Source organism: Pongo pygmaeus, chromosome 5 (genome assembly GCF_028885625.2).
Source record: "Pongo pygmaeus isolate AG05252 chromosome 5, NHGRI_mPonPyg2-v2.0_pri, whole genome shotgun sequence".
Classification (NCBI taxonomy): domain Eukaryota; kingdom Metazoa; phylum Chordata; class Mammalia; order Primates; family Hominidae; genus Pongo; species Pongo pygmaeus.
In genome coordinates, this window is record NC_072378.2 from 21,608,104 (window position 1) to 21,680,192 (window position 72,089).

General features: G+C 43.5%; 1 protein-coding gene and 2 pseudogenes across 1 annotated transcript; all 3 read left to right on the forward strand.

Moving 5' to 3' along the window:
* Positions 1-14,100: 14,100 nt before the first annotated feature.
* SOX4 (SRY-box transcription factor 4) lies at positions 14,101-20,952 on the forward strand. The gene has a single exon (XM_054492346.2). It carries the CDS (start codon positions 16,883-16,885, stop codon positions 18,308-18,310), a length of 1,428 nt encoding a protein of 475 aa, XP_054348321.1. The 5' UTR covers positions 14,101-16,882; the 3' UTR covers positions 18,311-20,952.
* A 3,505-nt stretch (positions 20,953-24,457) lies between these two features.
* On the forward strand, positions 24,458-24,737 carry LOC129039322 (bolA-like protein 2; annotated as a pseudogene).
* Positions 24,738-70,142: 45,405 nt separating this feature from the next.
* LOC129038631 (large ribosomal subunit protein uL10-like) lies at positions 70,143-71,191 on the forward strand (annotated as a pseudogene).
* Positions 71,192-72,089: the final 898 nt, after the last annotated feature.

Here is a 72,089-nt window from a genome sequence, read left to right on the forward strand (position 1 = left end):
AAATCTTCTATATCCTTACCGATGTTTTATTGTTTTGATCTGTTAGTTACTATATCAATCCATTTGTGATGCTGAAATAAAATACCTTAGACTGGGTGATTTATAGACAACAGAAGTTCATTTCCACAGTTCTGGAAGCTAGGAAGTCCAATATCAAGGCACCAACAGATTCAATGTGTGACGAAGGCTCACCCTGCTTCATAGATAGTGCTTCTTGTTGCATCCTCACATGGCAGAAGGGGAAGAAAGGGCAAACAGACCCTCTCAAACCCTTTCACAAGGACACTAATTGCATTCATGTAGGCAGAACTTCCATGATCCAGTCAACTCCCAAAGGCTCCACTTCCCAATACCATCACCTTGCAAATTAAGTTTCAACATATGAATTTTAGGGAGAAAAATTAAGACCACGACAGATACTCAGTAGTGTTACAGTCTTCTGCTTTAATTTGTAGTTGTTTATTTCTCTTTCTATTTCTGTCATTTGTTCATTTGTTTACTATAGTTTAAAGCTATGTTATTAGGTGCACACAAATTTTTTATTATCTTCCTCTTGACCCTTTATTTAGCTGTTTCTTTACCTCTAGAAATATTTCTTATCTTAAAGTCACTTTAATTATAATATAGACACATCAGCTTCCTTTTGGTGTTTGTATAGGATACGTTTACCTATTTATTTTTATTTTTATTTTTATTTTTTTTTTGAGACAGGGTCTTGCTCTGTCACCCAGACTGGAGTGCAGTGGCACAAATCTCAGCTCACTGTAACCTCTGCCTCCCAGGCTTAAGCCATCCTCCCACCTCAGCCTCCTGAGTAGCTGGGACTACAGGCTCACGCCACCAAACCTGGCTAATTTTTGTACTTTTTGTAGAGACAGGGTTTCATCATGTTGCCCAAGCTGGTCTCAAACTCCTGAGCTCAAGTGACTGCTCACCTCGGCCTTACAAAGTGCAACCTATATATTTTTAACTAGTCTGTATTTTTATATTTAAAATGTGACTTGTAAACAGCATATAGTTGAGGCTTTCTAAAAGCCAATTTGGCAATCTTAGCCTTTTAATAGGAGTGTTTAGTCCATTCATATTTAATGTAGTTATTGATTTGGTTTGCTTATAAGTCTATAATCTTGCTATTTGCTTTTTATTTGTCCTGCCTATGCTTTGTTCATTTATTCTGTCTTCCTTGCCTACTTCTAAATTAATCAAATATTTTTAATATTCTATTTTATCTCCTTTTTCAGTTATATTTTTAAAAAAAATTTTTTTTTTTTTTGAGACGAAGGCTCACTCTGTCACCCAGGCTGGAGTGCAATGGCACAATCTCAGCGAACCGCAACCTCCACCTCCCAGGTTGAAGCGATTCTCCTGCCTCAGCCTCCCAAATAGCTGGGATTACAGGCGCCCACCACCATGCCTATCTAATTTTTGTATTTTTTATAGAGACTGGGTTTCACCATGTTGGTCAGGCTGGTCTCGAACTCCTGACCTCAGGTGATCCACCCACCTTGGCCTCTCAAAGTACTGGGATTACAGACATGAGCCTGGCCTAAATTTTTTTTAGTAAACATTTTTTTAAATTAATTTTTTTTTTCAAAAAGGCAGTGTCTTGCTATGTTGCTTAGGCTGGTCTCAAATTCCTGGGCTCAAGCAACCCTCCTGCCTTGCCCTCCCAAAGTACTGGGATTGCAGGTGTGAGCCACCACGCCCAGCCAGTTATATCTTTTTGTATTGTTCTTTTAGTGATTTAATCACTACCCTAAAAATGTGCAAATGCATACTTGACTTAGTATTGTCTATTTCCCAAACACTACAAGAAACTTACAGCAGTTTAACTCCATTCACATCCCTGCCATTCTTTGTGCTATTGTTGCCATGTATTTTCCTTCTATGCATAAATCTCATGACATAGTTACCATGGTTGATTGAAACAGTCAATATCTTTTTATATTTACCCAGGTGTTTATCCCTTCTTATGCTTTTCATTCCTTCCTGTACTTCTATGCTTCTATTTAATATTATTTTCCTTTAGCCTGAAGAATTTCCTTCAATCTTTCTTAGAGTATGTGTCTGCTAGAAACAAAATCTCTTAACTGTAATTTGCTTAATTTTTTTTTTCTTTTTAACCTTCTTTTTTTTGAAACAGACTCCTGTCCCTAGGCAGGAGTGCAATGGCGCCATCTCGGCTCACTACAACCTCCGCCTCCCAGGTTCAAGACATTCTCTTGCCTTAGCCTCCTGAGTAGCCAGGATTACAGGCACATGTCACCATACCCAGCTAATTTTTTGTATTTTTAGTAGAGACGGGGTTTCACCATGTTGGCCAGACTAGTCTCAAACTCCTGACCTCAAGTGATCCGCCCACCTCAGCCTCCCAAAGTGCTGGGATTATAGGCGTGAGCCACCGCACCCAGCCTTAACCTTCATTTTGAAGGATATTTTTAATTATTAGAATTCTAGAGTCAGCATTTCTTTTTTGTTTAGCTTTCCGATCTTTAAAAGTGTCAGTATATTGTCTTTTGATCTCCATAGTTTCTGTTAAAAAGTTAGTCTTAACTCTTATGTTTTCTTCTTTTACTATAATCTGTCATCCCCTCCTTTGACAGCTTTAAAGATTTTCTCTTTGATGTTGGTTTTCAAAGACAAGTTTTTTTGTTTGTTTGTGTTTTGTTTGTCGTTTTTAAGCTACTTGGGGCTTACTAAGATTCTTGGACCTATAGGTTGATATGTATCATCAATTGTGTAAAATTCTCAGTAAGCGTCTCATCATGTTGCTTCTGACCCATTATCTGTTTTCTCTTTATAGAACTTCAGTAACACAATGTTAAACCATATATCTACATTCCACACACCTTTTCCATTCTTTTATTTTCTCCATTTTCTCCCTGTATTTAATTTGAATATTTTTGATTGACTTGTCTTTAGATTTCCTAATCCTGTCTGCTATGGTTTGAATGTGTTCTACAAAGTTCATGTGTTAAAAATGTAATCCCCAATCCAACAGTGCTGAGAGGTAGAACTTTAAGAGGTGATTAGGTCATAAATGCTCTGCCCTCATAAATGGATTAATGTCATTATCATGGGATTGAGTTTGATTTGGCCCTCTCTCACTCTCTCTTGAGTTTTCTTGCCTTTCTGCCTTCCACTACAGGATGACAAAGCAAGAAAGGCCTCATCAGGTGCCAAGATCTTGATATTGGACTTCCCAGCCTCCAGAGCTGTGAGAAATAAATTTCTTTTCATTATAAATTACCAAGTCTCTGCCAGGCACAGTGGCTCATGCCTGTAATCCCAGCACTTTGGGAGGCCAAGGTGGGCGGATCACTTGAGGTCAGGAGTTCAAGACCAGCTGGGTCAACATGGTGAAACCCTCTCTCTCTACATAAATACAAAAATTAGCTGGGCATGGTGGCAGGTAATCCCAGCAACTCTGGAGGCTGAAGCAGGAGAATCTCTTGAACCCGGGAGGCAGAAGTTGCCATGAGCCAAGATCACGCCACTGCCCTCCAGCCTGGGCGACAGGGCAAGACTCTGTCTCAAAAAAAAATAATAAATAAATAAAAATTACCAAGTCTCAGGTATTCTGTTGTATAGTACAAAATGGACTAAGACACTGACTTTTGCTTTTTTTAGTTTTATATAAAATCCATTCAATGAGCTCTTACTTTAAGATAGTGTATGGCTGGGCAGTGGTTCATGCCTGTAATCCCAACACTGTGTAAGGCCAAGGTGGGCAGATCATTTGAGCTAAGGAGTTCAAGGCCAGCCTAGCCAACGTGGTGAAACCCTGTCTCTACTAAAAAACAAAAATTAGTTGGGCGTTGTGGTGGGTGCCTGTAATCTCAGCTACTCAGGAGGCTGAGGCAGTAGAATCACTTGAACTCAGGAGCAGAGGTTGCCGGGAGCTGAGATCGTGCCACTGCACTCCAGCCTCTGACAAAGGGAGACTGTCAAAAAAAAAAAAAAGATAGTGTACTTTTCATTTCTAGAATGTCTATTTGTTCCTTTGTTAAATAAAGACTGTGATTCTTGGCCAGGTGCAGTGGCTGATGCCTATAATCCCAGCACCTTGGGAGGCTGAGGTGGGCGGATCACCTGAGGTCGGGAGTTCGAGACCAGCCTGACCAACATGGAGAAACCCTGTCTCTACCAAAAAAAAAAAGAATTCAAAATTAGCCAGGTGTGGTGGTGTACGCCTGTAATCCCAGTTCTTCGGGAGGCTGAGGCAGGAGAATCGCTTGAGCCCGGGAGGTGGAGGCTGCAGTGAGCCGAGATCACGCCATTGCACTCCAGCCTGGGCAACAAGAGCGAAACTCTATCTCAAAAAAAAAAAAAAGACTCTTGATTCTCTGTTTAAATGTTTCATCTTTTCATTTACTTTTTCCACATTTTCTTCTATGAAAAAAACAATTATAATAAAGTCCATGTCTGCACTTTAATATCTGGATGATCTATAGGCCTGCTTCTATTGTCTACTTTTTCTCTTGATGTATATTTACCTGCTTCTTTGCATATCAAATAATGTTGTAGGATGAACCTTGTATATAAAATTACTATACACATTGCAGTTGTTACTCTTTCTCCACCCAGAGAGAATTTGTAGTTTTGTCTGTTAAGTGGATAAGGTGAAGGACTGATCATTTCAAGCCAACCAGGAATGGCATTAGTTTGGGGCTGGCTTGGACCTTTAGTTAGATGCAGCTTATATGTGGTTTCAACTATCTTAGGGCCAGAACTTCTTATGTTTGTTGCAGACTCCCCACTCCATGGAACTTTGTCTCCTAATTACCAACAGACTTCTGGGATTTTCTGCCATTCTTGCCCAGCCTCTTTTGGGGCATAGCCTACCTGTAGTCCATTGATTTGGAGACTGGTAGGTCTCTCTCTGTCTATTTCCTCCACCTTGAAAGTTCTGTCCTTCAGAGGTTTGGGGCTTAGCTCTTTATTTTCTCTTCATCCAGGTTCAAAATCTGGCAAATCTTTTGAAAGGCAGATATTTTGTTTTTCTTGTTTTGTATTTTCTTGCCTTGAGCATGACTTGGCCTCCAGTTGATTTCTCTGTGTCTTTGTGACTCAGCCTACCAGTCTGCTGTACTTCCCTAGCACTCAATGAGTAATCTGTGAGGAAAACAGCTATTCATTTGATGATCTTGTAGATTCCAATTTGTCCATGCTGACTCAAATGGCAATAAGAAAATTCTGTTTTTTCCCTTCAGTACAGTTGCTTGCTCTGTCTATGAAAACCTGTGTCCAGACTCAGAAAATGCCCCAGGCAAGACAATGGCCAGCAATCTCAGTTCATATAACAAAGACATTTCTCCCTCTAGAATTTATTTCTTCCAGTCTCATATGCATCTATGTATCTTTGATATCTTTAATGTAATGTCTTTTTTCTAGTTGTAATTGCTTTCTGTTATTACTACACTGTACTTAAAAGCAGAAGTATTCATGTCTAATGACTTTTTGGAATCTTTAAAAAAGAACAATATCTATAGTTTTCGTTTTTGGTTATGTCCTTTCCTGGTTTTGTTATTAGGGTGATACTGGATTCATAAAATGATTTAGGGAGGATTCCTTCTTTCTCTATCTTGTGGAATAGTGTCAATAGGATTGGTACCAATTCTTGTTTGAATGTCTGGTAGAATTCAGCTGTCAATCCATCTGGTTCTGGACTTTTTTTTGTTGGTAATTTTTTTTATTTCCATTTCAATCTCACTGCTTATTGGACTGGTCAGGGTATCTGATTCTTCCTGATTTAGGCTGGGAGGGTTGTATCTTTCCAGGAATTTATCCATCTCCTCTAGGTTTTCTAGTTTATGTGCGTAAAGGTGTTCATAGTAGTCGTGAATGATCTTTTGTATCTCTGTAGTGTCAGTTGTAATATCTCAATATCTCCCATTTCATTTCTTTTTCTTCTCTTTTCTTTTTTTTTTTTTTTTTTTTTTTTTTTTGAGACAGAATCTCACTCTGTTGCCCAGGCTAAAGAGCAGTGGTACAATCTCAGCTCACTCCAACCTCCGCCTCCCAGGTTCAACTGATTCTCCTGCCTCAGCCTCCTGAGTAGCTGGGATTACAGGCGCATGCCACCATGATTGGCTAATTTTTGTATTTTTGGTAGAGATGAGGTTTCACCATGTTGGCCAGGCTGGTCTCGAACTCCTGACCTCAGGTGATCTGCCTGCCTTGGCTTCCCAAAGCACTGGGATTACAGGCATGAGCCACCGCACCTGGCCCCATTTAATTTCTAATTGAGCTTATTTGGATTTTCTCTCTTCTTTTCTTGGTTAATCTTGCTAATGGTCTATCCATTTTATTTATCTTTTCAAAGAACCAGCTTTTTGTTTCATTTATCTTTTGCATTTTTTGTTTGTTTCAATTTCTTTTGGCTCTGCTCTGATTTTGGTTATTTCCTTTCTTCTGCTAGGTTTGGGTTTGGTTTGTTGTTGTTTCTCTAGTTCCTTGAGGTGTGACCTTAGATTATCCATCTGTGTTCTTTCAGACTTTTTGATGTAGGCATTTAGGACTATGAACTTTCCTCTTAGCACTGCTTTTGCTGTTATCTCAGAGGTTTTAATAGATTGTGTTATTATTGTCATTCAGTTAGAAGGATTTTTCAATTTCCATCTTGATTTCATTTTTGACCCAGTGATCATTCAGCAGCAGGTTACTTAATTTCCATGTATTTGCATGGCTTTGAGGGTTCCTTTCAGAGTTGATTTTTAGTTTTATTCCACTGTGGTCTGAGAGAGTGCTTGATATAATTTCAATTTTCTTAAATTTATTGAGGTTTGTTTTGTGGCCTATCATATGATCTATCTTAGAGAAAGTTCCATGCACTGATGAATAGAATGAATATTCTGCTGTTGTTGGGTAGAATGTTCTGTAAATATCTATTAAGTCCATTTGTTTCAGGGTATAGTTTAAATCCAGTGTTTCCTTGTTGACTTTCTGTCTTGATGACCTGTCTAGTGCTGTCAGTGGAGTACTGAAGTTCCCCAGTATTATTGTGTTACTTTCTACCTCATTTCTTAGGCCTACTAGTAATTATTTTATAATTTGGGAGTTCGTGTTAGGTGCATATATATATATATAGAATTGTGCTATTTTCTTGTTGGACAAGGTCTTTTATCATTATATAATGTCCCTCATCGTCTTTTTTAACTGCTGTTGCTTTAAAATTTGTTTTGGCTGGGCGCAGTGGCTCACGCCTGTAATCCCAGCACTTTGCGAGGCTGACACGGGTAAATCACCTGAGGTCAGGAGTTCAAGACCAGCCTGGCCAACATGGGGAAACCTGTCTCTACTAAAAATACAAAAATTAGCTAGGTGTGGTGGCAGATGTCTGTAATCCCAGCTACTGGGGAGGCTGAGGCAGGAGAATCACTTGAACTTGGGAGGTGGAGGTTGCAGTGAGCTGAGTTCACACCATTGCACTCCAGCCTGGGCGATAGGAGTGAAACTCTGTCTCGAAAAATAATAATACATAAAAAAATAAAGTTTGTTTTACCTGATATAAGGATAGATACTCCGCCGCTGGGCGCGGTGGCTTATGCCTGTAATCCCAGCACTTTGGGAGGCCAAGGCAGGTGAATCACCTGAGGTCAGAAGTTCAAGAGCCAGCCTGGCCAACATGGTGAAACTCTGTCTCTACTAAAAATACAAATATTAGTTGGGCGTGGTGGTGGGTGCCTGTAACCCCCGCTACTCGGGAGGCTAAGGCAGGAGAATCGCTTGAACCCGGGAGGCGGAGGTTGCAGTGAGCCAAGATCATGCCACTGCACTCCAGCCTGGACGACAGAGTGAGACTCCATCTGAAAAAAAAAAAAAAAAAAAAAAAGAATAGGTACTCCTGCTCGCTTTTGGTGTCTATTTGCATGGAATGTCTTTTTCCATGGGGTTATTCAATTTTAACTAACTCCCATATACACTATGGGCATTGATGAAAATACTGACTGAATTTTTAATAAAGATCTAGAGTCATTAAGAAAAAGTTACCTTCCTGCATGAACTTATATTTTGGCATCTATCAAATGGCATTGTAATTAATACAACTCTGATCTCTATTACTGCATAACAAACTACCCAAAGCATAGCGATTTAACGTAACTTATTAGTCCTCATAATTCTGTGGGGTGTCAATCTGAGTGATTCTTCTGTTGTACCCATCTGGAATCACTCCTGTGGCTGCAGTCATCTGACAACTCAACCAAATCTGGAGAGTCCAAATGGCCTCAGTCACATGCCTGGGATGCTGGCCTTGGAGGGACACCTTGGTTTTCCCTATGGGGCCCTCAATCCTCCAGTAAGATAGATTGCTGAAGGTAGTTCACAACATGATGTTTTCATGGTCTCACTGGAGTAGGTTCACAACACGACAGTTTCAATGGACAAACCCCAGTACATGGGCACTTGTGAAGTCTGTTTGTCTCATGCTTGCTAATGCCCCATTTCCCAAAGCAACTCAGTGACCAAACCCAGAATCAGAGAGGAAAAGGTCCACATAAAGGCACATGTACCAGGAGGATGATTTATTACAAGCATCTACCACATCCACTGTAAATTTAAGAACTCAGAATACAAGTAGCATCCTCATTATTTAGCATTTGCCTGCCACCCATAGTGCATAATTCACACCTAGGCAGTAGTACTCCTAGGGAGAATTTTTAAATTTTTGGACAACATTTTGGACGTTCTAGTGAAATACAGCCCTACCATGCATATTTGAAATGTATATTGTCTTATTATAAATTACCTACTGTGTATTTCTCCTTTAATATTGTAGTTTGAACATTATGGTTTCTGTTTTAATTTTGTGCATAGTAAGTTACATAATCCACAGATTTTATTTCAGAAGAGTAAAGTTATATTACAAAATATTTGTTACAATAAGGCAGTGGTTTGGGTCCGATACTTTTGAAATTAATGAGTTAAGTTTGAGTGTTTTAAGTACTAGCCTTCAGTTATTTTTGAATCGTGATAGCCAGATAAAGTGTCACTAAATCATTTTTTTTAACTTGGAATGTGGGACAGGAAGGATGGGAGTTTCATGCTTCAGGAAGCAGTGAAAAATCACAAAACCTCTGTACTGCTAGACCCAACACTTCTCCAGATCCCCAAACTATCTCTATCAACCTCCTTTCATGGCAAATTTGCATATGCATTATTGTCAGAATTTTGAACTTATTTTACAACCATATACACAGAATTCTTTTCTAACTGAACAGATGGTGCAGTTCCCCAGCCCAGCAGCTGGAGGGGACCGAGGCTGCGCTCAGCACACAGTAGGAGCACCATAAACGTTGATTGACTGAGTTCATTGAGGCGGTTGACACCAAGCCATCCACTCCCACGCGGTACTCTTATCTTTCTCCAGGCTCACACCCCTGGCCCGAAAGACGGTAGCTGGGAGCAGATGGCGAGTCCCGGGTGCCAGGTGTACTGCACTCCAGGCGCGGTCTGGGGCACTGGGTTCTACGGTCCCTGACCCACCCCACCCCACCCCTCCCACCCCTATGAGTTCCCCCAAAGCTGTCTGCGCCAAGTGTGACGTCTGACTACGGTGGGAGCATGGGAGGGGAAGGGCTGGAAGAAAGGAGATCGGTTGCCTGGAGAGGGGGCCCGTGCGTCCTACACTCGCTGCCCGCCACGCACGCGTCCCTCTCCTCCTGACCCGCGTCACTTGGCAGCCAATGCGGTCTCCGTGCCTTCCCACTTCCCCGCAATCAAACGCCTTTCTTCCTCCGCCTCCCCTCTTTCCGTTATCTGACATTTTGCTCTGCTTCCCTCTGCCCACTCCCCAGCGGGATTCCCTCCCTGGCAGACGCGCGCGCCCCAGCCCGCCCTCGCACAACCTCCAATAGCAGGTCAACTGGCTTGTAACGCTGGCTTAGGGTTGCTCTTGAAGTGTTTTTCCAAAAGCGAAATCACCCGCTTTCCCCCATGGGGCTAAAACTGTAATTGCAACAACCGGCTGTTGGGTTGGGTGTGGGAAGCCCGTGGGGCGTGCCCCACCTAGACCGCCTGCTGGGGCCACTGGGGTGGTTTTGCCGCCCCCTCAACCCCCGCCACCCCCGGTCGAGTAGGCAGCTCCACCCAGACCCTTGCGCCAGGGCCTGACTGCCGCGGCTGCCAGCGGAAAGGCAGAGACCAGCTGATCCAAGGAGGACAAAACGAGCCGAGACCTTCCGCAGAGCTTGGCTTCCTCGTAACTGCGCCCAGGGCGCAGCCTCTCCCTGTTAACTACCTGCCATATGTTCCCTTCTCTCAGACCCGAAACCGCCTCCTACAGGTGCTGGGGACTGAATCTGGAGCTCCGGGCGCGGCCCTTGACAAGGGCGCCTGGCACCCTGGGGCGCCTCCGTGGCCCTCGTAAACTCAGAGAGCCCCCACCGTCCAGTCTTTCCTGCACTAGCGAGGGATCGAGGGAAGGCGCCAATGCACGCCTGGCCCTCTGTGATCCGCGGAGAAGGAACGCTTGAAGACTGGGGTGCACTCAATTGTCGACTTCCCTCAGCTCTCAGCCCTTTTCCTCCCCCCGCGCGCCGTGCACGCGCAGCCTGCTCTGCCCTCCTGAAAGAGACGCTGCAGCTGCGCTCTCAATGGGGCCTCAGCCTGCGGGGTCCGGGGAGGGGATGAAGTGGGTGGTTGCCCAGCCGGTGTACGAAGGTCGTGTGCCTGCCGAAGAGTGGGTCCCACATGCACAGCGCGCACCGTACCATCCAAGCAAGGCTCACAGAGAGCATTTAGTCGTCCAGAGCAAAGGATGCTGGGCACCCAAGAGAGCAGGGGGCCAAGTGGCTGTCAGTTCTCGTCAGTGACGGAACTAGACAGCACCTCCAAGGGCCAGGGGATGGGGTAGGAGGACGGAGGAGCCAAGCTCCTGGGAAACGACACCCCCCAACTATCCGCGACCGGTTGCAAATTCAAAGGAGGGCTGTGAGCCCGCGAGGGTGCGGGAGGTGTCCTCGCTTGGGCTGCGTGTGCGCGCGCGTTTGTGTGTGTGTGTGCGCGCGCGTGTGTCTTCAGCTCCTTCCCCGGTCGTAAAACCTAAACGGAAGACGGGTGTTAAAATGCTGCTGACAGGATCGCCTGAAACATGTTTACAGTAGGAAGGACTTTCCTCCAGAAAGCACGGTCTGAGTCTATTCCAATTTATTTCCTCCCTGTAACTGTAAGCGAAAGGAGAGGTTCGGCCGCCGCGGCGGAGCGAGGCTGAGCACCATTAATCCTCAGCGAGCTTAAGCCAGGGAGAGCGCCGTGCCTGCGAGTCGAGTCGCTGCGCTCCGGAAGGCGTTCTGCCTGAAGGAAACCCTTTTTTTTTTTTTTTTTTTGAGTAGGGGGTGGCCTTTGCACTGGCGTCCTTAAGTAAGGCGCGCCGTTTCTCTGCAGCCGCTCTCCGAAGCCGGAGAAACTGCATTCACTTTAGCAAGAAGACAGGGAAACCGAAATTGATAATCCCCCGAGTTGGGTTACCTGATCCAGACAGGAGGCTGGTCTAGGCTTCCCCAGTCACCCGGAGCTCCTGACAAGTGAGCAGGAGGCGGCGGGTGGTTGCCCTAAACTTTGATTTATGAAAAAAAAATCAGAATTCATCGACATACCCTATTACTCGTTGAGCGTTTAAGCCTCTAACTAAAGAAGGTACAGTGGTAGGGAGTGGTAGGGGTTCGGGAGAGGAGGAAGGGGGAGAAGAAAGAAGACTGACTATCGCCACGATTTCCCACCTCGCCTCGCGGGCGCAGGGAGGCTCAGCGATGCCACCTGGCGGCTGCTTCTCCCCAGATTGGGAGCCGGCTGGCTGCAGACAAACCCAGGCTCTACCCGGGTGCCATGCCTCTCTGCCTCTAGAATAGAAGCAGAAGCCTGTGTTCATGCTTGCAAACCAAGTAGCCCTGCAAACATTCGTCTTCTGCTTGTTTTCATGAGAAAATCGAGAGGAAAGGAATAATGAGTTGGCATTGGCATGAACAGCTTAAGCCTACTGTGTGCTAGTCACTGGTTATGAGAGGAAAATGGTAAAATTGTTAGAAATGCAGGTTTCTTAACTCTTAGCTTATTCTAGTGATAAAAATAAATGCTAGGTTTCATTTACCCCAGAATCCTATGTTGATATTTTGCAAATATGAGTTATTTCCATATATTATTTTTCAATGCATGCACCCCCACCCCCATTCCGCACTGAGCCCAGTTACAATGCAATGTCATCAGCCCAAAAGGATGAAGTGCAAGTTATGTTTGTCTACTTGACTGAGAAGTAAATCAGCCTCATATGGAGGCTTCTTTTCCATAAAGTGTGGAACCGAAAAAATTGGCGCCTTTCAGTTGACAAAGGCCAATGACATCTGATTTCCCAGGGCTTCTTCCTTGTCAGGTAAAGTAACAACTATACAGTTTTTCCTCCTCTTTATTTTATTTGAACTGAATACTTGTCAGGTCTGACTAGTGCCTACAATCATAGTTTCTATGACCAAGGCAAGGCAAAATCTTGTAAATCAGTGCAAATCCAGATTTGTTAAACTAATTTCCATTCAGGTCCCTCCCTCCATGCCAAAGGAATATATTAAGCAGTGGAATAGAATCTTATTTTATCTATGCCCCATACCATTGTAAGGATGTGAGATTTTATGTTGTGTAGATGTGTGAGGGCAGAAGAAATGCATTAGCAGATATTTTACACTTACATCTCAAATGGAATTCCATCATTTAAGGGAATAAAATAAAATACCTAATTCAAAATTTGAAATGTCTAACATCATTGCTAATAAAGACAGTTTATTATTCTAAACCAGGATTTTTTTTCCTGCAAAATTATCTTGGCTTTCTCTTAATACAGCTAAAAGAGTAGCATTAAGAATTACTTCATGTACAGCAAAGCCAGCAGAGGGAACACTGCGTACTGATTTAGTAGGGGCCACCAAATATCTGGTATTTAGGGGAAAAAATGTCAGTAATGGAGAACTGATTACAGAGCATGTGAAGTTAGGGAATGAGAAGGGAGAAATCTTTTCTCATTATTTGGTATTGAGAGGTCCAATACATTCCAGTGTGCACACACTTAGTTGGTCACAAAGATGACTTTAATAAAAGGACATTTGTCGTATGTTTTCTTACATTCTAAGAGAACTAACCCATTAGAACAGATCTATTTCAGAAGTCTAGGCACTTGTGTAATATATAAATATCTATACAGTAATCATAAAGTCAATGGAAGTTACTGATACCATATTTCATCAAGTCTAAGAGGACATTTTTGTTTTCATTTCAACTCTTCCTGAAATAAGGAGGCATCCTACATCTAGGGGGATATCACAGTTTCACTGGCAGCTTTCTTCCTTGGTGGAATGTAATACAATGGTGTGTCTTAAAATTTGTTGGATTTGTTGAAATACAGAAAATACATGTAACAAAAGAATGAGGCCAGTGGCTATGTTTTAGTACACCCTTTAAAAAAATCTGTGTGTTTTAAGAAGAAATATATATGACTGCTTTAACTTCCACTCTTCCCCATCATATTCGATGACGGAAGCATAAATGACTTAGAAATATAATCAATAATATTGATACTCAACTTGACTGAATTAATCAAACTAGCTACACCCTCAAATCATTAGTTAGTACAAATCCAAAAATAAATATATTCTTTTTTATCCTAGTGAAAATATTGATATTATAGATAATAGCCCTCTTAAAATAATTTTTTTGTCAGATTGATAACATTTAAGGATGTGTTTCTATGCACACCAGAGAAAATGAAGTATATAACACAGCAACATTGTTATGCAGAAAAGGTGCCTGTGTGTTTTTGGTTTGGGTTTTTCTTTTTTTAAGGATTTGTTTCTCCTTTTTTAAAAAAATTATACAATACAAGTAGCTAATGGTCAAAAATTATTTGCTTTTACCCACAAAAACAGTTTTGCTTGTGGTTGATCCTTACAGATCCAGTCAGATGGCTACATAGGGTGTTCTTTCCAGCAAAATTCTAAGTCTGACAACCTGGGCCTATTGCCAGCCTACATACTTTAAAAGTTTGACAAGATAAATAGAAATTTACTACCCAGCACTAGTTTAATCTGAATCAAAAGCTGACTTAATTATTTTGGATTGACTTTACCTAACCACTTATGGTTAGCCTGAAGAATATTAGTTTCCTATTATAGTGTTAAGGAAAGCTGATTTTTACTACAATTCTAATTTTCAGACGTTGGAAAACAAGTAATTTCTGTAGCCAACGTTTATTTTGAATACCTTGGCATCCTTTCTTTGCCACATTCTTCTTAGTATTCTTCATGGAGTTCCTTTCTTTTAAAATCAATGGAATGGCAGGGTTGCCACTATTGTCCTTGTATGGTTCACATCAATGATCTGTGATTACTTTTTTTTTTTTTTTGAGACAGAGTCACACTCTATCACCCACACTGGAGTGCAGTGGCTCAATCTTAGCTCACTGCAACCTCCTGGGTTCAAGCAATTCTCCCGCCTCAGCTTCTCGAGTAGCTGGAATTACAGGCGCATGCATCCCTGCCCAGCTACTTTTTTAATTTTTTAATTTTTAGTAGAGACAGGGTTTCACCATGTTGACCAGGCTGGTCTCGAACTCCTGACCTCAAGTGATCCACCCACCTTAGCCTCCCAAAGTGCTGGGATTACTGGTGTGAGCCACTGCGCCCGGCCTGTTATTACTTTTTTACATAAGTGGCTATTCTGTTTTAGCCTCTTGAACAACATGCAGCTTTTACTAGGAGTGTGTCTGGCATTTGAATTAGAAAGGAAGGTATTACTATTCATTGAGGGCTTACAATACATCAGGTGCTTCATAGTCACAAATTCATTGAACCCTCACAACAACCCTCTTTAAAGTAGCTCCTAGTGCTCCCATATAATAGATGAGGAAAACTGAGACTTGGCGACATCCCCTCAGTTACAAACCAGTAAGAAGGATTAGCAGCCAGGTCTACTATGAATCCGGAGGCCCCACTCTCTTCTGCTACCAGTTATCACCTCCTTCTACAGTTTCTCTTTGCCTTGGTTTTTCAGTTCCCTTAGATTCAAGTAACAAATAACAAGAGGAAATATATAAGAAGGAAAGGAGGAAGATGGCTTTCGGAGGAGGAGAGGGAAGAGAGTGACGCAATCTTTAATTTTGAAAACAGGGAAAACAAATATTTAGAAAGCAAAACCGATTTCCATCCTTTACATGCCATTATACAACCTATACGAAACTCTGGAAATCTGCCCATTGAGGTAATTATGGAGCACTACCTAATGTGTTTCAAGGGAAAGCTCCCCTGTTTGGGCTATGCAGGATTTGCAGGGAGTTTAAATCATTAAATAACCATAGTTGACCCTTGCTTGGTTAAGAGAGTAAGCAATTATTGCAAAGTCCTCTTCCCTGCCTTCCACAAACAGCCCAAAAACGGTTCTGAAGGGATTTACACAATACATCAACATCTGTGCTGTACCTAGAGTTGTTAAAATAATTGTGATGACAGGTGTCTAGGTACCACTTTCTTAATGGTTTTCAATATCCATTGATTTATTGTTGTGGCTTTCTCTTCCCCTTTACAGCTTTGGCTTTAAGAAAGAGCTGGGGAACAGATTTTGCACGAGAGGCTGACTCTTTATTCCAATGCTGAAAAGAACTAATAAAAATAATCACTTGGCTTTTAAGCAGAAAGCTTCCATTTACAGTATTTCACCCTTACCCCGCCCCCTTCCAAGCCCCTTGTTATCTAACATAATGGTTAGAATACATTTCCGTCTCTCCCCTTAATAATTTCATGCATTAACATCCTCTTCACACACTATACACACACGCACGCGCGCACACACACGCGCGCGCACACACACAGAGCAAAAGGAAAAAAGAGGCAGCAGAAATCTCAGCTGTACTTCTAGCCCTTTTAAAAAGTTTGCTCTGTAAATTGGAATGAGGTCAGATTTGGAGCTTCTCATTGCACGCGGAGATTATTATTGCATCGGGTTCCAAGCCAATGGGAAGCCCGGGGGAGGGGTTTGGCATGAGGAAGCGTTGGTTACAGCAGCTGATTGGCTGCAGGCAACACTGTGAAAGGATAAAGAGGCGCGAGGCGGAATTGGGGTCTGCTCTAAGCTGCAGCAAGAGAAACTGTGTGTGAGGGGAAGAGGCCTGTTTCGCTGTCGGGTCTCTAGTTCTTGCACGCTCTTTTAAGAGTCTGCACTGGAGGAACTCTTGCCATTACCAGCTCCCTTCTTGCAGAAGGGAGGGGGAAACATACATTTATTCATGCCAGTCTGTTGCATGCAGGCTTTTTGGCTTCCTACCTTACAACAAAATAATTGCACAAACTCCTTAGTGCCGATTCCGCCCACAGAGAGTCCTGGAGCCAGAGTCTTTTTTGCTTTGCATTGTAGGAGAGGGACTAAGTGCTAGAGACTATGTCGCTTTCCTGAGCTACCGAGAGCGCTCGTGAACTGGAATCAACTGCTTCAGGGAAAAAGAAAAAAAAAAAAAAAAGACTTGCCTGGGAGGCCGCGAGAAACTTGCATTGGAAGCTTCAGCAACCAGCATTCGAGAAACTCCTCTCTACTTTAGCACGGTCTCCAGACTCAGCCGAGAGACAGCAAACTGCAGCGCGGTGAGAGAGCGAGAGAGAGGGAGAGAGAGACTCTCCAGCCTGGGAACTATAACTCCTCTGCGAGAGGCGGAGAACTCCTTCCCCGCATCTTTTGGGGACTTTTCTCTCTTTACCCACCTCCGCCCCTGCGAGGAGTTGAGGGGCCAGTTCGGCCGCCGCGCGCGTCTTCCCGTTCGGCGTGTGCTTGGCCCGGGGAACCGGGAGGGCCCGGCGATCGCGCCGCGGCCGCCGCGAGGGTGTGAGCGCGCGTGGGCGCCCGCCGAGCCGAGGCCATGGTGCAGCAAACCAACAATGCCGAGAACACGGAAGCGCTGCTGGCCGGCGAGAGCTCGGACTCGGGCGCCGGCCTCGAGCTGGGAATCGCTTCCTCCCCCACGCCCGGTTCCACCGCCTCCACGGGCGGCAAGGCCGACGACCCGAGCTGGTGCAAGACCCCGAGCGGGCACATCAAGCGGCCCATGAACGCCTTCATGGTGTGGTCGCAGATCGAGCGGCGCAAGATCATGGAGCAGTCGCCCGACATGCACAACGCCGAGATCTCCAAGCGGCTGGGCAAACGCTGGAAGCTGCTCAAAGACAGCGACAAGATCCCTTTCATTCGAGAGGCGGAGCGGCTGCGCCTCAAGCACATGGCTGACTACCCCGACTACAAGTACCGGCCCAGGAAGAAGGTGAAGTCCGGCAACGCCAACTCTAGCTCCTCGGCCGCCGCCTCCTCCAAGCCGGGGGAGAAGGGAGACAAGGTCGGTGGCAGCGGCGGGGGCGGCCATGGGGGCGGCGGCGGCGGCGGGAGCAGCAACGCGGGGGGAGGAGGCGGCGGTGCGAGTGCCGGCGGCGCCAACTCCAAACCGGCGCAGAAAAAGAACTGCGGCTCCAAAGTGGCGGGCGGCGCGGGCGGCGGGGTCAGTAAACCGCACGCCAAGCTCATCCTGGCAGGCGGCGGCGGCGGCGGGAAAGCAGCGGCTGCCGCCGCCGCCGCCTCCTTCGCCGCCGAACAGGCGGGGGCCGCCGCCCTGCTGCCCCTGGGCGCCGCCGCCGACCACCACTCGCTGTACAAGGCGCGGACTCCCAGCGCCTCGGCCTCCGCCTCCTCGGCAGCCTCGGCCTCCGCAGCGCTCGCGGCCCCGGGCAAGCACCTGGCGGAGAAGAAGGTGAAGCGCGTCTACCTGTTTGGCGGCCTGGGCACGTCGTCGTCGCCCGTGGGCGGCGTGGGCGCGGGAGCCGACCCCAGCGACCCCCTGGGCCTGTACGAGGAGGAGGGCGCGGGCTGCTCGCCCGACGCGCCGAGCCTGAGCGGCCGCAGCAGCGCCGCCTCGTCCCCCGCCGCCGGCCGCTCGCCCGCCGACCACCGCGGCTACGCCAGCCTGCGCGCCGCCTCGCCCGCCCCGTCCAGCGCGCCCTCGCACGCGTCCTCCTCAGCCTCGTCCCACTCCTCCTCTTCCTCCTCCTCGGGCTCCTCGTCCTCCGACGACGAGTTCGAAGACGACCTGCTCGACCTGAACCCCAGCTCAAACTTTGAGAGCATGTCCCTGGGCAGCTTCAGTTCGTCGTCGGCGCTCGACCGGGACCTGGATTTTAACTTCGAGCCCGGCTCCGGCTCGCACTTCGAGTTCCCGGACTACTGCACGCCCGAGGTGAGCGAGATGATCTCGGGAGACTGGCTCGAGTCCAGCATCTCCAACCTGGTTTTCACCTACTGAAAGGCGCGCAGGCAGGGAGAAGGGCCGGGGGGGTAGGAGAGGAGAAAAAAAAAGTGAAAAAAAGAAACGAAAAGGACAGACGAAGAGTTGAAAGAGAAAAGGGAAAAAAAAAAAAAATAGTAAGCAGGGCTGGCTTCGGCCGCGTTCCCGTCGTCGGAAAGGAGCGCGGCGGCGTTTTGGACCCGCGCTCCCATCCCCCACCTTCCCGGGCCGGGGACCCACTCTGCCCAGCCCGGAGGGACGCGGAGGAGGAAGAGGGTAGACAGGGGAGACCTGTTATTGTTGTTATTGATGTTGTTGATGGCAAAAAAAAAAAAAAGCGACTTCGAGTTTCCTCCCCTTTGCTTGAAGAGACCCCCTCCCCTTCCAACGAGCTTCCGGACTTGTCTGCACCCCCAACAAGAAAGCGAGTTAGTTTTCTAGAGACTGAAGGAATCTTCCCCCTTTCCGCATCACCACCTTGGTTTTGTTTTATTTTGCTTCTTGGTCAAGAAAGGAGGGGAGAACCCAGCGCACCCCTCCCCCCCCTTTTTTTTAACGCCTGATGAAGACAGAAGGCTCCGGGGTGAAGAATTTGGCCGATGGCAGATGTTTTGGGGTAGCGCCGGGACTGAGAGACTCCACGCAGGCGAATTGCCGTTTGGGGTTTTTTTTTCCTCTTTCTTTTCCCTCTGCCCCCTCTGCAGCCGGAGGAGGAGATGTTGAGGGGAGGAGGCCAGCCAGTATGACCGGCGCTAGGAAATGACCCGAGAACCCCGTTGGAAGCGCAGCAGCGGGAGCTAGGGGCGGGGGCGGAGAAGGACACGAACTGGAAGGGGGTTCACGGTCAAACTGAAATGGATTTGCACGTTGGGGAGCAGGCGGCGGCGGCTGCTGGGCCTCCGCCTTCTTTCTACGTGAAATCAGTGAGGTGAGACTTCCCAGACCCCGGAGGTGGAGGAGAGGAGACTGCTGTGGTACAGGGGCGGTCAGTGGAGGGCGAGTGGTTTCGGAAAAAAAAAGAAAAAAAAGAAAAAAAAAAAGGTTTTTTTCTTCTCTTAATCGGAATCGTGATGGTGTTGGATTATTTCAATGGTGGGGTTAATATAGCATGTTATCCTGTCTATCTTTTAAAGATTTCTGTATAAGACTGTTGAGCAGTTTTTAAAATAGTGTAGGATAATATAAAAAGCAGATAGATGGCGCTATGTTTGATTCCTACAACGAAATTATCACCAGCTTTTTTTCATTCTTAACTCTTTAAAGGATTCAAACGCAACTCAAATCTGTGCTGGACTTTAAAAAAACAATTCAGGACCAAATTTTTTCTCAGTGTGTGTGTTTATTCCTTATAGGTGTAAATGAGAAGACGTGTTTTTTTCCTTCACCGATGCTCCATCCTCGTATTTCTTTTTCCTTGTAAATGTAATCAGATGCCATTTTATATGTGGACGTATTTATACTGGCCAAACATATTTTTTCTTTTGTCCCTTTTTTTCTTTCCTTTCTTTTTACTTTATTTTTTCTTCCTTCCTTTTCCTTTTTTTCTTTTTTCTTCTCTTTTCTTTTTTTTTTTTTTTTTTTGGTAGTTGTTGTTACCCACGCCATTTTACGTCTCCTTCACTGAAGGGCTAGAGTTTTAACTTTTAATTTTTTATATTTAAATGTAGACTTTTGACACTTTTAAAAAACAAAAAAAGACAAGAGAGATGAAAACGTTTGATTATTTTCTCAGTGTATTTTTGTAAAAAATATATAAAGGGGGTGTTAATCGGTGTAAATCGCTGTTTGGATTTCCTGATTTTATAACAGGGCGGCTGGTTAATATCTCACACAGTTTAAAAAATCAGCCCCTAATTTCTCCATGTTTACACTTCAATCTGCAGGCTTCTTAAAGTGACAGTATCCCTTAACCTGCCACCAGTGTCCACCCTCCGGCCCCTGTCTTGTAAAAAGGGGAGGAGAATTAGCCAAACACTGTAAGCTTTTAAGAAAATCAAAGTTTTAAACGAAATACTGCTCTATCCAGAGGCTTTAAAACTGGTGCATTTACAGCAAAAAGGGATTCTGTAGCTTTAACTTGTAAACCACATCTTTTTTGCACTTTTTTTATAAGCAAAAACGTGCCGTTTAAACCACTGGATCTATCTAAATGCCGATTTGAGTTCGCGACACTATGTACTGCGTTTTTCATTCTTGTATTTGACTATTTAATCCTTTCTACTTGTCGCTAAATATAATTGTTTTAGTCTTATGGCATGATGATAGCATATGTGTTCAGGTTTATAGCTGTTGTGTTTAAAAATTGAAAAAAGTGGAAAACATCTTTGTACATTTAAGTCTGTATTATAATAAGCAAAAAGATTGTGTGTATGTATGTTTAATATAACATGACAGGCACTAGGACGTCTGCCTTTTTAAGGCAGTTCCGTTAAGGGTTTTTGTTTTTAAACTTTTTTTTGCCATCCATCCTGTGCAATATGCCGTGTAGAATATTTGTCTTAAAATTCAAGGCCACAAAAACAATGTTTGGGGGAAAAAAAAAGAAAAAATCATGCCAGCTAATCATGTCAAGTTCACTGCCTGTCAGATTGTTGATATATACCTTCTGTAAATAACTTTTTTTGAGAAGGAAATAAAATCAGCTGGAACTGAACCCTAAATCTTGACTTTTGTCGTTATTATGCCCAGTGCCTAAGATTGGAAAGGCCCTACAGTATCTAGACACTACACAATCTGCCTTAGCTTTAAAAAAATAAGTCCTCAGAGGAGTCTTGTCAAATGCTACCTTATTGAGGAATATTAAATGTCTCTTGGCCAGATTTCCCCTGACCCTGAAATGATGGCATCAGCTGAATATGTGTCAACTCAACACATGCTTTCTAGGAATTTTCTGAGTTTACCATATTTAAAAACGCCCTTTGTCTTGGAATCTGAAAGGGGGAGGGGCGACGTGGACAGAATTCTTCACAGATGAAACTGGCTAGATGATCTTTTTTTGAACTTGGTGCTCCTGGAGCTGCTTTCTCCTTGATTTGCCCATGCTTACCTCTAGCAGTGGCTATAATTGGTTTTCGTGGGTTAAGGACAAATAAGCTGTTAAATTATCAGTAGATTATACAGGAGAAGGCTTTTACCGATTATGAAATGCGAAAGATGTATGCATTTATGTGTTTTTTTTCTCAAGCAGAAAGATTGATGTGGTGCTACAATCTTCATTTTTTGCCATGCCCAACATGGTGTAAATGTAAGAGAACTGCAGCAATAAGGATGACCTGGAGAAGCTGGCTGCATGTGGGCTCAGAGGAAAGCCCCCCCTCTCTCAAAATAGCACTTAACTTTGGCTGCTGGAGATTTGTGCTTTTTCTAAGAATCGGGAAGGATTGTTGAGACTGCAAAATGAAAAAGTACTTGGATTTCTTAAGGCCCATTACTCTTGGGTTTGGAACATACAACTTGCTAAGTGGCACTATTTCCTGTTTATTTTGAGAGTTAACAATTGCTATTAACTAACAAAAGGCATCTTCCAAATGTTAATTAAAAATGTGTCTTTTACATGTCTTGAGTTTTTCAGCACTGGAGAGGAGGGGTTAATAAGCAGAAGTGTTTGGAAATAATCCCTTACTCATTTGGATTGCTTGTAGATAAGGGAGTATTATCCTGGAAGGTACACCTGGAAAAAGAGACCTTTTGAAGACTAGTCTAAAAGGAGGGGGTTTTGTGGTTGTCCAACAAAAAGCAATAATCCACCCCCAAAAACCAGTATAACTTGTGTTTCAATATAATTTATCTCTTAAAGATAGCTACTAGTTTTAAACATTTTTTTCATGTGTGGTGCTCATATATTTAATTTTAATTGCATTTGTGTTCTGCAATTGGAATTCCATTTTTTAAAATGACCTTAGAACAACATGGCATCTAAGTTTCTTCAAAGATCTTTGTAAAAGGAAGAACTCTTCTTTAGAAAAGTGCTTTTAATTTTTGTTCATTGCAGTGATAATACAATTGTTTAGCTTTTTTCAGATCCAAGGTATCAATACCATGACATAAATGAAGCCTCTAAGCGATGCATTTTTTAAATGATGCGTCTCTTTTAAAGTACATTTTTATTTCGGAGGGTTCTCCTGTTAGAACTGTTTCTTTTCCCTTGACTGTCCATGTAAAAGCAGATGCTTTAAATATTTCCTTTAAGAATTTTGATAACATTGGTTTAAAAATAAAAGCTGAAATGTGTGTGTCCTTCCTGGCAGGTGGTAGAGTAAACGTAAGAAGCATTTTTGTACAATGTCTTTTCCTCTGAGTCTGTTTTCATTCATAAGGGATACGTGTTAGGTGGTACAAGTCATAATAAACCTGCGAAACCAAACAGTTTAGTGTGATTTTTTTCTTTCAGATAATTTGGATCAATAGAAAAGATTAAGTTTCAGATTTTCTTTTAAGAATATCAAGCAATTGCTTCTGGCCCTGTGCTCCATCAGAAATGTGAATCAGTAATACTTGCTTAAGCAAGTTTTGTCAATTCCTAGTTGAATCCCTTTAAGTGCCAAGAAAAAAAATAAAAAGCATGTAAGCTGAGAGGGTGGGCCCAGCTCCTGGGAAGGCTTTTGGGGTTTGTGTTTACCCTGCTTTTGGGGGTACTAGGTGAGCTACGGGATTCTGAGGAAAGCAAGAAAGCAAAGGGTTAAATGGACATCAACATTTACCAAGGGTTTCCTGTGTTTGTAGGGTACACGCAAATTAGAAGACATGGTCTGGGGAATACTATGGGTCAGAATGCTTAATCATGAATTTAAAACAAATTCAGGGATCTCAAGGAAGTATTTGAAAAGATAGAAATGTTTAAAAAAAAAAAAAAAGAATTTTTAAGAATACAGACCCATCTGGCCGGGCGCGGTGGCTCACGCCTGTAATCCCAGCACTTTGGGAGGCCAAGGCGGGCGGATCACTTGAGGTCAGGAGTGTGAAACCAGCCTGGCTAATATGGCGAAACCTCCTCTCTACTAAAACTACAAAAATCTAGCTGAGCGTAGTGGTGCATGCCTGTAATCCCAGCTACTTGGGAGGCTTAGGTTAGGAGAATCTCTTGAAGCCGGGAGGCGGAGGTTGCAGTGAGCCAAGATCGCATCAGTGCACTCCAGCCTGGGTGACAGAGCGAGATTCTGTCTCAAAAACAAAAAAGAATACAAACCCATCTACCCATTTGGATTTCTCAGAGTGTAAGGTTGGTATGCCTTATTTCTCTTTCTGGTGGTTTTTGTTTTGTTCCTCCTCCTGGCACCCCTCCTATTAAGGCCTACAAAATACCTCTCTAACCCATATTCACTAGGGTTTACTCCTACCCCTCTGATTCTTCCTGAAAAATGATATTTCCATACGCATTTCTCAATTTCAACTATCATTTGAAAGCTAAAGTGGAGGGGTGGGAAAAAAGCATCTCCAGACATCCGCATGGTGTTTCCGGCTCTGCCAAGTGTCTACCACCATTCCCCTGTGCCCAGGATAAAGTGCAGAATTCACATGCTGCTCTTCAAGGCCCTGCACAAAAGGGTCTTAGCCCAACTTTCCAGTTCTTCCATATTGCAGTATAACCAAACTGCTCTTTCCTGATAGACTGGAATTCTTGAAGGACAGAAACTAGGCATTGAATACTTCTTGTATTCCCCCCGTTTGCTTTCCCTGCTTCTTTTCACATAATAAATGCTAAATTCTTATTTGTTAACTTAACATTTACATGGTTTCCATGGGACCCTAAGAGCTTCCAACATGCATTTGCATTTTATGCTGCCTGTGGTAAGTACCAGCGCTGAATTGCATGAAAACCTGGATTAGAATGCTGCCTCTGAGATCAACAAGCCGGAGGACCTTGGACAGATTCCTCAGCCTTTTTAAGTTTCCGTGTTTTAAATCGTCATATAGAAAGAGAGCTATCTAATGTAGACAGCTGTGTTGAGAATAGAGTGCAGCGGCACGTGTGTGACATGTCGTAATGCCTGGCCTACCCCATGGGCTCGTCGAATGCTAGAACCTGACCTCATGGGTTGTTCTAAAAAGCTAGTGCATGTAAAGCCTAACACAGTGCCAGCAACACAGAAGATGCTTTAAATTCTAAAAACGGGGAGCAAAGCAGCGTGGCCGGGGTCCGAGCTGGGGTTCTGTCCCCGCTGGGCTGTCGCCCCAGCTGGACTACCGCCATGGAACTCAGCGCCGAATACCTCAGGGAGAAGCTGCAGCGGGACCTGGCGGCGGAGCATGTGGCGGTGGAGGACAACACGACCCTCAACCATTGCGCCTGTAGCTTTTGGCGGTGTCGGCCAAGTTCGAGGGGAAGCCGCTGCTTCAGAGACACCGGCTGGTGAACGCGTCCCTAGCAGAAGGGCTCCTGCGCATCCATGCCTTTGAACAGAAAACCCTGATCCCAGAGCAGTGGGTCCGTGAGCGGCAGAAATGAGGGACTGGGACCTGCACAGCCATTAAATTATAAATCTGGGAAAAAAAATTCTAAAAATAAATCTCCTGAATCAATGTTTCTCAGTCTGCTACACGAATCCCCAGCATCAGAATTACCTGGAGATTGTTGTTAAGGGTAGCGATTATACAGATCGCCAGCCACAGTCAGACTGTGGGGATGGGGCCTTAATGAGCCCCCCATAGATTTCCAGTGCTCACTGAAGTTTGGAAATCAGTACCCTCACTGTATTTTAGCATATTCTCCCAATAAGTATGCAGGCAAGGGATTATGACGCCCTCATTGTTTTAACATGGAGAAATTGAATTCAGAATGGCCCAATGGCTGATCTGAGGTCACAAGGTCAGAAGTGCCAGAAAGGGTATTGGAACTCTATCTCCTGAGCCCTAGAATCAGCCTAGAACTTATTTCTCTAAATAGATGTCTTCTCCATTTCTACCCAAGGCTTGGTCCCTTGGCAAAAACTGGCAGTCCTTGCACTTCCCTCAGCCCTCCGACTCCCTATCCATTTTCTCAAGGATGCCCTTCCACCATCCTAGTTGAAAGTTTAAGTTTGGGCTGGGCGCCCGTGGCTCGTGCCTGTAATCCCAGCCCCTAGGGAGGCGAGGCGGGGGGATCACCTGAGGTCAGGAGTTTGAGACCAGCCTGACCAACATGACGAAATCCCGTCTCCATTAAAAATACAAAAAAATTAGCTGAGTGTAGTGGCGCATGCCTTTAATCCCAGCTACCCAGGAGGCTGAGGCAGGAGAATCGCTTGAACCTGGGACACAGAAGTTGCAGTGAGCCAAGACTGTGCTACTGCACTCCAGCCTGGGCAACAAGAGCGAAAATCCATCTCAAAAAAAAAAAAAAAGTGTAAGTTTAAGTAATTAGCCAAGTTAATGTGTGTGTGTGTGTGTGTGTGTGTATTCCAGTTAAACAAATGTGTGCTAAAAGATGAACCCAGGGACTGATTTTTGGAAGAAGTATCCAAGGCAGAGAACAGAAATAATATAAATATAGTGCCTGGAACTTCTGCTTTGTTGTTTAAAAGGCAGAGCTTCCAGCAAGTGAGAAAATTGGAAATTATTCAGAGCGCACTCAGCCTTTATAGAGAGGGCTATCGTCTACCCATTATATCCTAATGAGATTGACCGTTGGCTACAGTTAACTTGAAGGGTTTTATGGTTTCCTGCATGTGTTGTTTTCCTTCTCTATGTTAAAAAGAAGAAAAAAAAAAAAAACTCTCACATCACTAAACGGTATTTCCCAGGGGGCTGTCTGACTAGGCTGCTGCATTTTGGTTTGGGCCTTAGTTAACAATGGACCTCTATGTGTGTATGTTTGTGGATACAGGTGATAATAAATTTAGCCCATTTTATTTTATTTTGACAGTTTCAATTCAGGGCAATTGGTTTATGGAGTACCGCCAAACAAGCCAGGCCTAAGTCAAGTCATGGCAGGAAGTTTCTTGTAGGGCCTTCCTTTACCCTGCAGATTTTTTGTTTAAGGACAAAGTTCTAAGTCATTTGTGGACCAATATACACAGCTGCTTTGCATCATACGTAAGACATTCTAAGGGTATTCCATTTGAGTGTTTTTTTTAAAGGGCAGGACATTAAGAAACAAATGAAATATCATTTACTTAGCCCACTTGCTTCTTTAGATATTTTTCCAAATACATAATTCTTTGGATTAGTTTTTAAACACATAATGAATGTGCTATTTCCTGACATAACATGCAGTTGAAAGGCAAGTGAAAACACTATTATCCTTAGTAGGTAGGCTCTCTCCAGGCAGTGAATGCCCAGCAGTGTAGGGCGATGGTTGGCTAATGCATGTGATGCATGCAACTGCTTTTATAAGAGCTAAGCAGAAGGATCCTGTTGAATGATCAGTTAGCTCCTGTTGTATATGTGGTTAATTGTTACTTTCTTTCCTACCAGCCCCTGCCCTAACTTCCTCAGATCAACACCTAAAGCCTGTGAAAATAGTCTCTTCTGGAACCCCTGACCTTCAGTCTCTGCCCCTGCTTTCTCCCTTCGCATTCCCACACTTTCTATGTGGGCCTTTTATCTCTACTGTTTGCCAGTCCCCTTCAGACTTTGAATAATTTATCTGAAGTTCCTGGGAAGTTGTGGGGCTGTTGGTAGTCTCAAAATACACTGCACTTTGTTCCTTCTCTAGGCCGAGGTAGGTCCAAAAGCCTGTCTTTGAAAGAGGTGGTGCTAAGTACATTGAGGGATTTACTAACAGTTTTAATTTTTTGGATGAGCACCCAACGAATCCAAAAGCTGGAGGAAAGAAAAAATAAGGGGCAAAAGATGAAGGTGAATAGTACTTTGCAATTCTGATATCTCCCAAAGAATGTCAAGTAAATTAAGGGAACACTGATTAAGAAGATTTCCAGTTGTTATTGTTATAACAATGTATTTTATACATGTCTTTTCAAACACATGAGAGTTTTCCTTGAGTAGTTACTAGAAGTGGAAAGTGCTGGGTCTTAGTCTTATAGACATAGGCTTTTGACAGTTTTCGTACCCTGGAGCTGGTTAGGCGTAAAGTGGTTTGAGGAGAGAAAAACTAGTGATATGTCTAAATGAACACAGGTTAAAAAGTAAACCAAACTTTGAAACAATCATTTTAACCCCCGGAGAAGGTGAATAGATTATTTTAGTATGTAAGTAGATACATCTGCAAATCATACTAAGATGATTTTTCTATCCCAAGTGTCTGATAACATATGAATAGAAAAGCAAACAATTACAGAAATAGCCTTGACACTGACATGGTGACAAAGTATGGGGATTTTAGCACTACTGAAATAAACATCAGAACAGAGATCAACTCTCTTCGGTCTTTTTCTTCTTGCATTAGAACTCATCAGGCTGATTCCCATTTCTGGATTACTAGCCTTACTTTTTTTTTTGCTAGGCTCTGTGATGCAAGGAACAGAATCACTCAAGTAACCTGAAATCATGGGGCTTTATTACAAAGAGACATGGGGCTTTATTACAAAGAAACACAAGGCTACAAGGGAACTGAAAATGTCATGGTAGTTCTGGGAGAAATAGCGTTCAAGATCCATGGCAGCTCTAGAGAGATTAAGTGGTTGCCAATTTAGCATCAAGATTGTGCAGATAATTAATATTGCTCAGGTATTCTCTTAGTTTTCCTGTGTGTGTTGATTTTCTCCCAATACCAAATCTTGCTTCTGTTCTCCATATTTTGTCCTTCATATTCCCTTTTAAGGCAGCTCTGAGCCGGGCACAGTGGCTCAGGCCTGTAATCCCAGCACTTTGCGAGGCCTTGGTGGGTGGATCACTTGAGGTCAGGAGTTCAATCAAGATCAGCCTGGTCAACATGGTGAAACCCCGTCTCTATTAAAAATACAAAAATTGTTGGGAGGCCGAGGCGGGCGGATCACGAGCTAAGGAGATTGAGACCATCCTGGCTAACATGGTGAAACCCCGTCTCTACTAAAAATACAAAAAAATTAGCCGGGCGTGGTGGCGGCTGCCTTTAGTCCCAGCTACTCAGGAGGCTGAGGCAGGACAATGGCGTGAACCCAGGAGGCAGAGCTTGCAGTGAGCTGAGATCACGCCACTGCACTCCAGGCTGGGCGACAGAGCAAGACGCCGTCTAAAAAAAAAAAAAAAAAAAAAAATTGGCCGGGCACTGTGGCTCATGCCTATAATCTCAGCACTTTGGGAGGTCAAGGTGGGCAGATCACGAGATCAAGAGATCGAGACCATCCTGGCCAACATGGTAAAACCCCATCTCTACTAAAAATACAAAAATTAGCTGGACGTGGTGGCACAAGCCCATAGTCCCAGCTACTTGGGAGACTGAGGCAGGAGAATCACTTGAACCCGGGAGGCGGAGGTTGCAGTGAGCCAAGATGGTGCCACTGCACTCTAGCCTGGTGACAGAGCAAGACTTCATCTCAAAAAAAAAAAAAAAAAAAAAATTAGCTGGGCATGGTGGCATGCACCTGTAATCCCAGCTACTCTGGAGGCTGAGGCAGGAGAATCGCTTGAACCCGGCAGGTGGAGTTGCAGTGAGTCGAGACGGTACCACTGCACTCCGGCCTAGGTGACAGAGCAAGACTCCATCTGAAAATAAAAAAAGACAGCTCTGCATGGCAGTTATTTCATCAATTACTTGTCAAGCAATGAACCGGCTGCTTTGGGATTGTGTGCCTATTTTTGGACAAATCACTTATTAATTTATTATATTTTTCACTCTCCCATCCCTTTTGTTTTGCTTTTGTTCCTAGGGTCTGATGACCCTCATATGTCCTCTTATATTTTTTCTTTGATCTTCATATGCTAAGGGAGGGTAAACTGCAGGCTTCATGAACATCCACCCTTCCTCCTCTACATCCACAATATCCTCAATTCAAACAGACTGGCTTGGCTTTTATCTATTTAAGATTCTAACCTTTTCCCTATAGCTCAAATTTTGGCACTCAGGCCTATAGATATAAACAGTAGAGATTAAATACACCACATTCTAAAGGGAAGCCAGGTGAAGCCCTTACCGCAGTAATCCATAGCAGAAAGGATCCTACCATAGTCAGTATTCCCCTCCTCAACGTGGCTCCTCCAGTCCAAATAAGCACAGGATTGGAAAAAGGGAAGGAAGAGAGCCAAGGAGTCCTGAAACATCCTTGAGGGGAGCCCAGTGCTTCCTCGCCCCATTCCAAAACCAAGTGACAGGAAACTTCCAAAGGATTCTCCAGGAGAATAATTCATAGAGAGTGGGGTGTCTACAGGAAGGGAAGACTAGCCTTTTATTTGTAGTCCGTCATCTGCTTAACCAGCTGAGTTGTTCTACGAGAGAGAGGGGGGGTCGGGAATGTGCAGGGCTGGAGGGGATTGTTGACTATCTGCTTTCTACCATTCGACACAGCAAGGATATGCATCTCCATGGGTCACGTACATGGAAGCACGAATCGGTGAAGCAAGAAGGTTGTGGGGAGTACTGTGGGGAGCGGGAATTACAGTGGTATAGAAGAATTCTGTCTGGAGTTTTCCAAGGCAGAACGGACTTGGAGGAAAGAAGGACCCACCTATGTGCCCTTGGGAAAACCAGCATTTAGATGCCCACTTTTAAAAAGGCCATCAATGGCCAGTAGGTGTTAGCTGGAGAATCAGCTCAGAGCGACAACCACAGGCCTCTAACGGTGACTGGTTAAGTAGAGGGATACTTGTCTTTTTCCCTGTCCTGCATCCTTTCCCCAACACACTAGAGAAGCTAGGCTTTGAAGTAAGAGGGGAGAAAGTATCCTTCTACTCCAAGCAACTCAAGTTGACTCAGAAGTAGAAGAGATTGATTTAATTACCCATTTCGAGACAGGGCCACTCTCTGATCCCCCAGGTTGGAGTGCAGTGGCACAATCACAGGTCAGTACAGCCTCCACTTCTAGAGCTCAGTCGATCCTCCCACCTCAGCCTCCCAAGTAGCCGGGACTACAGGCATGTGCCAACACATCTACTTTTTGTCTTTTTTGTAGAGAAGGCGTCTTGCCATGTTGCCCAGGCTGGTCTCGAACTCCTGAGCTCAAGCAGTCCTCCCACCTGGGCCTCTCAAAATGTTGGGATTACAGGTATGAGCCATTGTGCCAGGCAAGATGAGATTTAAGTCAGGTTTGAAGGTAAATTTTAAAACTGGATTAACATTAAAAAAAAATAATTGAAGGAGGCTGGGCACGGTGGCTCATGCTTTGTAATCCCAGCAGTTTGGGAGGCCGAGGTGGGCAAATCACCTGAGGTGGGGAGTTCGAGACCAGCCTGACCAACATAGAGAAACCCCGTCTCTACTAAAAATACAAAATTAGCGGGGCATGGTGGCGCATGCCTGTAATCCCAGCTACTCAGGAGACTGAGGCAAGAGAATTGCTTGAACCTGGGAAGCAGAGGTTACGATGAGCCGAGTTCGAGCCATTGCACTCCAGTCTGGGCAACAAAAGCAAAACTCCGTCTCTAAAATAAAATAATAATTGAAAGCTGGGCACAGTGGCTCACGCCTGTAATCTCAGCACTTTGGGAGGCGGAGGCGGGCAGATCACAAGGTCAAGACATTGAGACCATCCTGGCCAACATGGTGAAACCCCGTCTCTACTAAAAATACAAAAATTAGCTGGGCATGGTGGCACACGCCTGCAGACCCAGCTACTCCAGAGGCTGAGGCAGAATTGCTTAAACCCAGAAGGCACAGGTTGCAGTGAGCAGAGATTGCGCCACTGCACTCCAGACTGGTGACAGAGCAAGACTGTCTCAGAAAAATAGTTAATTGAAAGTGACTAGCAAGTTATTAACTTATCACGTTATCCGGTATTCTTTCATTTTGTTTTGTCTCATACCATGATGCTGATCATATAACACTATATTCTACTGTTGGAACTGAGACAGCCAAGTATAAGGAGGTCCCTGGAGAACTCCTGACTGCCCTGCCCAGTGTGAGAACGGGATGGAGTCGCGGGAAGTTTTCGCCCTTTTCAATGGGGGAGGAAGCTGGCCTCTCCTGTTCCCTGGTACGTGGAATTCAATCTATGAGTTGGGGGCCTGTTAATAGAAACCTCTCTTGCTTTCCTGAGTTCTTTTTTCATGTAATAAATTCCATTTTTCTCACCCTTCAAAGTGTCAGCAAGCCTAATCTTTCTTGGTCGTGTGACAAGGACCCTGTACGTAGCTCAACTAAGAAAGTCCTACTGTGTCCAGAATTGGTGGGTTCTTGGTCTCACTGTCTTGAAGAATGAAGCTGCAGACCCTCGTGGTGACTGTTACCGTTCTTAAACGCGGCGTGTCCGGAGTTTGTTCCGATGTTCAGATGTATTCGGAATTTCTTCTTTCTGGTGGGGTTCGTGGTCTCGCTGGCTCAAGAGTAAAGCTGCAGATTTTCACGGTGAGTGTTACAGCTCTTAAGGCCGCGTGTCTGGATAGGCTGGTTCCTCCCGGTGGGTTCGTGGTCTCACTGTGCATGAAAAGTGAAGTTGCAAACTTTTACGGTGAGTGTTACAGCTCATACAGACAGCGTGGACCCAAAGAGTGAGCAGCAGCAAGATTCATTGCAAAGACCAAAAGAACAGAGCTGTCACACTGTGGAAGGTAACCCGAGCAAGTTGCCACTGCTGGCTCGGGCAGCCTGCTTTTATTCTCTTATCTGGCCCCACCCACATCCTGCTGATTGGTCCATTTTACAGAGAGCCGAGTGGTCTGTTTTGACAGGATGCTGATTGGTGCGTTTACAACCCCTGAGCTAGACACAAAGGTTCTCCACGTCCCTACCAGATTAGCTAGATACAGAGTGTCCACACAAAAGTTCTCCAAGTCCCCAGCAGAGAAGCTAGATACAGACTGTCCATTGGTGCATTCACAAACCCTGAGCTAGACACAGGGTGCTGATTGGTGTTTACAAATCTTGAGCTAGATACAGAGTGCTGATTGCTGTATTTATAATCCCTTAGCTAGACATAAAGGTTCTCCAAGTCCCCACCAGACTCAGGAGAGCAGCTGGCTTCACCCAGAGGATCCCGCACTGGGGCCGCAGGTGGAGCTGCCTGCCAGTCCCGCGCCGTGCACCCGCACTCCTCAGTCCTTGGGCGGTTGATGCGACTGGGCGCAGTGGAGCAGGGGGCGGCGCTCGTCGGGGAGGCTCGGGCCGCACAGGATCCCAAGGGGAGGGGGGTAGGGAGGCTCAGGCATGGCGGGCTGCAGGTCCCCAGCCCTGCCCTGCGGGAAGGCAGCTAAGGCCCGCGGAGAAATTGAGCACAGCAGCTGCTGGCCCAGGTACTAAGCCCCTCACTGCCCAGGGCTGTTGCAGCCTGCCCGCCGCTCCGAGTGCAGGGCCGGCCGAGCCCACGCCCACCCAGAACTCGCGCTGGCCTGCAAGCATCGCGTGCAGCCCCGGTTCCTGCCCGCGCCTCTCCCTCCACACCTCCCGACAAGCTGAGGGAGCAGGCTCCGGCCTTGGCCAGCCCAGAAAGGGGCTCCCACAATGCAGTGGCGGGCTGATGGGCTCCTCAAGTGCAGCCAGAGTGGGCACCAAGGCCGAGGAGGCGCCGAGAGCGAGCAAGGGCTGTGAGGGCTGCCAGCACGCTGTCACCTCTCACTACAACAGAACATCCATGTGACAAACTGGCAAAAGGTACTTTGGGCTAGGTTTAGGTCGGCTTTGTGGGAGTTCAATCTTATCTAGTCATCATAGAGACCAAGATACACTACCCCCTTTTTTTCTCCTTTAGACAGATATGCTCAGAGAAAATCCACACATAACCACCCAGAGCAGTTCCTCTTTCATCTGTTTTACATAAATGATTCTGCTTTAAAAATGGAGAAAAAAAACCCACTGCTTTGGGATATGATCATAGTATAGTCACTGATCACAGAATTTTGAACTTTTTAGATGACGAGGAAAATTTAGGGGCCATTTGACTTAGCTCCCTGGATTGATCCTACCAAATTCCCCAAACATATTAACATAACATAACATAACATACCAAACATCATAACATAATGTTCAGGCCTGTTCTGCCTTGGATGCTGGTTCATGCTCCAAAATTAACTATTATCAAAATCGTTATAAAAATCCCTGTCCCCTCAATAATAAATAAATAATAATAATCATAATAAAACACAATAAAACCCACTGTGTTTTCCTTTAAGACTGCTGTTAGGTAGGTGTTATAACATCAATATGACAAACTTTTTTTTTTTTTTGAGACAGTTTTGCTCTTGTTGCCCAGGCTGGAGTGCAATGGCGCCATCTCGGCTCACCGCAACCTCCACCTCCCAGCTTCAAGTGATTCTTCTCCCTCAGCCCCCAAGTAGCTGGGATTACAGGCATGTGCCACCACACCTGGCTTATTTTGTGTTTTTAGTAGAGACAAGGTTTCTCCATGTTGGTCAGGCTGGTCTCGAACTTCCGACCTCAGGTGATCTGCCCACCTCATCCTCCTAAAGTGCTGGGATTACAGGCATGAGCCATTGCGCCCGGCCTGACTGAAACTTTGATTAAATAGTCCTCAGTTGAGGACCATTTAATAATTTATTTGAAGTTCCTGGGTAGTTGTGGGGCTATCTGTAGTCTCAAAACACACTGCAGTTTGTTCCCCCACCCCTAGGCAGAAGTAGGTCCAGAAGCCTGTCTTTGAAAGAGGCAGTGCTAAATACACTGGGAGATTTACTACTACATAAATGCACATTTTAAAAAAAGAAGATTGTAGTTAAGTTCAGATTGTTCATTTGTAGAAGGATGGGTAGTTTGACAAAATGAAGTGAGAACATTCATTCAGAAAGTGTGGGCGGAGATCTCTTTAGCTGTAGGTTGGTAATTGGCTGCCATTTTGGCAGGCTAAGTGGTAGCAGGCCTTGGGAATCTGCCCGAGGGTCAATTCCTCAAAATTGTTTCCATTTCTCCCGATTAATTATCCTTCTCCACCCAAACCCACCTGTTCTTTAAAAGAGTAGGAGAGTACTCAGGGCAATGTTTGCAGGTTCAAGTACCTACCACTAACAGAATTGGCTTTAAGAACTTCTCAATAAACCACAAGCATTTTATGAACAAAACAGCCCCATATATTTAAGGAGTAGAGAAATTAAAAATATTTTCATTTCCTCCATGCCCATTTGGAAGAAGACAGACATATGTAAACTAGGGACTGCCAATTGTATGCCAGTTTCTCTTACCTTGAATAGAGGCCTTAACAACTGTGGAGTGTTTAAAAATAGCGCTGACAAAGGATGGTTGAAACTATTCCTTTCTAGTCCTTCCTCACATAAGTAGCTGGAGCCCATTGTAGATGTGGGACCTGTGCGCACACGCTGTGCAGTCAGGAGAGACCCTCAGAGAGCATTTTCCACCCCTGCACTCCTGCGTGGCTTGGTTCCTGGGGAGGGAGCACTTTTCCTCTATCTCCTTGCCATCTCTGATTCAAGTTGGTCCATCTGGAAGTAATATTATCTGAGCATTATACTCCAAGCCTGGCTCTCCACAAGTGACTGCATGTTTCCTGAAACCAACTATTGGCAGCTGTTACACAGGCATTTTCTGCTTTTTAGATACCTATAATTACACCAATTATGCGAATCATTGATGTTTATAAAGGATTTAAAATTTTACACACCCAGAAATGTCTATCAGAAAGCAGCATCTGAGGCAGAGTGACACCCTACAGAGGAGCCTATTTGGCCTTCACAATCGCTGCTGAGAGTCCCTTAAACTGAGCATCAGCAGGGTAGGCAGCTTCTTATGAGCCTATATGTCTTCGGCAAGTTAATCCTGTCACTGGAGTACAATTCTGTTTGGTTAAGAACTACAGAACTCAATCTAACTTTTATTTTCAAAGGAAAGAACAATGTGTCGAAGTTAATAAAATTGGGCATTTGACTTTAAACTCTCCAAACTGCAACACGAGGATAAGATGGTTGACATTCCTCTGTTCCAGCCTCCTCCTTTAGATACAGTGAGATAGGACAAGGACTATCCCGTTAGCACACAGACTGGACAGCCAAGAGCCGTCCTGCAGTGCCAGAGAGTGCCATAGTGGAGCCTGAAGCAAAAGGAAAACATGGGTAATACTGATCTTGTCTTCATTTAAAGTTTTCATACCTTTGTTCATTATGAATATTTTTGCATTGATTTTGACTTTTAAAAATATTGCACTGGCCAGGTGCGGTGGCTCATGCCTGTAATCCCAGCACTTTGGGAAGCCTAGGTGGGTGGATCGCCTGAGGTCAGGAGTTCAAGACCAGCCTGGCCAACATGGTGAAACCCTGTCTCTACTAAAAATACAAAAATTAGCCAGGCATGGTGGCATGCCTGTAATCTCAGCTACTCGGGAGTCTGAGGCAGGACAATTGCTTGAACCAGGAGGCAGAGGTTGCAGTGAGCCGAGATTGCACCACTGCACACCAGCCCAGGTGATAGAGACTCTGTCTCAAAAATGTATATATATATAATATATGTACTATAATTATAACAGAATATATAATACAATTTAATATTTTATATATATATATTTATATCACTAAGCATTATTTGTCCCTATTAATGAGTTTTTTAGCCCCCTTTAAATTTTGTACCTGCCCCAACTCAGGGTTTCTGATGGTGGGTTTGGTGTGTGATTTGCCGGCTCCGGGATGGTCTATACCTCTGAGTCCTTTTTGTATTTCTCTATTTTAGTATTTGCCTTTGTCCAGCAGCCGGCTTGGCAGGATTTAGCTATTTTTAATTGTGCTCCTGAAACATGAGAACAATTGTCCTTAATTGTTAGTATGCATAAGGATCATCTGGGGTGCTTGTTAAAAATGTAGATTTCAGGTACTCCTGCCCTGCAATTTGGATTAACTACCCTGAGGTGGAATCAGGATGTCTGAACCTCTGTATGTCTACATTTTTAAGCAAACAAACAAAAATGGTTCTGATGCAGGTGGTTTGCAAACCGCACTTGAGAAATTCATGACAAGTATGTTTAAAAGTCTCTATTTCAGAAGTAGTTATGTTTGGTGAGTTATGCCCTGTCTCATCAGAGGCAAAAGGGGTTACTAGGAAATGGCAACTGACTATGGAGTAGTTACCAAAAATGGACAATAACAAAGTTACTCTCCAAGCCAACTCTATAAGGAACAGAGAGCAAGGGCCAGAAACCAGCTCCAGTAGGCTGGTAGCAATCTCCGGCAGGTAGAATTTCCTGATAATTCAGCAGACAGTAACTAAACCAGCACATGTGTAAGCACTTGGTGTCTATAGGCAGCTCACAAATGCAAGGAGATATTGTTATTATATTTATTCAGTGTTTTTAGAGACAACTTAATGTTCCACAGAACATTGCATTCCTTTACAAATCCTCATTCTGCCAAATTTTCTAAATTTAATAGGATTATCCCCAAATGGAAGGCTTTAACAATATTTCTCAAATTGAGGTTTGAGAACCACCTATTTAGTATGTAATCCACAAAGGATAGGTGACTTTTTCTGAAAATGTTATCTGGAGCTCCCTAAAACACTTCTTTGCAGCCTCAGGCACTTGTGGAAACTTGCCAAATTATTTAAATCAAGATGAGAGGAGTTTAATAACAGAAGCTAACACTCAACAGTTCCTATGGGCAGGTCCCATGCATTTGCATGGATTATCTACCACATGTATTTCTCTCAGAATGGACAAGAATCTTAGTTCTTAGTCAACAGGCAAAATTCAAACTCTGTAAGTAGGAACCAAGAACGGAGCGCTTAACCACTACACTGCTCCTAGCAGTGATAGAGGGTGTGCTCTTATGACCCTAAGCCTCTCCCTTACCACGGTAACATTCTCAACCAGTTTTATCAATGCTTCCTTACAAGACATTATGTCTTTACAAGACAAGATGACCCCCGTCTTAGTTCTCTGCTGTGGACATTTCACATTTGTGAAGGGTCTTTGAAGACTGAAGACCCCATCCCTCAGCATAAAGCTTACATGTGTCCCATCAGCACCAAACCTTCCTAAAGTCACCCTATCTTCCCAGAGGTGGTCACATTGCTGCTGCCTCAGAGCTTCGCCCTCCACAAAGTGGACTTTTTCTCTTATGTGGCTGCTAAGCTTCAGCATCCCTATCTGATGCTCATGGGACCCATCATTGATCCCATCTGAATTTTATTTGATAGTGGTTTTAGTTGGTATACAATGATTTTGATCCTATTTCTCCAACGGGACATCCACACTGAGTCTCTCCAATGCATCTCCATTTTGCTGGCCCACACTGGCTTTGGGTGAGGCATGTGCTGTGTTTGGGAATCCTTATTATCTTCCTGGAACAAGATGCAGGACAGCTGGTTAGGTGAGTGCCTCAATGTGCTTCCTTTGAAAGGCAGGAAGCAGAAGAGGGTTTTGCTGTCACTCTGCTGTCTGCTGTGCCGTAGAGAGGGAGCTTCCAGCCCTGGCGATTTCTGCTTTCCTTTTTCAGAGGTTGGAGATCTTGTTAGCCCCCTACCCTTTTCTTTTTTGGCAGGTGGGGAGCAGGGAATTCACTGGGCCAGGGATGGGAGGTGTGGGGAAGAGTGGAGAGTGAGCCGAGCCTCGTGATTACCAGAAAGGTATTGAAGTATTTTGTATGTTTGGAAGGTAACAGGGTGAGGTTAAAAGGCAAATCTAGTTTTTCTCTATCCACATTCCCTACACACACACACACAGAGCACACTCAAGCCCTCATGTTGTACTGTTTCTGCCACCGTTTCCCTGCTGTTGTATTGCTAGAAGAGGAAGGTGATATTTTAGAAGACATTTGATCCATCTAATGGAAGAGGAAGAAAACAGAGAGATGAGATCAGAGGAATTTCTGAAAAAGAAATTCTGAAACACAAGGGACAAAAGAGTGAGTCATCGAGTCAGCAACAATCATGGGAGACCATCTGGCTCACGGCTTCCCAATTTTGTTTTTAGGGTTTTTAAAAATGTCTAAATGGCTTGACAATTACCTGCTCTGCTGCATTCAGGAGGGAGGAAGGGTTATTTACTTATTTACCTCTGACAATGAACATTTGTATAGAGATTGAGGTGGGACATTATATTTTGGGCTAGGTCTCTGAAATGAGCCTTTGAAAACAATATATCTGGTTCATAATGAAAAGGAACAATAAAGTTAAAATAAGGTGGCAAGCCTTGGTTCACCTTTTTTCCTGGCTGGCAGATCTGCCTTCCCACTGTTGTGGCTGAAAATTGCGGATGCTCAATTCCCAGACTCCTTTTCTGCCTGGAGCACCCTGTGTCCGAGAAGTTGACCTAAGGGCAAGTCTGCCGGGGAGGGGAGAGAGATGTCTCAGAGCGATTTTCCTGCCTGATAATGGGTGAGAAGCCACTGATGAATGCCTATTCCTGTTTCCTTCCTGCTTCGCATGCACAGGGTGTGATGTTTGGAGCAGCTACATGGCTGTCCTGTGGCCAGGAGCAAATGCCCAGAGAACCCTGGGAAGGCTGACCCAGGGCCCTGACATGATGAACTATGGAACCAATTCAAGAGCACCACCAAACTTCTTATGTGGGGAAAACAAATTCATATTGATGAAGTCATTTTTAGTCCAGTGGTCTGGTTTTTTGTTTGTTTCTGTTTTGTTTTTCTTTTTTTTGAGATGGAGTCTTGCCCTGTTGCCCAGGCTGGAGTGCAGGCTGGAGATCGTGGCTCACTGCAAACTCCGCCTCCTGGGTTCAAGCAATTCTTCTTTCTTAGCCTCCCTGGTAGCCGGGATTACAGGTGCCTGCCACCACTCCCGGCTAATTTTTGTACTTTTAGTAGAGACGGGGTTTCACCATGTTGGCAAGGCTGGTCCCAAACTCCTGACCTCAAGTGATCTGCCCACCTCGGCCTCCCAAAGTGCTGGGATTACAGGCATAAGCCACCATGCCCAGCCTGGTCTGTTTCTTGAAAATAATTTCTTACCTGGTAGAGACAGAGAAAACAATTTTCATGCAGGATTTTATTGAGTGGCTTACTCTGAGCCCAGTGAAATTACTACTAAACTTTATCACCACCATTTACCACCACTAATGGCCTCAACAGCAACATTTATTAAGCATTTGTTATATACTTGTCCTTTATATATATAGATATGTATATTATTTCATTTAATTTCAACCCTATGAGATAGTTATTATTTATCCCCATTTTATAGATAAGAAAATAAATAACAGAGAGTTTGTTAAGTAATTTGGCCAAAGTAACAGCTGATAAGAAATAGAAGTGAGGCCAGGTGCTGTGGCTCATGCCACACTTACTTTGGGAGGCCAAAGCAGGTGGATCGCTTGAGCCCAGGAATTTGAGACCATCCTGGGCAACATGGTGAAACCCCATCTCTACAAAAAAAAAAAAAAAAAAATTAGCTGGGCTTGGTGGCTGTTGCCTGTGGTCTCAGTTAAGGCAGGAGGATCACTTAAGCCCAGGAGGTGGAGGTTGCAGTGAGCTGAAATCCCACCACTGAACTCCGGCCAGGGCAACAGAGCAGGACCCTGTGTAAAAAAAAAAAAAAAAAAAAAAAAAAGTGAACGTAGTTCCACAATTTACCATCTTTTCCATAGGCACAAGACAAAAATTTAAAGTACAGCATGTGTTTTAAAGTTAATTTTAGAAAGCAGTTAGTTATAAATGTTGTTCATACATAATAGCATCCACTTACCCATGTTTACATTGATCAGTATATCCATTTTTATAATTATTTTGTTTTGTTTTTGAGACAGGCTCTCACTCTGTTGTCCAGGCCGGAGTGCAGTGGCATGATCACAGGTCACTGCAGCCCTGACCTCCTGGGCTCAGGCAATCCTCTCGCCTCAGACTCCTGAGTAACTGAGACTACAGGGGTGCAACATCATACCCAGCTAATTTTTTTATTTTTATTTTTTGTAGAGGCAAGGCCTCAGTATATTACCCAAACTCCTGGGCTCAGTGATCCTCCTGCTTCAGCCTCCCAAAATGCTGGGATTACAAGCATGAGCCACCGTGCCTGGCCCATTTTTACAATTATTTTGAATAGCAGTTTATTAGAATTCATTTAAAATATTTTGAAGGAATAAAAGTTTGTCAAGAATGAAGAACCATCAAAAGACAGTCTTGAAGAACCATCAAATCTCAGATTTGGAGAATGTCGTGTGACTGAAATGTTTTGCTAACATCAGAATTTACCTTAAGTATAATATTCATAGCTACCAGATTAGCAACCCCTATTTGAAAAAAAAGAAAGAGAGAAACAGCTCGTGATTTTACTGAATGTATTTGGGTTCCATGTGATTGCTAAATTATTTTCTCAGTGATCACAACCCCGTTAAATAGAAATGAAAATATCGGGCTGCGTGCGGTGGCTCACGTCTGTAATCCCAGCACTTTGGGAGGCCAAGGCAGGCAGATCACCTGAAGTCAGGGGTTTGAGACCAGCTTAGCCAACGTGGTAAAACCCTATATTTACTAAAAATACAAAAATTAGCCAGGGGTGATGGCACATGCCTGCAGTCACAGCTACTCGGGAGGCTGAGGCAGGAGAATCGCTTGAACCCGAGAGGCGGAGGTTGCAGTAAGCCAAGATCGTGCCACTGTACTCCAGCCTAGGTGACAGAGCGAGACTCCAGCTAAAAAAAAAAAATCAATCAATAAAAAAACAAAATAATCTAAGGTGTGTGTGCATGTGAAAGACAACAGAACAGTTCACAACTTAGTTTTGAGCTAATCATTGTAGTGTGTCTGCATATTATAAAATTTTAGAATCATGTTCTTGATTTCTTCTAATCATATTCAATATAAACAAACTGCATTAACAGGTTTGAATTAACAACAGCTTTTGCATGTAAGCCCAGTTTTAACCCAGTGCTGGAGCAAACCCATCTTACAGATGAGGCTGTTTGTACATGCAAGTTAATTCATTAGGAAAGCTGTAATTAAGAAAAGGGTATGTACAAGTACTTTGCTTATTTAATTACAAACTAAATGAAAGTGCTTGAGAAAAGTGTAAACTTTACAATTGGCTCAAAGCCTTTAGCAAATAAGAGTTATGGATGATTTCTTTGTTTCACTCAGGAAATTTTATCAGATGAGAACTTTGGTCTGGCTTCCATTCCCACAACTCCACTGACCCAGTTCTCACCAAGTTAGTCAATGTCATTTTTGTTGCTAAATCCATCGTATGCTAGTTTGTTTTGTTTTGTTTTCTTGAGACAGAGTCTCACTCCGTCACCCAGGCTGGAGTGCAATGGCACCATCATAGCTCACTGCAGGCTCGACCTTCCAGGCTCAAGCGAGCCTCCCACCACAGCCTCCCAAGTAGCTGGGACCACAGACATGCACCACTATGCCCAGCTAATTTTTTGACTTTTTTGTAGAGATGAGGTCTCATTATGTTGCCCAGGCTAGTCTCTCAAACTCGTGAGCTCAAGCAGTCCTCCTGCCTCAGCCTCCTGAAGTGCTGGGATTACAGATGTGAGCCACCACACCTGGCTTATAGTTTAGTCTTTGTCTTACTGGCCCTGTCTGAAGCAATGGATACTGCTGATTGTGTCCTCTTTCTTGAAGCTGTCCTCCTGTGGCTTCTATGACTCCATATTCTCCTGGTTTTCTGTGTCTCTGGTTTGCTTTTCTTGGGCTCTCCTGCTGTTGACCACTCCTTAAATATTGATGGTCTGTGGTTCTCTATTCTTACCCTCCACCACCTTCTCCAGTGAGTAGCAGCATCCAACTAACGTGCTGTTATTCACTTCCATGTCTTCAAACATGGCACACAAACTGCTGACTCCTGGAATCTGTGTCTAAGTGGCTTTGCCCTTCTCCTGAGCTCCAGACCCACTGAACAGCTCCACGTGGATGTCTCACATCAATCTCAAACTCACATGTCTACAAATGAACTCCTGGGCTTCCCCTCAGACTGCTGTGTCTCTAACAGTCACTCTTTTTGATGAATGACACTGCTGTCACTCTCTTGTTTTGGTCATTAAAGGAACCATTCTAGATTCCTTCTTCACCTCTCCTTCACCCCCAGGTCCAGTGATTCACAGTCATCCCCATTTTATCTTGTCAATGTCTCTGGAATTTTTTCTCCATCCTTTCTACCACTACTGTCCTCAAGATTTCATTACCATTTTAAGGCCGGGCGCGGTGGCTTACGCCTGTGATCCCAGCACACTGGGAGGCCGAGGCGGGCGGATCACGAGGTCAGGAGATCGAGATCATCCTGGCTAAACAGGGTGAAACCCTGTCTCTACTAAAAATACAAAAAATTAGCTAGGCGTGGTGGCAGGTGCCTGTAGTCCCAGCAACTCAAGAGGCTGAGGCAGGAGAATGGCGTGAACCCGGGAGATGGAGCTTGCAGTGAGCCGAGATCGCGCCACTGCACTCCAGCCTGGGCAACAGAGCGAGACTCCGTCTCAAAAAAAAAAAAAAAAAAAAGATTTTATTACCATTTTCTAGCCTTAGAAATTGGGGTAGTCTTCTGACTGTCCTTCCTATCTACTCTTACTCGATGAATGGATTCATCACACAGTTCCCAATATGATCTACATATTTAATTTTTTTTTTTTTTGAAGACAAAATCTCACTCTGTTGCCCAGTCTGGAGTGCAGTGGTGTGATCTTGGCTCACTGCAACCTCTGCCTCTCAGGTTCAAGCGAATCTCCTGCCTCAGCCTCCCAAGTAGCTGGGATTATAGGTGCCCGACACCACGCCTGGCTAATTTTTGTATTTTCAGTAGAGACGGGGTTTCTCCATGTTGGCCAGGCTGGTCTTGAACTCCCGACCTTAAGTGATCTGCCCATCTCGGCCTCCCAAGGTGCTGGGATTACAGGCGTGAGCCACCACGCCCGGCCGCATAGGCTTCTTTTAGGGATCAGCACAAGCTCCCCTCTTCTAGGAAGCCTTCCCACATCAGTCTTATTTGGACCACTCCGATGCAATTCCTGTAACTGTGATATCAAAGTCCTTATTTTATAGCCATCTTCAATGGTATTTCCTACTCACCATAAGATTCTTGAGGGAGCAACTGTGTCTTATTGGTCCTTGTAAGCTCCCATCTTGTATAGCCCTGCTACTTAATATACACCCAGTGAATATTGCTTCAATGAGACAACTAGTTAAGACAGTAAATAAATTTAGCAATTATTCGTTTGAGACAGGATCTCACTCTGTCACCCAGGCTGGAGTGCGTGGTACTATCACAGCTCACTGCAGCCTTGACCGCCCAGGCTCAAGCAATCCTACTTTAGCCTACTGAGTAGCTGAGACTGTAGGCACATACCACCATGCCAGCTATTTTTTAAAATTCTTTATAGACATGGAGTCTTGCTATTTTGCCCAGCCTGCTCTCTAACTCTTGGACACAAGCCATCCTCCTGCCTTGGCCTCCCAAAGTGCTGGAATTACAGGCATGAGCCACTGAACCTGGCCTATTAGTTTTTTAAGAGAAAAAAATTAAAGATATTTACAAATGACTATTTGAGGGCATATTTTGGTTGGGAATATGGATATTTTAATTGTAGTAGAAACAAGTTATTTTGCTTTTTTAAAAAATGAAAGAAGACACTTTATTGAGGTGAAATAACCTGGATGTTGGTAGCAAACAAACCTGTCTTTTTTTTTTTTTTTTTTTTTTTTGAGACGGAGTCTTACTGTGTCACACAGGCTGGAGTGCAGTGGTGTGATTTCGGCTCACTGCAACCTCCGCCTCCCAGATTCAAGTGATTCTCCTGCCTCAGCCTTCTGAGTAGCTGGGACCACAGGCGTGCACCACCTTGCCCAGTTAATATTTGTATTTTTAGTAGAAATGGGGTTTCACCATATTGGCCAGGCTGGTCTCGAACTCCTGATCTTGTGATCTGCCTACCTTGGCCTCCCAAAGTGCTGGGATTACAGGCATGAGCCACAGTGCCCAGCCACAAACCTGTCTTTAAACACCATCCAGCGTTCCTCTAGCTGTTTGCTCTTGGATAAATTACTTACACTTCAGAAACTAATTTTTTTATCTGTAAAATGAGGATTGTATTCAACTTGGAAAGTGTTGTAAAGGTTAAATAAATGACTTATAAAATGCACCTGATTATAGTGTTCAGTAAATATTGTTTATTTTTCTCTTCTTGGAGTAACTTAGTAACCTAATAGGCTAGTAGATTATATCATTTTTATTTTTATTTTTATTTTTTGAGATGGAGTCTCTCTCTGTCACCCAGGCTGGAGTACAGTGGCACAATCTCAGCTCACTGCAAGCTCTGCCTCCCAGTTTCACGCCATTTTCTTGCCTCAGCCTCCCGAGTAGCCGGGACTACAGGTGCCCGACACCACGCCCAGCTAAATTTTTTTGTATTTTTTTAGTAGAGATGGGGTTTCACCGTGTTAGCCAGGATGGTCTCAATCTCCTGACGTCATGATCCGCCCACCTTGGCCTCCCAAAGTGTTGGGATTACAGGCGTGAGTCACCGCGCCTGGCCTATTTTATTTTTATGTATTTATTTTTTTGAGACAGGGTCTCACTCTGTCACTTAGGCCGGAGTGCAGTGGTATGATCATAGCTCATTGCAGCCTTGAACTCCTGGGCTTAAGCAATCCTCCTGCCTTAGGACTACAGGAGCATGCCATCATGCCTGGTTAATTTCTAAATTTTTTTTGGTAGGGATAGGGTCTTGCTATGTTGCCCAGGCTGATCTCAAACTCCTGGCCCGAAGTTATCCTCGTGCTTCAGCCTCCCCACTGCCAGGGTTACAGGAGTGAGCCATCGCACCAGGCTAATTACGTCATTTTTAGATGAGGGAAACACATCATTTGGTCTTTGGCTAATATTGATTATAGAATCCAAATATCAGGCCGGGCGCGGTGGCTCACGCCTGTAATCCCAGCACTTTGGGAGGCCGAGGTGGATGGATCACTTGAGCTCAGGAGTTTGAAACCAGCGTGGCCAATATGGCGAAACACCCTCTCTACTAAAACTACAAAAATTAACCGAGCATAGTGGTGCATGCCTGTAATCCTAGCTACTCGGGAGGCTGAGGTAGCAGAATCTCTTGAAGCCGGGAGGCGGAGGTTGCAGTGACCCAAGATCACATCAGTGCACTCCAGCCTGGGTGACAGAGCGAGATTCTGTCTCAAAAAAAAAAAAAAATCTAAACATCTAACAGTTGTTATTCTTTAATTATGGTAACTTTGTAAGTTGCGGAATAAACTCATTTTATAGTAACTATAAATTTTTGGTATCATAGAAAAATTATCTATAATTTTCCTGATTATCTCTTATAATAGCTAGTCTATTATATTGACTAGTGGCCTAATTCCATTCTCTTCTTGAAAGCATTTTTAAGTACACTAAATAATGTATAAGTGTGCAGAGTTAAAAATATGTCCAAATGATAATGCATATATTGAAAATTACTAGGTATAAAGTCTTACATTTTATAATTTATTTCTTTGCTATTGCAAATGGCATAAAGACGGCTCATAAATCTGGAAAGTAAATCACATTAATGTGGGAAATGAGATTAAAAGAGAAACTATAATTCAGATGTTACTAAAATAAGTTTTCAGATAAATAAGCCAAATCTGGGCAATAAATTGGACAATTGAACATTTTTTCAGTGTTCTGCAAACACGTGAGATGGATTTTTAAAGATTTCCTAAAGTCAGCTCTGTTCTTTTCTAGGGTAAATAACTGCTTGACTTGAAAGCCTTGGCAAAGGAAATAAGGCTCCTATCCCCAGGGTCTCTCAGTTTATGAGTTTTTTCACCCACAGATCTCGAGCAGGTTAAACTGGCTTCTTTACACATCGGCTTCTTTTCACAAGATGTGACTAATTACTTTAAATTGCTCTGGTTTATTAAGTGAAATCCAAAGTCGCTTCTGTGCTTACCTGACATTTAGTTAATGAGCACAGTGCTACCTCCAGGAGATTAATGGAACTTTGATAAAGGAGTAGTTTAATTGGTGAAATAGCATATTTGGATTTCACTGGAGAAAGGGTGAAATAATCCATATATTTGAATCCAATTTAATGTAATTACATTATAATTTTGGTTATTGCCAAAAGATGGTTTGTCATTTGAACTGAGAACTAGAGGTTAACTAATATATGCAATTGAAATCTATCAGGGCCGGGTGTGGTGGCTCACGCCTGTAATCCCAGCACTTTGGGAGGCCGAGGCAGGCGGATCACGAGGTCAGGAGATTGAGACCATCCTGGCTAACATGGTGAAACCCCGTCTCTACTAAAAATACAAAAAAAAATTAGCTGGGCATGGTGGCGGGTGCCTGTGGTCCCAGCTACTCGGGAGCCTGAGGTAGGAGAATGGCGTGAACCTGGGAGGCGGAGCTTGCAGTGAGCGGAGATCGCGCCACTGCACTCCAGCCTGAGCGACAGAGCAAGACTGCGTCTCAAAAAAAAAAAAAAGAAAAATCTATCAGCAAATATTAATTGAGTACCTACTATATTCAGGCTTCTAGGGTATTACAAGTACAAAGAAACATAGGACTTAATATCTATTGTCAAGTAACATAAAGTATAGTAAACCAATTACTTGGGAAGGCTATACATATGCATGATATCATCCTGGAGATTTCTAGCCTATTTTGCCTTTATGTTTTAGTAATCAAGTTGTTGTTATTCTCTATGTGTAGGACATTGTGTTGGTGATCCCAAGAAGTATTAAACATGATTTATTTCACTGTGAGTTTATTTAGGGAAATAGGGCATTAAGGTAAAAAAAAAAATAAGTAAGACCAGGCGCGGTGGCTCACGCCTGTAATCCCAGCAGTTTAGAAGGCCAAGGCAGGTGGATCACATGAGGTCTGGAGTTCGAGATCAGCCTGGCCAACATGGTGAAATGCCGTCTCTACTCAAAATATAAAAAATTAGCCAGGCGTGGTGGTGGATGCCTGTAATCCAAGCTACCCAGGAGGCAGAGGTTGCGGTGAGCTGAGATTGCGCCACTGCACTCCAGCCTGGGCAACAAGAGTGAAACTCCGTCTTAAAAATAAATAAGTAAAAGCCAGCATATGATAAGGCCAAATATTAATAAGCTTTCATATTTGCATAACACTTTTAAAATGCTTTCCTATGTGCCTTCTATTAAAACCACTCATCTTGGTTGTGCTTTCTCCTTCAGCTACACATCAACTTCCCCCTTTCCTGTCATTGTGGCTGAGATTGCATGAAAGTCTACTTTATGCTTCTGTCCAACTACTTCACTGTTCCCCAGCCTCTTGGTCTGCTGTAAGGCAGTCACACTCCTGTACCCTTCTGAAGCTTTTCTCCCATCAGCCAAACTTAATCACCCCTTTCATTTATCTTACCACTGGATTCTCTGTCACGGCTGACACCAGAAACTATTCTCTCCTGCTCTGACTTCCCTAAAACCACTTTCTGCTGCCTCTCCTCCATTTCCTTCATGAGAGATGGAAGGAATTACCTAGTGTGGTGTTCCTAGAGCCACAGTTATGCCTCTCGTAGCACAGAGGGAGTGAGATGACCTTTCCTGGTACACAGACCCACACAGAAGTGGGGGTAGCTGCCTAGGGAAGCCTTGAAGGACAAGGGGAAGGAGAGTGCGGGTGATGAGGTGAGAGTTTTAGGAGAATAAGGATGGCGCAGGGAAAAGGTGGCGGTTTCTCTGACACCAGGCCTTCAGTGGCGGGTCTTTGCATTTGTTCAAACACTGATCCCAGATTTCCTCCTCTCTGGTTGCTCTGAGAATCTATTTGCTGAGCATCCTGAGGTTCAGGGTTTGGGAAGAGCCCATGCTATACAAAGGCTTAATGCTGGGTGTTTTGGATTAAGTGGTTGGGGAAGACCAGGGAGCTATCACTTTGGGGTTCAATTCAGCAGCCACCAAAAAAAAAAAAAAAAAAAAAAAAATGGAGTCAAGAGTGGCTTTGAAGCCAGAGAGCCTTGTTTTTTTTTTTTTTTTTTTTTGAGACGGAGTCTCGCTCTGTCGCCCAGGCTGGAGTGCAGTGGCGCAACCTCGGCTCACTGCAACCTCCGCCTCCCGGGTTCACTCCATTCCCCTGCCTCAGCCTCCCCAGCAGCTACAGGCGCATGCCACCATGCCCGGCTAATTTTTTTTTGTATTTTTAGTAGAAACGGGGTTTCACCATGTTAGCCAAGATGGTCTCTTGGCTCGTGATCCGCCTGCCTCAGCCTCCCCAAGTGCTGGGATTAAAGGCTTGAGCCACCGCGCCCGGCGAGCCTTGGTTTTAAATTGGGCTCTGCTGCTTCCTAGGCTATGAAACCAGAAGAAATTTGCTCATGCCAGAGCAGGGAGCCTTTTCTGCTTTTTCTCTCTTCTCCTAAATCTTCCCTCACACATCAGCCAGTCCAGTGGACTCTACCCCCAAATCCATCCACTTCTCTATCTCTACCACTGCCATTCTCCTCCAGGCCACCATTGCTTCTTTTTTTTTTTTTTTTTCCTTGAGACAGAGTCTCACTCTGTCACCCGAGGCTGAAGTGCAGTGGCGCCATCTCAGCTCACTGCAACCTCCGGCCCCCGGGGTTCAAGCAATTCTTCTGCCTCAGCCTCCTGAGTAGCGGGGATTACAGGCAGGTGCCACAATGCACAGCTAATTTTTGTATTTTTAGTAGAGGCAGAGTTTCACCATGTTGGCCAGGATGGTCTTGATCTCTTGACCTCGTGATCTGCCCGCCTCAGCCTCCCAAAGTGCTGGGATTACAGGCGTGAGCCACTGCGCCCGGCCACCATAGCTTCTTGCTGAGCCAACAGACAAGCCTTTGACTTTGTGTCTTCTTTCCCTTTTCACACAGCATCCAGAAGGATATTTTTGAAATGAATCAGATTATGTCATCCCCCTAATTAAAACCCTCCACATGTTTTTCATTGCAAAGAATAAATTCCAAACTCCTCATCATAGTTACAAGGCCTTATGTGACTATAAAGCTCACCATGGCTCAGTAGATTCCAGCCATATGTTCTTTGCTTCCTGGACATGCCAGTCTTGTATTTGTCCTACGGACTTTGCAGTAGCTGTTTCTGATGTCTGGAATGCCCCTTCCCAGTCTTCACAGGACTGATTGCTCCTCCAGATATCCCAGACAGGACTTCTTTGAGTGACCCCTGCTCCTCTTCATAGCTTATCAATATTGGAAATTACCTTCTTTCTTATCTCTTCTGCCCCAACCGTCACTAGGACACAAACGACCTGACTGCGTCTATTCTGTTTCTCTTTGTTGTCTCAAAGCCTAGAATGGTGCCTGCTACCCGGTACACAGTCAACAAATATTTGCTTACTGTTGATCGAATGAGATCACTACATCTCTTTGAACACTAGTTTCCATGAGAGAGATTTAAATAAGACTTCATACATATAAAGCTATGATAGATATGTTTATATGTGTATTTCTGTACATATGCATATATGTATATCTCACTTACATGTTTTATATGGTAAACTCAGGATCCTAGGAACAGATTCTGAAACTGACATTCATTCCAACAGCAATACTTATTGAAAAAAACTTAGGCCGGGCTTGGTGGCTCACGCCTGTAATCCCAGCACTTTGGGAGGCTGAGGTGGGAGGATCACGAGGTCAGGAGATCCAGACCATCCTGGCTAACACAGTGAAACCCCATCTCTACTAAAAATACAAAAAAATTAGCCGGCCGTGGTGGCGGGCGCCTGTAGTCCCAGCTACTCAGGAGACTGAGGCAGGAGAATGGCGTGAACCCGGGAGGCGGAGCTTGCAGTGAGCCAAGATCGTGCCACTGCACTCTAGCCTGGGCGACAAGCAAGACTCCGTCTCAAAAAATAAAAAGAAAAAAAAAAAAAGAAAAAACTTGTAGTTTTTAAAAAAAAATTCATCTGAAGAATTTGCTGAAAACATTTCAAAATTACGAAGAGACCACTTGATAAAAGGTCTTTATAACTATTTTCTCAAACCAGATGGCAATGATTCAGGGCAAGAAAATCTTGGTAAATCACATTTCTGGGTTTTACCAAATAACCAGACCCATTTGAAAGATTCAAGATTTCACTTTAGAACCCTATTGGGAAAAATAAAATTTGTTGAACAAATGCCTACGTAAATTAAATTAGGAATTAATTGTCAATATCCAACCTTTCTTGAGAAGGACATTAAATACCTTTTAGATATTCAGCTCATCTTTGACTTGGACTGAGAAACATTGAGCTAAATATTCATTTTTAATTGATTGATAAGAAAGAAAAAAAGCAGTTAGTTTCTTAATACTTTTTGCTGATTTTCAGGTGTGCACTTTTGCAAACCCACCAGATTTGTCATTACTCAAATATTATTATTTTATTATTTTAAATTAAGTAACATTACCTTGTTTTCACAGTATTCTATTTCATAGTAATTTTCTATTTACAATAGTGATGTAGTACTTATGGTGGTGATATAGTATCATTAAAAATGTACTTAAGGGCTGGGCACGGTGGCTCAAACCTGTAATCCCAGCACTTTGGGAGGCCAAGGCAGGTGGATCACGAGGTCAGGAGATCGCGACCATCCTGGCTAACACAGTGAAACCCTGTCTCTACTAAATATACAAAAAATTAGCCGGGCGTTGTGGCGGGCACCTGTAGTCCCAGATACTCGGGAGGCTGAGGCAGGAGAATGGCGTGAACCCAGGGGGCGGAGCTTGCAGTGAGCCGAGATCACGCCATTGTACTCCAGCCTGGGCGACAGAGCGAGACTCCGTCTCAAAAAAAAAAAAAAAAAAAAAAAAAAAATGTACTTAAGGCTGGGCGCAGTGACTCACTCCTGTAATCTCAGCACTTTGGGAGGCCGCTGCTGGTGGATCACCTGAGGTCAGGAATTCGAGACCAGCCTGACCAACATGGAGAAGCCCCGTGTCTACTAAAAATAAAAATTAGCCGGGCATGGTGGTGCACGCCTATAATCCCAGCTACTCGAGAGGCTGAGGCAGGAGAATCACTTGAACCCAGGAGGTGGAGGTTGCAGTGAGCCAAGATCATGCCATTGCACTCCAGCCTGGGCAACAAGAGTGAAACTCTGTCTCCAGAAAAAAAAGAAAAAGGTATTTAAATTAAAAAGTAATTTTTGTTTAAAGAAAGATATTGAATAAATGATAAAATAGGTATACAGATATGACAAAATCATTAGAGTAGTACGTGACCACTGAAGTTTGAGAAACAGAGGTCTAAAGTACGTTTTTATCTGTGGTAAAGAACAAGTTTTGTTTTTTAAATTTGCAATCTGTTGCAGGATGCCACTTTCATAAAACACAATTAAATTAATGAGAAGAAAAATAAAAATATTAAACATATTAAAAGGGTCAGCTTACATTTTATTTTATTAGATTCAATATTCAAAAGTAATTCTGTCAAATTGTTTTAAATGCTTACTCTCAATTTTGCAATTGACCTCCCTGCATTCCAGTAACAGTCAGTCTGCAGATCGGCAGTTGGTCCACAAACCAGACTTTGAGTAACATCGACTTAGACAAAGCCTAGAGGAAGGGCAGTAGTTACAGGGTGCTAAAGAGAAAGGGTGATTGCGAAGGCTCCTTTATCAAATTCTTACTTGTGTAGTCACTCCTAACTCCGATTCATACTCTCCTCCCGATTCCTACCACCTGAAGTTGGCTCCACCCACCTGAAGTTGGCTCCACCCTTTTTTTTTTTTTAAGGCGGAGTCTTGCTCTGTCACCTAGGTTGGAGTGCAGTGGCGTGATGTCTGCTCACAGCAACCTCTGCCTCCCAGGTTCAAGCGATTCTCCTGCCACAGCCTCTTGGGTAGCTGGGATTACAGGTGCGCCACCACCCCACCCAGCTAATTTTTGTATTTTTAGTAGAGACAGGGTTTAATCATGTTGGGCAGGCTGGTCTTAAACTCCTGACCTCAAGTGATCCACCCACCTCGACCTCTCAAATTGCTGGGATTACAGGCATGAGCCACCGTGCCTGGCCAGGTCCACCATTATTGAGTATAAATGTATTATTATTATTATTATTTTGTATAAGTGTTCTTTCGCTGGGCACGGTGGCTCACGCCTGTAATCCTGGCACTTTGGGAGGCTGAGGCAGGTGGATCACGAGGTCAGGAGTTCCAGACCAGCCTGGCCAATATGGTGAAATCCCGTGTCTACTAAAAATACAAAATTTACCCAGGCGTGATGGCGCGTGCCTGTAGTCCCAGCTACTTGGGAGGCTGAGGCAGGAAAATTGCTTGAACCTGGGAGGCAAAGGTTGTAGTGAACCAAGATTGCGCCACTGCATTCCAGCCTGGCGACAGAGTGAGACTCTGTCTCAAAAAATAAATAAATAAATAAAATAAAATAAAATAAAAGTGTTCTTTCTAACCAAGTTGTTAAAGAAATGAAGCCCATAAAGGTTTATGAAGAAATTATCAAATGACTGTTTGTCCTGTATATAGTTCAAAATCTCTTCGAAGATGGATCTGTAAAAGTTTTACTTTTGAATTTAGTACCAGGAAAATATTCTCTTCTTAAAATCAATATGTTTTTAGCCGGGCGTGGTGGCATATGCCTGTAGTCCCAGCTACTAGGGAGGCAGAGGTGGGGGGATCGCTTGAACCCAGGAGGCAGAGGTTGCAGTGAGCCCAGATTGCGCCACTGCACTCCAGCCTGGGCAACAGAGGGAGATCCTGTCTCAAAACAAAAAAAAAAACAAAAAAAACCCCCAAAAAAACAAAAAAAAAAACTTACATGTTTTCTTTTATTTCTTTGATCAAACAATGACTGTTATACAACACATCCTGTCATATATCTTATGGTTTGTTTGCAAGGAAAATCAGGCATAGGTTTAATGTACAATCACAGAAATTATATTGGTGTTTGATGTGTTCATATTGCTCTTCTTTTCCATAGGTTTTAGTTTCCTATTGTATGAGTGCACAAACTGAGAAAAGGAGTAGCCACTGGAAAATCAAGGATATAATTACTTTTAAAATATTTTACTTCAATCTAGGTAACCGAGGTGATCTCTTTCTTCAATTTTTTTTTTCTTTTTTAAGATGGAGTTTTGTTCCTGTTGCCCAGGCTGGAGTGCAATGGCCAGATCTTGGCTCACTGCAGGCTCTGCTTCCCGGGTTCAAGTGATTCTCCTGCCTCAGCCTCCCAAGCAGCTGGTATTACAGGAGCCTGCCACCACACCAGCTACTTTTTGTATTTTTAGTAGAGATGGGGTTTCAGCACGTTGGCCAGGCTGGTCTTGAACTCCTGACATTAGGTGATCTGCCCGCCTTGGCCTCCCAAAGTCCTGGGATTACAGGCGTGAGCCAATGCCCCCGGCCTGTTGCTCAGATTTTATGAAAGAGAATTAATAGACAATGAACCTAAAATAACCCATTATTCTTCTTTTATTTGCATATTTCTGATGTCTTCTATAATAAACCTTTTGAGTAGATAAAAGTACAGAGCTAGAGATGTGAGTGCTATTTTTTAAAAAATTGTATCTATTTCATTGGCATGGAATCTAACTTGTTCTCTGAGATTGAAACAGTTAACTCGTGATGGGCTCACGATGCAGCTAGTTCTGCATGTATTTTCTGGTTATTGTTAGTAGACTGTTGGAAGTGGACCTAGATTTGCTCAGGATATGAAGCAGGCATGATTCATCTAGCGATTTTGTAAGGGTTGTCTGCCCTAATTCCGGTAAAGTTGCTGTTGTTTGCCTGCTCCATTAAAGAGGAAAGCAGACATGAAGTGGATTGTGTGACACCATGATTACTGGTCTTAGATATGGAGTTGAAACTACAGTGTCAACTCAAGGTCGTCCAAGCAACAGTGGTGGGAAATGGGATTTGGAAATACCAGGAAGCAAAGTGCTTGCCTAAAGTTAGTTTAAACCTGCCTTTTTCTAGGTACATGCCTTTTTGGGGGATTTTGTTGTTTTCTGAATGAGTTTAATTTGCCACACATTCTTGTGGGAAGTCCAATATTGTCTTTAAGGTTTTTTTTGTTTTTTTTTTTTGAGATTGAATCTTGCTCTTGTCACCCAGCCTGGAGTGCAATGGTGTGATCTCGGCTCACTGCTCTGCCCCGTGGGTTCAAGCAAGTCTCTTACCTCAGCCTCCTGAGTAGCTGGGATTACAGGTACCCGCCACCACGCCTGGCTAATTTTTGTGAGTTTAGTAGAGACAGAGGTTCGCCATGTTGGCCAGGCAAATCTCGAACTTCTGACCTCAGATGATCCACCCACCTCAGACTCCCAAAGTGCTCGGATTACAGGCGTGAGCCACCGTGCCTGGCCATTACTTTTTAAATGTTTCCTGGCTGCTGAAGAAGAGTTACCATTCTAGGCCTATCTTTAAGGTGGCCAGGAAGAACCAGTGAACTGAAGGTGAAGTAGGGTGTCAGGAAGATTGGTGCTGTAAGATGATATATTCAGTGATAAAGTGTCAAAAAGTAGGGACAGATCATGGTTTTGGTGACAATGATTAACTAATTGCAATTTGAGTTGATATTTGGATTTGTCATCCATCATGAACATTGATTTAGAAATCAATATCGAGATTATCATTCATGACCAGGTGTGGTGGCTCATGCCTGTAATCTCAGCACTTTGGGAGGCCAGGTGCGAGGATCACTTCAGCCCAGCAGTTCGAGACCAGCCTGGGCAACATAGCAAAACCTTGTCTCTACTGAAAATACACAAAGTTAGCCAGGTGTAATGATGCACCCTTGTAGTCCGCTACCTGGGAGACTGAGCTGGGGGGATCACCTGAGCCCAGGAGGTTGAGGCTGCAGTGAGCTGTGATAGCACCATTGTACTCTAGCTTGGGCAACAGAGCAGGACCCTATCTAAAAAACAAACAAACAAACAAAACAACAACAACAAAAAAACCAAACAAACATTCTGTAGTAGTGATTGGGGTGTGAGAGTTCTTTAAGGTGCTACTCAGTTGACTTAATGCAGAAGAGATGAGAGAAAAAACAAATTCCTGAAATACTAATACTTACACTAAAACAAAGTATTGGCTGCTTGATCATATAAAAAAAAAAAAATAGCCGGGTGCGGTGGCTCACGCCTGTAATCCCAGCGCTTTGGGAGGCCGAGGCGGGCAGATCTCGAGGTCAAGAGATTGAGACCATCCTGGCCAACATGGTGAAACCCTGTCTCTACTAAAAATACAAAAATTAGCCGGGTGTGGTGGCACACGCCTGTAATCCCAGCTACTTGGGAGGCTGAGGCAGGAAAGTCACTTGAACCCGGGAGGCAGAGGTTGCAGTGAGCCGAGATAGTGCCACTGTACTCCAGCCTGGCTACAGAGTGAGACTCCCTCTCAAAAAAAAAAAAAAAAGAAAACTAAAGACCGGGTGTGGTGACTCACGCCTGTAATCACAGTACTTTGGGAGGCCGAGGCAGGCAGATCACAAGGTAAGGAGTTTGAGACCAGCCTGACCAACATGGTAAAACTCTGTCTCTACTAAAAATACAAAAAATTAGCCGGGCATGGTGGCAGGCGCCTGTAATTCCAGCTACTCGGGAGGCTGAGGCAGGAGAATTGCTTGAACTTGGAGGGCGGAGGTTATAGTGAGCCGAGATCACACCACTGAACTCCAGCCTGGGCAACAGAGTGAGACTCCATCTCAAAAAATATATAAAAGAAATAAAAAAAAATAATGAGAAAACTAATGCATTTAAGACATTTATATAAAAGTTACTTTAAGGTATTATATGTGAATCCTTGCCTCATGGATTGTCCATTTTTACCGGAAAGAGCTTTAGTACAGAAACTGTGACTAAATTACTGCTTCACCTGTGATAGGATGAAAGAGATAACATCTATTAGCTTCCTTTAATGGAAGAAAATCTTCTCCCACTGCATTAGGAATGTTCTGGAATAGAGCTGCAACAACATACCAGAAAGTCTTGGCCAATAGACTAAACGTTCTGTTTTATAATTTTAAAAAATATGATAAAGAGCAATAAGCTTTTGGTGTAGTAATACTATTCATTGAAAAAAAAAAACCAGTGTAAATTTGGCAAGGCAGTTAAGCAAAATATGAATAGAAGAGTGCATACTAGTTATATTAGTAAGTGAGCAGATTTCACAAATAATAGGAACACATCTCATGGGAACTAGACTATTTCCCAAATTTAGGCAATAATCTAAAAAGTGGTACCTTTAAACATTTTCTTTAACTCACACTATTTATATTGCCTAAGTCGACTTAAGCTAATGCTTCTACTGTTATAATTTCATTTTAAAGAATTATGTGATTTGGATGCTAAAAATAGCAACAAAATAGTAATAGTTCCTTCTGACCATAATGAGAATTGTTCATAATTTATATTAATATCCTTAAGTTATTCTGTGTTCCAAGATAAAGATATATTCCTTTCAAGCTAAATGATTACTGCGGGAGTCACTTTTTAAGATAGCTAATTTATATCTTGAGATTACTTTGACTGTGCAGGTATTCTAGTATAAAATATTTAGTCACTGGGAAATTAGAAGTCCCAGAAGAAATTGTTTTCTTCTTTCATATCCCATATTCTCTGGACAGTTTCCCACTCAGATGAAATATTTCAAAAGCATGAGAGAAAATAAGAACTTTCTCTATAAGTTATTTTATGTTTTATATATATGTATGTATATGTATACATACATATATATTTTGTATATATATGTATATATATACATACATATATATACATATATATGTATGTGTATATATATATAAATATATATATATATATTTTTTGAGACGGAGTGTCTCTTCGTCACCCAGACTGGAGTGCAATGGTGCAATCTCTGCTCACCACAATCTCCGTCTCCCGGGATCAAGCAATTCTTCTGCCTCAGCCTCCCATGTAGCTGGGACTACAGGTGCACGCCACCACGCCTGGCTAATTGTGTATTTTTAGTAGACGGGTTTCACCATATCGAGCCAGGCTGGTCTCAAACTCCTGACCTCATGATCTACCTGCCTCGGCCTCCCAAAGTGCTGGGATTACAGGTGTGAGCCACTGTGCCTGGGCTATTTGTTTATTTTTGATACAGTCTGATCTGTCGTCCAGGCTAGAGTGCAGTGACATGATCCTGACTCACTGCAGCCTCAACCTCCCAGGCTCAAGTGATCCTCCCACCTCAGCCTCCTGAGTAGCTGGGACTACAGGTGCGTGCCACCATGCCCAGCTAATTTTTGTATTTTTTTGTATGGATGGGGTTTCACCATTTGCCCAGACTGGTCTCGAACTCCTGGGCTCAAGTGATCCACCCGCCTCAGCCTGCAAATTGCTGGCATGAGCCACCGCACCTGGCCCAGGGAATATTTTTCAACACAGTTTGAAACTTTGTCTTTTCATGATGTGGATGAAGCCTAGCAACAGAGGAGAGAAGATAAGCAATTGACCTCACAATCAGTAGGAATCAGAGTACATAAGCTTTTCATATTCACTTTGCAAATATCTAGTATTTTTCTAGACACTTTGGTTGCTACATCATCATGGCGTTCTAGACTCTTAATATCTCCATAAACTTTTTTTTTTTTTTTTTTGAGACGGAGTCTTGCTGTGTCACCCAGTCCAGACGGAGGGCAGTGGCACAACCTTGGCTCACTGCAACCTCTGCCTCCCAGGTTCAAGCGATTCTTCTGCCTCAGCCTCCCAAGTAGCTGGGACTACAGTCATGCGCCACCATTCCTGGCTAATTTTTTTTGTATTTTTACTAGAGACAAGGTTTGACCATATTGGCCAGGCTGGTCTCAAACTCCTGACCTCATGATCTGCCCGCCTCGGCCTCCCAAAGTGCTGGGATTACTGGTGTGAACCACCACGCCTGGCAATATCTCCATAAATTTACTTGAACTGCTATTCCGTATCTTTTGCTACTACAATGTGCCAAATTTTTGTGACTTATCAGGGCACTTAGGTTATCATGATCATCTCTAGCTGTGAGCTCCTCTCCTTTTTTTTTGCTGAGTTATTTTAGGATTGAGACTGTCCATTTTTATATATTTCCCTTCTCTGCATCACGTCGAGCAAGATAGGAAATGCGTTCTTTTTTTTTTTTGTAAGCTCCACCAAAAAGATCACTCCCAGAAGTTACCATGTGTAGAAGCCTTTACTAAAGATTTTGGTGACAGCAGAGAGACTTATTCATGGAAGTACAAATAACTTTAAATGGAATGTTAAGAACACCTGACCCCAAGATCCTTTGACACTTTCTAAATCTGGGCTTTGGCCTCAAGCTATAGAGCCCGTCCTCTCCACTCCCTTCAGTCTCATCTTCTCAGGCCCAAATACTCTTTCTTTCCAGCAAAGAGCTGTTGAACTACCTTTTCTCATTGCATTGGCCTGAGCCCTCACTTCCCCACTAGTAACTTAGCAAGAGAATTTCCTAAACAAAGACAATTCCTTCCGTAAAACCACTCATCCTCCTATATTAACAGTAGTGGATGCTAAGATGACATTCCATGCCCCCTGATTTATTTTTCTTTCTTCAATATTCAGTGCAGAACTTCCAGTACAATGTTGAAAAGAAATTGTGAAATCAATATCTTATCTTTTTTTCTGACAATCAAGAAGTGTCCAGTATTTCACCATGATGTGTGATATTAGCTATAGTTTTTGTGGGGTTTTTGTTTGTTTAAAACTTATATTAAGGAAGAACCAATTCATTCCTAATTTGCTAAGTTGTTTTTATCATGAATGGGTCTAGAATTTTATTTTATTTTACTTTATTTTTATTTTTATTTTTATTTTTTGAGATGGAGTCTTGCTTGGTTGCTAGGCTAGAGTCAGTGGTGCAATCTCAGCTCACTGCAACCTCCACCTCCCAGGTTCAAGTGATTCTCCTGCCTCAGCCTCCCGAGTAGCTGAGACTACAGGCTCTTGCCACCACACCCAGCTAATTTTTGTATTTTTAGTAGAGATGGGGTTTCACCATGTTGGCCAGGATGGTTTTGATCTCTTGACCTCGCGATCCGCCCACCTCAGGTGTAGAATTTTAGTAAATGTTTTTCTGAAATCACTACGAAGATCTGATTGTCATTCTTCTTTATCTGTTGTTTTGTTAAATAACTGTAATCTTTTTTTTAATAGTACAGGTATCCTTAGGGTATATCATACCTCTGCATGATTTATTACTTTTTAAAATATGGTGATAAATTAAGTTTTCCGTATTTCACAGGGTTTTTGAATCTATGTTAATAAGTGAGATTAAACTATAATTTTTCTTGTTTACGTTGTCCTTTATCAACTTTGGTATTAGAGCTGTTTGTCTTTTCCTTTTTTCTTTTTTTTTCTTTCTTTCTTTTTTTTTTTTTTGAGAAGGAGTCTCCCGCTGTCGCCCAGGCTGGAGTGCAGTGGCGTGATCTCGGCTCACTGCAAGCTCCGCCTCTTGGGTTCATGCCATTCTCCTGCCTCAGCCTCCCAAGTAGTTGGGACTACAGGTGCCCGCCACCACGCCCGGCTAATTTTGTTTTTGTATTTTTAGTAGAGACGGGGTTTCACCATGTTAGCCAGAATGGTCTCAATCTCCTGACCTCGTGATCTGCCTGCCTCGGCCTCCCAAAGTGCTGGGATTACAGGCATGAGCCACCACGCCTGGCCTCGTTTTTTCTTTTCTTTTTTTCTTTTTTTTTTTTTTTTTTGAGACAGAGTCCTGCTCTGTCGCCCAGGCTGGAGTGCAATGATGCCATCTCGGCTCACTGCAATGTCAGCCTCCCGGGTTCAAGTGATTCTCCTGCCTTAGCCTCCTGAGTAGCTGGGACTACAGGCGCCCACCACTACACCCGGCTAATTTTTGTATTTTTAGTAGAGATGAGGTTTCACCATATTGGCCAGGCTCATCTCGAATTCCTGACCTTGTGATCCGCCTGCCTTGGCTTCCCAAAGTGCTGGGATTACAGACATGAGCCACCACGCCCGGCCATCTTCTCCTTTTTTTGACAGGGTTTCGCCCTATCGTTCAGGCTGGTGTGTAATGGTGGGATCATAGCTAACTCCAGCCTCGAACTTCTGGCCTCAAGCGATCCTCCTGCCTCAGCTTCCCAAGTAGCTGGGATTACCAGCATGAGCCACTGAGCCTGGCCTTTTTTTTTTTTTTTAATTTAGTAAAAACTCACTATAAAGTTGGCTTTGATGCCCTTTTTGGGTGGACAGATTTATGTTTACTGATTACATTCCCTCCCTCCCTCCGTCCGTCCCTCCCTCCCTTTTCTTTCTTTCTTTCTCTTTCTTTCTCTCTCTCTTTCTCTCTCTCTCTCACTCTTTCTTTCTTTCTTTTTCTTTTTTGAGACGAAGTCTCGCTCTGTTGCCCAGGCTGGAGTGCAGTATCACCATCTCAGTTCACCGGCACCTCTGCCTCCCAAATTCAAGCGATTCTCCTTCCTCAGCCTCCGGAATAGCTGGGATTACAGGCACGCACCACCACGCCTGGCTAATTTTTGTGTTTTTAGTAGAGACAGGGTTTCACCATATCTCTCACTTTAAGTCAAAAGCTAGAAATGATTGAGTTTAGTGATGAAGGCACATTAAAAACAGAGATAGTATAAAAGCTAGGTCTCTTGTGTCAAATAGCCAAGTTGGGAATGCAAAGGAAAGGTCTGGAAGGAAATTAAAAATGCTACTCTAGTGAACGCATGAATGATAAGAAAGCCAAACAGCTTTATTGCTGATATGGAGAAAGTTGCAGTGGTCTGGATATTAGATCAAACCAGCCACAATATCTCCTTAAGCCAAAACCTAAACTAGAGCACAGCTCTAACTCTCTTTAAGTCTGTGATGGCCCAGAGAGGTGAGGAAGCTGCAGAAGAAAGTTTGAAGCTAGCAGAGATTGGTTCATGAGGTTTAAGGAAGGAAGCTGTCTCTGTAACGTAGAAGTGCAAAGTGAAGCAGCAAGTGCTGATGGAGAAGCTGCAGCAAGTTATCAAAAAATCTAGCTAAGATCAGTGATGAAAGTGGCTACACTAAAAAACAGATTTTCAACATAGATCAAACAGCCTTCTGTTGGAAAACGATGCCATGTAGAACTTTCCTAACTAGAGAAGAGAAGTCAATGGCTGGCTTCAAAGGACAGGCTTACTTTTTTGTTAGAGGCTAATGGAGCATTTAAGTTGAACCTCATTCTCATTTACCAATCTAAGAATCCTAGGGCCCTTAAGAATTATGCTAAACCTACTCTGCCTGTGCTATATAAATGGTATAACAAAACCTGGATGACAGCACATTTGTTTACAGCATGATTTACTGAACATTTTAAGTCCACTGTTGAGAACTACTACTCAGAAAAAAAGATTCCTTTCAAAATATCACTGCTCACTGGCAACACACCTTGTCACCCAAGAGCTCTGATGGTGTTGTACAAGGAGATTAATATTGTTTTCATACCTGCTAATACAATATCAATTCTGCAGCCTATGGATCAAGGAGTAATTTTTTGTTTGTTTGTTTTTGAAACAGCGTCTCCCTCTTTTGCCCAGGCCAGACTGCAGTGGCGCTATCTCAGCTCACTGCAAGCTCCGCCTCCTGGGTTCACTCCGTTCTCCTGCCTCAGCCTCCCCAGTAGCTGGGACTACAGGCGCCCACCACCGCGCCCAGCTAATTTTTTGTATTTTTAGTAGAGACGGGGTTTCACCGTGTTAGCCAGGATGCTCTCGATCTCCTGACCCCATGATCCACCCACCTCGGCCTCCCAAAGTGCTGGGATTACAGGCGTGAGCCACCGCGCCAGGCCGATCAAGGAGTAATTTTGACTTTTAAGTCTTATTATTTAAGAAATACATTTCATAACGCTATAGCTGCCATAGATAGTGATTCCTGTTATGGATCTGGGCAAAGTAAATTGAAAACCTTCTGGAAAAGATTTACCATTCTAGATGCCATTAAGAATATTTGCAATTCATAGGAGAAGCTTAAAATGGCAACATGAATAGGAGTTTGGAAGAAGTTGATTCCAGCCTTCTAGGATGGCTTTGAGGGGTTAAGATTTCAATGGAGGGGCCAGGTGGTGGCTCATGCCTGTAATCCCAGCACTTTGGGAGGCCAAGGCTGGCGGATCACAAGGTCCGGAGACCAGCCTGGCCAACATGATGAAATCCTGTCTCTACAAAAAATACAAATATTAGCTGGATGTGGCAGCGGGCATCTGTAATCCGAGCTACTCACGAGGCTGAGGCAGGAGAATCGTTTGAACCCGGGAGGCAGAGGTTGCAGTGAGTCGAGAGTGCGCCATTGTACTCCAGCCTGGGTGCCAGGGCGAGACTCCATCTCAAAAAGAAAAAAAAAATATTTCAATGGAGGAACTTACTACAGATTGGATAGAACTAGCAAGAGAACTAGAATTAGAACTGGAGCCTGAAGATGTGTCTTAATTGCTGCAATCTCGTGATTAAACGTGAATGAATGAGGACTTGCTTGTGGATGAGCAAAGAAAGTGGTTGCTTGAAAGGGAATCTACTCCTGGTGAAGGTGCCGTGAACATTGTTGAAATGACAAAACAAACTATTTAGAGTAGTACATAAACTGCGTTGATAAACAGCTGTGGGGTTTGAGAGGACTGACTCAAATTTTGAAAGAAGTTCTACTGTGAGTAAAATGTTCACATGCTAGAGAGAAATCTTTGTGAAAGAACGGGTCAATCAATGTGGCAAACTTTATTGTCTTTTCTTTTTCTTTGAGACAGAGTCTCTCCCTGTTGCCCAGGCTGGAGTGCAGTGGTGTGATCTCGGCTCACTACAACCTCCACCTCCCAGGTTCAAGCAATTCTCTGCCTCAGCCTCCTGAGTAGAGATGGGGTTTTGCCCTATTGGTCAGGCTAGTCTTGAACTCCTGACCTCGTGATCCACCTGCCTCGGCCTCCCAAAGTGCTGGGATTACAGGCATGAGCCACCTTGCCTGGCCTATTGTCTTATTTTAAGAAATTGCCATAGCCACCTCGACCTTCAGCAATCACTACCCTGATCAGTCAGCAGCCATCCACATGGAGGCCAGACCCTCCACCAGCAAAAAGAATATGACTTGCTGAAGGCTCAGATGATCATTAGCATTTTGTAGCAACAAAATATTTTAAAAATAAGGTATGTACATTTTTTTTAGGCATAATGCAATTGCACATTTAATAGTTATAGTGTAAACATAACATTTATATGCATTGGGAAACCAAAAAACTGGGACTCAGTTAATTGCAGTATTTGCTTTATTGTGATGGTCTGGAACTAAACCTGTAATTTCTCTGAGGTATGCCGTATTTTCTCATGATTAAACATGATACATATAGATGTATATAAACCCCTGCCTTTTCTCTTTTTTCCAGTATCAGTGTTGTCCGAGTCTTTCTAGGTTGGTTGTCTCTGTAATGTCTTTGTTTTCTGCTTCATTAATTTCCTTTTTTTCCCCATATAAGTAACCAGTTGTTCCAGCATCATTTGTTGTAAAAACTTTTCTTTCTCTGTTGAATTGTTTTGATGCCTCAGTTGAAAATCAAATGACTGTATAAGTGTGAGTCTTTTTCTGGGTTTGTGATTCTATTTCATTGATCTCGTTATGTGTATTTACATTAATACTGCACTGTTTTGATTACCATAGCTTTAGAGTAAGTTTTGGTATCAGGAAGTGTAAGCCCTACCCTTATATTTAACATTCATATTTTACTAACAGTCTGAAATTGAACTTTAAATCACCTCTGTCCTCCTCCTCCTGAACTATACAAAGCCTGTTAGAAAGTTTTAATTTCAGTCTTGTCTGTCAATATTTGGTGTTATGTAGTTTCCCCTTGTTTTTTACCCCCTGAGTAATTTTTATTATTGCTTTTGGTTTTATTGTCAATGCTTATTTGCATTTCTCAAGGCAGAGCAATTGCTTTGTTTACTCTTGTTAGGCAAGCATCTTTTTGTTGCTAAAAATTGGTGAATGCAGGCCGGGCTTGGTGGCTCACACCTGTAATCCCAGCACTTTGGGAGGCCAAGGAGGGAGGATCACCTGAGGTCAGACCAGCGTGATCAACATGGTGAAACCCCGTCTCTACTAAAAATGCAAAAATCAGCTGGATGTGGTGGCACAAGCCTGTAATTACAGCTACTTGGGAGGCTGAGGCAGGAGAATCGCTTGAACCCTGGAGGTGGAGGTTGCAGGGAGCCAAGATCGTGCCACTACAATCCAGCCTGGGCAACAAGACTGAAACTCTGTCTCAAAAAAAAAAAAAAAAAAAAAAAAAAAATTTGTGAATGGCAGTGTTTACCTCTTTGTTAGTTTGAAATGTCTTTCTGTTGCCCTCATTCCTAGATGAAAGTTAAACTAGGTTTAGGGTTCTGTTATTTTCCCTGAGCACTGATTATATTATCATATCATCTTTTTGTCTATATTGTTGTTAATGAGAAGTTTGCTGTTCTTATTATCATGTTTTTGTGCATGCGTGTTATTTCTATTATTCTCTCTGGTTGCGTCAATAATTTTGTTTTTTAAGTTTCACTGTGTTGTGTCTGGACTTATTTTTATTTATCTTGAAGGCTTAATATGTCTGTTGATTCATGTCTTTCATCAAGACTAAATTCTCAGGAATTTATAACTATATACTCATTTATTTATATAAATATGGAATCATAAAATTATATATAAAATATATCTATAAATAAATAAATGGGCCAGGTGTGGAGGCTCATGCCTGTAATCCCAGCACTTTGGGAGGCCGAGGTAGGTGGATCATGAGGTCAGGAGTTCGAGACCAGCCTGGCCAAGATGGTGAAACCACGTCTCTACTAAAAATACAAAAATTAGCCTGGCGGGATGACGGGCGCTTGTAATCCCAGCTACTCGAGAATCTGAGGCAGAGAATTGCCTGAATCCAGGAGGCAGAGGTTGCAGTGAGCCAAGATCATGCCACTGCCCTCCAGCCTGAGAGACAGACCAAGACTCTGTCAAAAAATAATAATAATAAATAATAATAATAATAAATGTAACCTTTATTCATATAAACTGCTTCTCCCCCTCTTTTCCTATGCTTTCCTTCTGAAAAATTATACAATGTATGATTGTCCTTCTCACTCTAGCCTTTAAATCTTTTCATTTCTCTTCCTATTTTTTTTTAGATGGAGTTTCGCTCTTTCGCCCAGGTTGGAGTGCAGTGGTGCCATCTTGGCTCACTGCAACCTCCGCCTTCCGGTTTCAAGTGATTCTCCTGCCTCAGCCTCCCAAGTAGCTGGGATTACAGTTGCCCGCTACCACGCCCAGCTAATTTTTGTATTTTTAGTAGATACGAGGTTTCACTATGTTGGCCAGGATGGTCTTGATCTCCTGACCTCATGATCTGCCTGCCTTGGCTTCCGAAAGTGCTGAGATTACAGGTGTGAGCCACCGCACCTGGCCTCTCTTCTGCATGTTTTAATCCTTATCTGTTTCTTTCTGGGATATTTCCTTTGATATTTCTTCTACTTTATAATTACTGTCATTAGCTGTGGTCTACTCTGATCCTCAACTGAATGTAGTGTCACTGGCCCACACATTTCCCTGGGACCTTTCAGTGTTTTCTGGCTGACATGCAGCTGCCAGTATTCCACTTTTTTTTTCTTCCTGGAACAGCGAGCTGGAAGTGTTGGGAAATAAATACCCTTTCTACCAGCTCTCTAACAACGATTCTCAAGAGCTGCTGTATAAATACCCTACTCCCTTACCCCTGTGGGGATAATTCTCAGGCCTACGTTTTGTACGACATCTTGATGGTTTCCCTGTCTCGAACTAGTGATCCACCTACCTCAGCCTCCTGAAGTGCTGGGATTGCAGGCATGAACCACTGCACCTGGCCTCCAATACTAAATGCTAGTAAGTAGTATTTTTCCTTATACTGGGGTGTATGTCAAGCATGAGTTAATTTTTCCTTATACTGGGGTATATGTCAAGCATGAATTATAGAGGCTAACCAGGAGTGTTATGTTACTGGAGTATCTCTGCTCACTTCTGAATTTTCTGAGTTCTAACTAACCCACCATCTATTCCTTTTAGTTATAATCAAGAGCTCAAAGTTCAACTAGCCATGTCATAGAAAAGAAAAAGATTGAATAGTACATTCTTCTCTCAAATGATTTTAGTGATCTCAGTACAGAAATGAAAAATAGATGAGAATTCAAGTGAGGTGTATCTAGATTTGAATTCTAGTTTTGTCCCTCACTCCTCCATGAACTTGAGCAAGTTGCTTCACTTCTACCGGAAGTGGGCATAATAGATAATGCCTACCTTTCTGGCCGTAATGTAAGCATTAAATGAAGTTGCTAACATTGAGACAGCATAATTATCCGGCACATTATAAGCCCATAATAAATACTTTTCTTCCCTCACTTTACAACATATTTTCTAGTTTCCCTACGCATTTAAATTGTATTATAAAATTTGTCCAAAATGAGGGTTTTATTCTGAATTTGTTTCAACCAAATGTTTAATAGGGACCTTTCATCTGTCAGCACAGGCTACACACGAGTAAATAATCCAGTTTCTCAAGGAGCTCATAGACCGTGCCTGAAATTGATTTATGTCTTTATTTAATGTATTAACCTTCATAAATGAACTTGTGTTTCAAGTGAGTTTGTATTGATTTGCCCATACTGCTTTCCTTTGTCCTCCATGTGGCCCAGGTCACAAGGGCTTCAGAGTGGACAGGGCCTAAGTCAAAAGCAGTCTCACTATGGAAAGAGCAAGGCCAAATCCATAGGATTAGTATATTAGCAGAGCATACTAATTGGCCAAGCTAAGGTTTGAATTTACATGCTGTATTCTCACTTATGCCCAAAACATCAAAGCAAGCACTAAATATTTTTTAAAATTGAGGAGTATCAGAGGACAAAAATAACCCAGTACTTGGATAAAAAGCCACTTTTCATGGAAGGGAAAATGAGAAGCATATACAGAAGGGAGTTTAACCTTGTGACGGGTAAAAATGCCATGCATGTGACCAAAGACCTTTAAAATAGAGCCTTGTTGGAAATAGAGTCTTCAATGATAGAAGCTGATTAGGGAGGTTTTTTGTTTGTTTGTTTGAGACGGAGTTTCGCTTTTGTTGCCCAGGCTGGAGTGCAGTGGCGTGATCTCGGCTCACTGCACCATCCGCCTCCCGGGTTCAAGTGGTTCTCCTGTCTCAGCCTCCTAAGTAGCTGGGATTACAGGCACGTGTGACCGTGCCCGGCTAATTTTTTGTACTTTTAGTAGAGATGGGGTTTCACCATGTTGGCCAGGCTGGTCTCAAACTCTTGACCTCAGATGATCGACCTGCCTTGGCCCCCCAAAGTGCTGGGATTACAGGCATGAGCCACTGTGCCCGGCCTGATTGGGAAGTTATTGTTTAATGGGTATAGAGTTTCAGTTTGAGATGATGAAAAAGTTCTGGAAATGGATAGCAGTGATGGTTGCACAACAATGTGAATGTACTTAATGCCACTGCGTTATACACTTAAAAATGGTTAAAATGGCAATGTTTATGTTGTGTCTGGTTTATAATTAAAAACTAAAAAGCACAATGTAGATACAGCAAAGAAATAGTGGAACCTGGCTGATTGAATCTAGGGGTTCTCTAGGAAACTACCTCACTTCCTTATTTTTGTGGCTAAAATGGTAAGGCACGGTGCTTTTTTTTTTTTTTTTTGACTTGTCAACCTACATGTGAATATGTATTTATGCTTCCTGTGACCTGCTCCACTTAGAGAAGTCAGAAGCTTTGTATATAAAGTATTATTATGTAGAGATGATAATAATGTGTTTTCTGACTCAAAGCCATTCTCTAATAATCATCTAGCACTTATTTCTCAAAGTGCTTTTACATCTATTTTCCCTGTTGAGCTACAGAGCCTGGGAGGCATGACCATTGTTTCATGGATTTGAGGAAATGTAAAGGCAGAGAGGTTGGTGCCTCATCACAAGTCTTAGTACAAGGAGGACTGGAACCTGTGACTTCTGGGTCCTGAGTTAACCTTATTTGTTTGTTTGTTTTTTGAGACTGAGTCACACTCTTGTTGCCCAGACTGGAGCACAATGGCACGACCTTGTCTCGCTGCAATCTCTGCCTCCTGGGTTCCAACAATTCTTCTGCCTCAGCCTCCCAAGTAGCTGGGATTATAGGCACTCACCACCTGTGAGTGCTTGGCTAACTTTTGTAATTTTTTTTTTTTTTTTTTGAGACGGAGTCTTGCTCTGTCGCCCAGGCTGAAGTGCAAGCTCCACCTCCCAGGTTCACACCATTCTCCTGCCTCAGCCTCCCGAGAAGCTGGGACTACAGGCGCCCATCACCACACCCGGCTAATTTTTTTAAAAAATATTTTTAGTAGAGACGGGGTTTCACCATGTTAGCCAGAGTGGTCTCTATCTCCTGACCTCGTGATCCTCCCGCCTCGGCCTCCCAAAGTGCTGGGACTACAGGCGTGAGCCACCGCGCCCGGCCTAACTTTTGTATTTTTAGTAGAGACAGGGTTTCACCATGTTGACCAGGCTGGCCTCAAACTGACCTCAAGTGATCTGCCCACCTCGGCCTCCCAGAGTGTTGGGATTACAGGCGTGAGCCACCGCGCCGGCCTACACTCTTTACACCATATAATGTTTGAACTTTCATGACTGGGCTTGACACTAAAACTTCTGTGTAAAGAGGAAAAAACAATCAATCACATGAATGTAAGAAGGAATAATAAGGTATGGCCACCACCAAGATAACTGAAATTTTGACTTGCTGTCCAAATGTTTTGGTATTAGGTAGCCATAGCGTGAACTTAAAAAGAATTGAACACAAATGTTAAATTGAAATAATTCTCAACCAGGCCATGCTTGTCATTACAGCTAGCAAATACAAAAGGTCAATTTGAAAAGCTAGGAATCACTGGGTTAATCAGTCATAAAACACCTTTCCCTAAGCTTATCAGCTTATCAGGGCATTCAGTTTCTCTATTTGTAAAAAGAGACTGAAAATTATTTGTGCCCTGATTCATGTGCTACATTTTACATAAATGTAAAAGATAAAACTGAATTTTTGAGATAACTGTTCTTTAGGAACTAAGGGTAGAAAAACTAAATTAATGAAAGAAGAGATGAGATTAGCATACACAATGTTTACCTTCTCACCTTGAATAGATGCTGGAGAAGAGCAGCAAATCTGGCTTTATGCTTCTGAGGAGTAAAGCAAAGAGGGAACCTGATTAATTGCAAGATTCATCCATAAGATTAAAGCCAAACTATAGGTGAAACACTTTTTGATCCTAAAACTGTGAAATATTTCTCCTATGGATTCTCATAAAGAGGACATGGTATGATAGAGTGAAAAATGTCCTTGGCAACATCGCTCCAATAGACACAAAAAGAGCTTTCATGTCTCTGGTTCTTTGATATACTTCAGTAAAGGCCAATGGTGTAACACCAAGGCACATTCTACAAGGGGTCACTGAGGATCTGTGTTCTGAAGTTCTAATTTCATGTGTGGCGAAAATAATGGGAATATAATATAATTTGAGCTCAAACTCAATTTCAAAACATAGCTAAAATGCTAAATTTTTATAGTAAAGTTTATCAAATTCCGTGTATGCAGACTATATAAATAACAGTGTATGGAGACACAGCAGGGGGTGGGAGAAGAGCAGTTACCTTACCATGATCTTACCATGAAAGCATAACACAATGGGTCGGATGTTCTTCTGAGCAAGTTTCCCTGAGGCAGATATAGTTTAGGGAAAAAGATTATAATGGGTTGGATGGCAATAGAATTTGTTGGATAAGTAAGCAGGTGAACTATGAAGGTAATTAGATAATGGATTAATATCAAAGTAGAGGGAAATTTTTAACGTCCTTCCTCAGGGCTCTCACCAGAACTTATTAATCCCTTTATGAAATCAATGACTTGGCTAAAGGCATGGAATTTGTGATTGGCAGATTTATCATATTAGATCTAAGTGCCAGAACAAACAAACAAATTCTCAGCAGATTAGAGTGATGAGATAATGCTATGAAGATGAACATCAACAAGGATGAAAAGAAGGTCCTCTCGCCAGGCATCCTCGTGGAAGTGACATCATTTTTAAACCCTGCGTGGCAATCCCTGACGCACCGCCGTGATGCCCAGGGAAGACAGGGCGACCTGGAAGTCCAACTACTTCCTTAAGATCATCCAACTATTGGATGATTATCCGAAATGTTTCATCGTGGGAGCAGACAATGTGGGCTTCAAGCAGATGCAGCAGATACGCATGTCCCTTCACGGGAAGGCCGTGGTGCTGATGGGCAAGAACACCATGATGCGCAAGGCCATCCGAGGGCACCTGGAAAACAACCCAGCTCTGGAGAAACTGCTGCCTCATATCCGGGGGGATGTGGGCTTTGTGTTCACCAAGGAGGACCTCACTGAGATCAGGGACATGTTGCTGGCCAATGAGGTGCCAGCTGCTGCCTGTGCTGGTGCCATTGCCCCATGTGAAGTCACTGTGCCAGCCCAGAACACTGGTCTCAGGCCCGAGAAAACCTTTTTCTAGGCTTTAGGTATCACCACTAAAATCTCCAGGGGCACCATTGAAATCCTGAGTGATGTGCAGCTGATCAAGACTGGAGACAAAGTGGGAGCCAGTGAAGCCACACTGCTGAACATGCTCAACATCTCCCCCTTCTCCTTTGGGCTGGTCATCCAGCAGGTGTTCGACAATGGCAGCATCTACAACCCTGAAGTGCTTGACATCACAGAGGAAACTCTGCATTCTTGCTTACTGGAGGGTGTTCCCAATGTTGCCAGTGTCTGTCTGCAGATTGGCTACGCAACTGTTGCATCCGTACCCCGTTCTGTCATCAACGGGTACAAACGAGTTCTGGCCTTGTCTATGGAGATGGATTACACCTTCCCACTTGCTGAAAAGATCAAGGCCTTCTTGGCTGATCCATCTTCCTTTGTGGCTGCTGCCCCTGTGGCCGCTGCCACCACAGCTGCTCCTGCTGCTGCTGCTGCAGCCCCAGCTAAGGTTGAAGCCAAGGAAGAGTCAGAGGAGTCAGATGAGGATATGGGATTTGGTCTCTTTGACTAATCACCAAAAAGCAACCAACTTAGCCAGCTTTGTTTGCAAAACAAGGAAATAAAGCCTTACTTCTTAAAAAAAAAAAAAAAAAGAAAAGAAAGAAAAGAAGGTCACATGTTTTTGACCTGGTAGAAGGGGAAACACTGTCTTGGTATTGTTCCCCAGTCTTTTCACGTCATTCTTCAAATTAAACAAACATTGCATTGAAGGCCTGTTGTGTGCCAGGCACTATGCTAGGTACTAGAAATACAACGATAAATAAGGCACACACCCTAGTATGGAAGACACATATAGGAAACGCCAGACTGTGTGTATTAGTTCGTTCTTGCATTGCTATAAATAAGTACCTGAGACTGCGTAATTATAAAGAATAAAGGTTTAATTGGCTCATGGTTCCTCAGGCTGTACAGGAAGCATGATGCTGGCATCTGCTTGGCCTTTGGGGAGGTCTCAGGACAGTTACAATCATGGCAGAGGGTGAAGAGGAAGCAAGCACATCTTACATGGCCAGAGCAGGAGGGAGACGGGGGCAGGGGTGGTGGAGGGAGGGCTACATACTTTTTTTGTTTTGTTTTGTTTTGAGATGGAGTTGGCTCTTGTTGCCCAGGCTGGAGTGCAATGGTGCGATCTTGGCTCACTGCAACCTCTGCCTCCGTAATTCAAGGGATTCTCCTGCCTCAGCCTCCTGAGTAGCTGGGATTACAGGCATGCACCATCATGCCCGGTTAATTTTGTACTTTTAGTAGAGACAGGGTTTCTTCATGTTGATCAGGCTGGTTTCAAATTCCTGACCTCAAGTGATCCACCCGCCTTGGCCTCCCAAAGTGCTGGGATTATAGGCCCAGCCTGGTGCTGCATACTTTTAAACTGCCAGATCTCATGATAACTTACTCACACTCACTGTCATAAGGGGATGGTGTAACCAATTCGTGAGAACTCC

Coding starts and splice junctions, on each gene's coding strand:
- SOX4 (XM_054492346.2), top strand. CDS start 16,883: ATGGTGCAGCAAACCAACAATGCCGAGAACACGGAAGCGCTGCTGGCC.